The sequence below is a fragment of the Abramis brama genome (genome assembly GCF_963993115.1).
Source record: "Abramis brama genome assembly, chromosome: 2".
NCBI classification, from domain to species: domain Eukaryota; kingdom Metazoa; phylum Chordata; class Actinopteri; order Cypriniformes; family Leuciscidae; genus Abramis; species Abramis brama.
Window position 1 is genome coordinate 61,201,625 of NC_139964.1, and position 72,089 is coordinate 61,273,713.

Genomic DNA, 72,089 nt, shown 5'->3' on the forward strand with positions numbered 1-72,089 from the left:
AACAGAAATCAGGAGAGCCAATATTAACTGTCCTTCTGAGTGGTGTCTGTTCAAGTTCACCAAATATACGCCCCCTAGCAAAACCCAATTCAAACCCATCATTAGGGGAGTAACTTGTCTTCTCACTATTTTGTGACATCTTGAGTTTTACAGATCAACAAAAATAAATTAAAACAGATAATGACCACAGAAAAAAAACTGTTCACAGGTGTACACACCTAAAAGTAATACACAATCAAATTATCAAACAAAAATTGTTCTTTTTCAAATTCAGCCTTTTCTTTGTCTCTTTTTTTTTTCTGTAAATATGAAGTTTCAACCTTTTTTGAATTATATACAGTCTAATGTCCAACCTGTCTTTCCTTTGGCACAAATACAGGCAGAATTTGGACGTTCCAGAATGCAGCAAACCCCGGCGACCAAGCTGACGTTGATCGATGAGGATCCACGATGACTTGCATCAAACAAAAGTCCACGGCACCAATGTGACCGGTCTCTGTTGGAACTCTGCGTTGTGTGTGTTGATATAGAAGGAGACCGGACAACAGAAATTTCACAGGCCGGATTTTATTCTGTATGAATAAAAATAAAAAAATCACTGCAAGCTTGAGTCTGTGGCCTTCTCTCAATCAGCCTCTCCTCAGTCGCATTTACCGCGAACTGAACGACATTTTACTCATTTCACATATTTGAGTTTCTAAAATAAACAACTCAATATTGTTTAACATTTCATAAAAAAAATAAAGCATTTTACATAAATTAAAAACAATATAAACAGAAACATGAAAGTGAACATACCTGTATGAATAAAAATAAAAAAATCACTGCAAGCTTGAGTCTGTGGCCTTCTCTCAATCAGCCTGTTTGTGAAAGGCATTATTTTAGCCAAAAGAGCTTGCACACTCATGCTTAATTCTCTCCAACAATACATGCTATAACTCATAACATCATTCACACAAACTTCATATATGTTTGAATACGATTAAAGTGCATTTCAGAACAAATTACATGTTATACTACATTAAACAAAACTCATTTCAAACTTTTCAGACAGAGCGTCAGTAAAACCCACCTCTCCTCAGTCGCATTTACCGCGAACTGAAGGAGAGCAACCGGAACCTGAAAGAACATTAATCTTAAAGGAGCCACACACCCTATTTAACAAAACTGAAAAATGACCATGTAACCATAGAAATATGACATCTCAATTAATAGAAATCAATATTAGAAGAATAAATGAAATTCCAGAATGCAAAATGAAAGATATAACAAATAATAATAAGAAAGGGAGATTTTGAGTGAAATTAATTAATAAATATAACACCCGTTACAGAAGCATCAATAAAACGCATAAGAACTGATGAGTTTTTATCTCTATATTTGTTCACAATTTCCTTTAGAGCATATATACACAAGTCAGTGCCATGTTTAGCTTTGAACCCAAATTGGTTATCTGTGGTGTTAATAAATTCATTTAATCTGTCCAACAGAATTCTTTCTAGTACATTTGATAATATGCTCGCTAAAGCTATAGGCCTGTAGTTATCTAGACTACCTACCTTCCCAGCTTTGTCCTTAATGACTGGAACTAATAGAACAGCCAACATTGAGTCAGGCAATACACCATGTATCATAAAAACAGTAAAACAAATGGCGAGCAAGGGAGCTATTCTTATACTGGCATTTTTAAGATGTTCAGCAGAAATCCAATCCAATCCACTAGCTTTGTTATCAGAAAGCTTATGTATGGCTTGGTGTACCTCATGTGACATAATCACCATTGATTCCAACGAAGTATTACTCTCAATGTGTTATACTTTATACAAATCAGTGTGAATACAGTTGAATAAGGTACTATAGTGCTGTCGCCATAACTCTGCAATTTTGTCTAATCCAGAGATACCTTCAACAGTGCATGGTAAAGATGTCTTGCAGTTATTAAGAACTCTAACTTCTTTCCAAAAATCATTAACATTGTTACCTATGAGCTTCTTTGCCATGGAATCAGCTCTCATGGCCTGCTCATTTTTACATATAAAGTGAATGGCATACTTACTGTATGAATTAAATAAAATACATATTTGCTATTGTAACTCAATTGTATTATAGCTCAAATGTTATTTTGTGAGCCCTCTTGATGAACTACAGACAGCAAGACTGTGTCACTGAAGTCAAGTTAAATTTAGCCTTTACTTCCAAATGACTTTCAGTTTCTATTTCCAGGAAATGCAGCCTGTTATATGAACATGCTATGAACAGTTTCTGTTTGTATTTCTGAAGTATCTAATGTTTGAAAATATATGCATGTCAGTAAGTGACATTAAGCTTGGACTAAAAGTGTGTGTGTGGTTCACATTTAACCTCCATGCAACCATGTATATTTTCATAGTATTTTGCAATAATATGCATGTCAATAAGGGCATGTATGTGTGTGTTCTCATTTTTCATTATGCATGTGAGTATATGACAAATATAGCTTGCAAAACTGCAAATTAATGACATTTAGTGTTACCTGTTGCACAGTTGTTAATAAAATGAACAGAAACTGAGCCTCATCTATAATACCATCCTAATTATGCATGTGTGCTTGCAAAAATGAAAGTGAAATTGAAATATAGCCTACAGTATATAACGACTCTGATTTCCCTTGCTTAATACAAGTCAGCTGTACTCCAGGAGAGAGCTGATATAAATATATTGAAGGGGGTGAAAAAAAAAGCAAAATGGGATCATCAGACTCACAACCAGTGCAACCAAATCCAGGTGAGAGGGTCTTTCTTCCATATAGACACATTCTCAGAGAGATACTACCAAATTATTGTTAAACTTAATTGCTAAATGTGTTTCCATAGAACTGGATACACCATGGAGGGAATTTGACTGGGGGTAAGCCATTCATGGACATAAGCTATTCTGTATGCAGACATACTTTATTTCGGTTTTATACTACAGGGCCGTTGAATGCTTGAATCTGATTGGTTGACGAACGTTCTAAGGTGTGCATTATTTTCAGGGAAACGCACGGCTAAAGTAGTTCCAGGCAGGTCTTGACCGCATTACAGTTCCATATCACTTCGCGTAGTTAACTGTAATAACGGAAAATAGGATACAATTCATAACAAGAAAAAAACATGCAGCCCCATGCGCTTGATCTGCAATTTTCAATGTCTAGCTTCACAATCAATAGAAACATGCAGTTTAATTTTAATAAATAAAGTATATAGTCCTATCTATATTATAATAAATAGAAAATTAAACTGAATATAGGCTAAATAAATGGATAGTCCTGCAGTACGGATTTTTATTGCAGATAATAACAAATAAATAATTATTGATAGGCCCACTTGGGCTTTGTGTTTCATTTATTTGGCTATAGTCTACTGCCATCTGTCAATGAAAAAAAAAGAAGAATGAACGAATTAATTAAAACGAATTAAATTAATAAATAAATAATAATATTGACGCAAATGCTTTTCTGTCTCATTATTGCAACATCTCTCTCTATAACTGCTGCATTAATAACTGCATAAAGCCGGGGACACACTAAGGCCGGTTATGTAATTTGATACTTATGACTGATCATGTCCAAACGCGTGTTCAGCGCGTTCAGTCTGTGTTCAAAGTCGTGTTTAAAATCTGCTGCTGCGATGAAAACAGTCAGAGAATGTGTCAGCTAGTCGTGTGTCCCCAGCTTTAGTCTGCTATCAGTGGCTCAAACCTCCGTTACTAACTCTAAAATGACGTTTTGGAATTAGCAACGGAGGCATTGGACTAGATGCGTAAGAAATTAGTCCTACATACAAGAGCGTTTTAATGACAAAACTTTACAAACGTCTTGAAATACATAATCTGAACAATGTTTCGAGGTGTGGTAACTGTAGTATAAGCGGAATAATTGACTTCAGGCCGTTGAATTATTAGAAAAATAATGCACACCGAGGTGTAACGGCCACTCCGCTTCGCGTCGTGACCGCATTACCACCTCGGGTGTGCATTATTTTTCTAATAATTCAACGGCCTGTCGTCAATTATTCCTTACTTATGTGCAGGCTATGTCTTTGTGCACAGCAGTCAAAACACTGATCTGTTCAGATAAAACTCCAAATACTGTGTAAGTTGAGAATTTATTTCCCTGTAAAATATTATTAGTATCTCTCCCTAAGCATTTTACCAACTAGAATTGTGTTGTCTTAAGAACCACAATCTTGTGCATAACATATCTGAAGTAGTCTAATTCTGCTCAAGTTCTCTTTTTTATAAGGGACTCGGAAGTGGAAAATTATGATTGGCCATGATAATGTGTGATGTTAGTTTTTAACATGATATTATAACATTAATAATTGTATTAATTATTTTAGCATGAAAATGTATCCAACATTTTACTTGTGAAAATGACAAAAAGTAGAAAATTATCCATTTTATCCTCAGTTGATATCATTAATGGCAATATTGCCATTGAAACGGTCAGATAAGTGATTTGGTAACAATACCTGATATCAATCCCTTTATTCATTTTGGCCATGCCTAATGTTAATGTTAATGTGTTTTTTTTTATTGTTTTTTATATATATATATATATATATATATATATATATATATATATATATATATATATATATATATATACACAGGGTAATACTCAACCATACTAATGAATGATGAATATGCTTATAAAAATGGTTTCCTCATTTTGACTGATACAATAATTTTTTAGATATTCAATCTGACAAAATAAAAACTAGATTTCATTTGATGAGTCTAAGTGATACAAAAAAAGTCCCTTCTTGGATGTTCAAAATCAAACACTGCTCTCAAATCATAGACAAAGTGATCAAAATGATATACACTATCAATCAGTCAGTAAACAATACACCAAAAAATAGAAAACACATTGTTCAAAACATATAGTTCTCGAAAGATATCTATGGACTGCTATTCTGTTTGTAGACTTACGCGTGACACCTTACTGTACCATCAAAAAGTTCAGAGAGAAGTACATTTTTAATCTCAAAACAAATTTCATATTTTTCCGTCATTGTCTTTTGATGAACGAAAACATGTTCTATCATAGTAGCTCAAAATTGATCAGAAATTACTACTCTGCTTTGCTCTTTGCAATTGTTTTTGTTCTTCCTCCTCCTTGTACCCCTATTTTTACAGTACTGTACCCTGCATCTCACAAACTTGTCCTTTGTCTCTTTGATACTGTAATTCTTGTTCTTTGTTGATATGAACCTGCAACCAGTCAAAATCTATTGAGCAGTCAGTGCTGTTACAGTTTTTTACAATCGCTATGACAATTTCTTCAATACTTTTAACAAATTTCCTAAACTCTTAACGCACCAACACACCTAAAACACACAATTGGCAAAACTAATTTTCAAAATACAATAATACACTAACACAATACACAATGTCTAACAAAACACTGCAAACATGTTTCAAAATCAAATAATTATTCAAAACACTAACACATGTTCTCTTCCAACAGGAACATTTAGTCAATCATAACACAATGACAAAAAAAAACACTATCATCAGTTGAAATTACAGAAACTGCATTATTTTATGTGTCAGGTCTGCCCTTATACAATAGACAGTATATTGTATTGATTATAGATTGTGTTTTGCACTGCAGTTTTCTTTTTTTTTTCTTTTTTTCTCTATATTTTTGTTTTGTTTGTAATGTAAATGCATGCATTTTGTTGTTGTTTTTTTTTGCAGCAGAAATTCAATACAACAAAATAAATGACCCTTCTTAGAGTAGCTTTATAGAATGTATGGTTTTTGAAAAAAAGAAGACAGAGACAGAATTGCTGTAGTAACGGCTTTATTTGCTACAGGACATTTCTGCAAGATAACAAAAATATGCAATATAGCTGCCATTTACAGTATTACAGTACTGTATGTGAAAATACAAAATATACAAACAGAAAAGGCCATCTTCTAATCTGCCCGGTCTTCTGCATTTGTCCACATGTTCTCATTCACATCACACCTGATATCTTCCCTGGCAAGGCATCTTAGGAAGAATCTTTTACAGTAACATGCCTTATCCACCCCTGGCAGTGTTCAGATGTGATGTCTTAGTATGCAGCATCTTTTGCATACAGGAGGGACATTTGGTCCTGTGGACTATGGTCAAAAACCTTTCATCTCCAGGCGGAGAAAACTCCTCAATGGGGGTTGAGGAAAGGGAAGTAAGGGGCAAGGAAAATAGACATCATCCTCTGATGGGCGTCAAACCAGGCTGTGACTAGACGGGAATGGTGGAATGCCACATTGTCCCATATTTGCATAACTTCAATCAGCTGTTTCTCACTAGCAATGGAATAATGTGAAAATACAAAATATACGAACAGAAAAAGCCAACCCGATCTCACGGGAAAACGTACAAATTCTACGAGGTTGCTAATTCGTATGAATTCAATTAATTTTTGCAAAATCGTACATATTTTACGAATTGCCCAATTCGTATGAATTCATATGAATGACCTACCCCTGACCCCGCCCCTAAACCTACCCATCACGTGGGTTTAGACAAATCGTACAAATTCGTATGAGTGAGGTCGAATTAGCCATCTTTTTATCATTCGTACGAATTCGTACGAATTGGTCGTGAGATAGTGTTGGAAAAAGCACCATAAGAATAAAATGTTTTTTTTTTAAAAAAGAGTCATCTTCTAATTACAGTTTTTTACGATTGCTATGACAGATTTTTCAATACTTTTAACAATTTTCCAAAACTCTTAACACAGTTAGCACTACATCCGCCTGTGTAAGCTATACTATTAACACATTTCTTGTTGCTTTAACACAAAATGCATACAATTAACACAAATTTAAAATGCTTGAACTTCTTTTACACACAAGCTCAAACAAGAACAAAACAATAGATTTTTACTGCCAAATTTACCAATGCTTTAACACTGTATGTCAGAACAGATAACACCATGTTCTAAACCTAACCTTACAGGCTAAAGTCAAGGTAAACAGCTGTTTATATTGTGAATTGAAACACAAATATATCCCTTGTATTTTATTCTATTCTTACTGAGAAACAGCTGATAGAATTATGCAAATAATTAGAAGATTACTTTTTTTTTTTTTTTTTTTTTCTTCTGGTGCTTTTTCCAACACTATCTCATGACCAATTCATACGAATGATAAAAAGATGGCTAATTCGTACGAATTCGTACGACCTCACTCATACGAATTTGTACGATTTGTCTAAACCCACGTGATGGGTAGGTTTAGGGGCGGGGTCAGGGGTAGGTCATTGGGTCATTGGGCAATTCGTAAAATATGTACGATTTTGCAAAAATCGTATGAATTCGTACGAATTAGCCACCTCGTAGAATTTGTATGTTTTCCCGTGAGATCGGGTTGGCTTTTTCTGTTCGTATATTTTGTATTTTCACATTATTCCATTGCTAGTGAGAAACAGCTGATTGAAGTTATGCAAATATGGGACAATGTGGCATTCCACCATTCCCATCTAGTCACAGCCTGGTTTGACGCCCATCAGAGGATGATGTCTATTTTCCTTGCCCCTTACTTCCCTTTCCTCAACCCCCATTGAGGAGTTTTCTCCGCCTCGAGATGAAAGGTTTTTGACCATAGTCCACAGGACCAAATGTCCCTCCTGTATGCAAAAGATGCTGCATACCAAGACATCACATCTGAACACTGCCAGGGGTGGATAAGGCATGTTACTGTAAAAGATTCTTCCTAAGATGCCTTGCCAGGGAAGATATCAGGTGTGATGTGGATGAGAACATGTGGACAAATGCAGAAGACCGGGCAGATTAGAAGATAGCCTTTTCTGTTTGAATATTTTGTATTTTCACATACAGTACTGTAATACTGTAAATGGCAGCTATATTGCATATTTTTGTTATCTTGCAGAAATGTCCTGTAGCAAATAAAGCCGTTACTACAGCAATTCTGTCTCTTTTTTTCACAAACCATACATTCTATAAAGCTACTCTAAGAAGGGTCATTTATTTTGTTGTATTGAATTTCTGCTGCAAAAAAAAACAACAACAAAATGCATGCATTTACATTACAAACAAAACAAAAATATAGAGACTTCCAAAAAAAAAGAAGAAAACTGCAGTGCAAAACACAATCTATAATCAATACAATATACTGTCGGTTGTATAAGGGCAGACCTGACACATAAAATAATGCAGTTTCTGTAATTTCAGCTGATGATAGTGTTTTTTTTTTGTCATTGTGTTATGATTGACTAAATGTTCCTGTTGGAAGAGAACATATGGCAAGGCAAGGCAAGTTTATTTATATAGCACATTTCATACACAGTGGCAATTCAAAGTGCTTTACATAGAAGAAATTAAAATAATAAAAAGAAATAAGAATAATTAAAACAGTTTAGAAAAATAAAAATAAAATACAGTACAGTACAAACAGTCGGACGAACATTGGCACAGTGCTCATTCATTAAATGCATAGCTAAACAGATGTGTTTTGAGTCTGGATTTGAATGTGACTACTGTAGGAGCACGTCTGATCTCCTCTGGAAGCTGGTTCCAGCTGCGGCTGGCATTATAGCTAAAAGCAGATTCACCATGCTTAGAGTGAACCCTTGGTATTTCTAGCTGATATGATCCTAGTGATCTGAGTGATCTGTTGGGTTTATATTCAGTGAGCATATCTGCAATGTATTGAGGTCCTAGGCCATTGAATGATTTATATACCAGTAATAATACTTTAAAAACAATCCTAAATTTAACTGGGAGCCAGTGTAAAGACCTGAGGACTGGTGTGATATGTTCATATTTTCTGGTTCTGCTCAGAATCCTGGTGGCAGCGTTCTGTATGAGCTGCAACTGTCTTATGGTCTTTTTGGGAAGGCCAGTGAGGAGTCCATTACAATAATCCACCCTGCTGGTGATGAAAGCATGAACAAGTTTCTCTAAGTCTTGTCTGGAAACAAAGTATCTAATTCTTGCAATATTTTTTAGATGATAGTATGCTGATTTAGTTATTGCTTTGATATGACTACTGAAACTAAGGTCTGACTCTAGTGTCACACCAAGATTCCTGACTTGATTTTTAGTTGTTTGACCCCTAGAGTGAAGGTATGCGTTCACCTTGAGAACTTCATCTTTGTTTCCGAACGCAATGACTTCAGTTTTGTCTTTGTTTAACTGAAGAAAGTTTTGACACATCCAACTGTTGACTTCATCAATGCATTGGCACAGGGAGTCAATGGGGCTGTAATCGTTAGGCGATAGGGCTAAGTAGATCTGTGTGTCGTCTGCATAGCTGTGGTAAGCAATTTGGTTCTTTCTCATTATTTGGCTCATTGGGAGCATATACAGGTTGAACAGGAGTGGCGCAAGAATTGAGCCTTGAGGGACTCCGCATGTCATGGATGTCCACTCAGACTTATGGTCTCCTATACTCACATAATAACCTCTCCCATCTAAGTATGACCTGAACCATTTTAGGACTATCCCAGAAAGCCCCACCCAGTTTTCCAGCCTGTCAAGAAGTATGTTATGATCGACAGTGTCAAATGCAGCACTGAGGTCGAGTAGTACGAGCACTGATAATTTGCCTGAATCAGTATTTAAGCGAATATCGTTTATTATCTTCATGAGCGCTGTCTCTGTGCTGTGATGTGGTTGGAAACCAGATTGAAAATTGTCAAAATATCCATTCGCGCATAAGAATTTGTTCAGCTGATTGAAGACAACTTTTTCAATGATCTTGCCTATGAAAGGAAGATTTGAGATCGGCCTATAGTTGCTTAATACGGTCTTATCCAGATTGTTATTTTTCATATGTTAGTGTTTTGAATAATTATTTGATTTTAAAACATGTTTGCAGTGTTTTGTTAGACATTGTGTATTGTGTTAGTGTATTATTGTATTTTGAAAATTAGTTTTGGAGTTTAGTTTACAATGTGTGATTTTGAGCATGAAATTAACCGTTTTGCCAATTGTGTGTTTTAGGTGTGTTGGTGCGTTAAGAGTTTAGGAAATTTGTTAAAAGTATTGAAAAAATTGTCATAGCAATTGTAAAAAACTGTATTTGCATAATTCTATCAGCTGTTTCTCAGTAAGAATAGAATAAAATACAGGGGATATATTTGTGTTTCAATTCACAATATAAGCAGCTGTTTACCTTGACTTTAGCCTGTAAGGTTAGGTTCAGAACATGGTGTTATCTGTTCTGACATACAGTGATAAAGCATTGGTAAATTTGGCAGTAAAAATCTATTGTTTTGTTCTTGTTTGAGCTTGTGTGTAAAAGAAGTTCAAGCATTTTAAATTTGTGTTAATTGTATGCATTTTGTGTTAAAGCAACAAGAAATGTGTTAATAGTATAGCTTACATAGGCGGATGTAGTGCTAACTGTGTTAAGAGTTTTGGAAAATTGTTAAAAGTATTGAAAAATCTGTCATAGCAATCATAAAAAACTGTAACAAATGGAAAGCACAATGTTCAGGGCCATACAATTTGTTCATTGTACAGTATACAGCCTACAATGCACTGTACTACAGTACCCCCAGACGCAGTGTTGAAGAAATTTCCACAGGCCACCAAGGGACAACCGGGGACAGCTGTCAACTCAAAAATAGCTGAACTCAGATTTAAAATGAAATAAATAAAAATGTAAAAAATAAATTGAAAATGTGTTGTTTGTTTGTTAAAATGTTAACTTTTTAAATTTCTAAATATATTTCAAATGAAACAAGTTAAAACATATATGAACATATATGTTGTTAGTAAACATATTGACATATAAATATATTCACATATTTAACTAAAATATATTTTCAAAAAAATAAAAAATATATTTACATATATTTAACTAAAATATATTTATTGGGGAAATTTCGAATATTTGCATATATTCCAAAAATATATTTCAAAATATAATCTGAAAATATATTTCAAATACAGCTCACATAGGAGTGCAAGGAAACGAATAGGCTGATAAAATGGCAAAAAAAAAATTAAAAATATATATACAAACCTGTATATAGATTTTGAGTATTGGAAGTAATGTATGGAAGGGTTGAGTGTAAATTATTCAGCAAGGATCAATACAATTATGGCAAAAAGAATGGTAAGAGGGAAATAATGGCAGACATTTTTTTTTCTTCAGCCAATAGTGAAAAAATCAATAAATATAGGTTTAGGAAGGAGGGATAGTGTGGTTATTACTAGACTAAGATTGGGGCACTGCGCATTGAATTATGGGCTGGCATTGGTTGTAAAGCATCCAGATGACAGATGCATATGTGGAGAAGTGTCGAATCTTTCTATTCCTGTGAGAAGGTCTGAACTCAAAGCACATTATTCCTATTGTTGTTTTACAGGGATTAGTCAAGGAAATAAAGGAGGATAAAGACTCGACTGAGTTATTTAGAACTGCAATAGCTCCACTGGGAATGGCGTCCATAACTATGGCAAAATCACGTGTGGTGACAGAAGCTTTATGTGAAGTTCTGTAAAATGTTGTTTTCATTTGACAGACAAAAAGAAACCCTAAAAAAAAAGCTGGAAAACTTCTCTCCGAGTTCTGAAGATGTAAAAGACATCAAGATTCTGGTTGCTGGAGAAATTGGAGCAGGAAAGTCCACCTTTATTAACTCTGTCGATAGTGCCTTTCAAGGACGGATCACCAATAGAGCGCTAGCTGATTCATCTGGTGGTGACAGTCACAGTTTCACACAAAATGTAGGTATTTGTCAACTATACTATTGTATGTTTTCTAAAAGACTGAGATGTCCAGTTGACCTACTCTTGAGCATTGAGCATTTTAGTTAATCATATGATGATTTCTTGGAAACTGTTTACAAATATTTATGCCTCTATATTTTTGGTCTTCACTAGCTCGAAGCATATACCATCAGAAGTGGGAAAAAATCTTTGCCCTTCGTCTTCAAGGACATAATGGGCTTAGAAGCTCGAGCAATGGCTGGGTCACAACCAGAGGACATCATCAACATTGTGTTTGGCCATGTGAAGAATGGCTTTAAAGTAATAAACCCCTATATTGTGATAACATTTCGACATAAAGTTTGTGTGTGTGCAACAGGTTTGACATTTAACATATATTGTAATTATTATTTCCAATCTTAGTTCAATGAGGAAAAGGCACTCACTCATAAGGATCAACATTACATCAGTGACCCCACCCTCTCCGATCAGGCTTTCTGCCTGGTGTACGTCATAGCCGCAGATCTAATCCAATACACAGATGATAAACTTATTGACAAGTTGAAGATCATCCGCAAGAGAATCAGTGATAAGGGTAAATCTGACCCCTGAATGTTTAATTATAATTTTCATTCATGAGTTCACATACATTGCATTACATGAGAGAGAAGTGGGCATAAAGTGGGTTGAGTTTGTGTGTGTGTTTTTCAATGTTTAGGTGGAAAAAAATCCAGATACAATAATGCCAAGTGCAAACAGGGCATGTTACAAGGCTCAACTTTTCTGCTTAATTATTGATATGACCCAGAAAATGTATGTGGGTCAATTATGTAGATATGTACAACAAACTGCCTTAAATGTGAAAAAAAAAACGTGTGTAAAAACAATGTAAAGAACCTTTACATTGTCTCTGCATATGCTGTAGGGATTCCTCAAGTGGTTGTCGTGACCAAAGTGGATGAAGCATGTCCGCTGGTCAAAAATAATCTAAGGAAGATCTACACTAGCAAGAAGATCAAAGAGAAGGTATGTGATATAATCCAAAGACATACACGTGTTTCAATTTATCAATCACATCTAATTTTCTGACCTAACATTCTGTTCCTGTCCAGATGGAGATGTGCAGTGCCAAAACGGGTGTGCCATTGACAAATATCTTCCCAGTGAAGAACTACCATAATGAGGGTGAACCGAAGGGTGACATTGATGCTCTGATACTAAAGGCACTTGAAAAGATTGTTCAGAGTGCTGATGATAGATTGCTGGACATTCAAAGTTAAATCACATATAATGCATTTGGAGTGGGTCATTCTTTGATTGTGATACATTTTCACAGGAACATCATTTTAAGAAGATTGTGGTTTAAAACTAGTATAGAGAGGATTGTGTTTTGTGTTTAGTTTTACAAATATATGTACAGCAGGGTTCAAAGTCAATGAAAATCTGGGACTCTAAATCTAATGTAAACCTGAAAAATAATAGAAAGATTCAAAATTAGATTTTTTTTTTTTAAGAAAAGTTACAATGTAAAATGTTTCTACATTTAACAACATTAAAGCTATTACAGTTTTTCTCGATTGTTTACACACATTTTCTGAAAGCATGCCTCATATTCTCAGAACTCTACACACAAATCCAAAAACACACACACAATGGGCAAAACCCCTCAATTCTCCTGCAAAATGAAACTTTACATTCAAAACGATGTTATTTCTTCTCAAAATGGTATTTTGTTTTCAAATGACACACACAAACCATCATATCAATAGACATTTATAAGAACCAGTTGAACACTGATGTGCTCAATGTAAAACACTATGATGAATGCAAAACACTTCTTCTCCATTCATCATAATGACTTAGGCCTTTTTTTGGTTCAGTGTTACACTTACTACAGACAGTACATACATAAGTGTGTTGTAAAATATTTGAGAATATTGTTTTTATACTCAGAACACACAAATACACTGTAACAAATATATTTTATTTTTCCCACAAAAACAATGTACACAGCGCACATCCCAACCAACACAAAGTTGTACATACAGTGGTCTACATACTAAACAACAGAAGAATTTACTGTATACAGGGGGTTGGTGAATGAGTTACATGTTGTGGTCATTGTGTCTCAAGTACCAGAATTTGTGTGTAAACAGTTGAGAAAAACTGTAAATGACACAAATAAGTAATGTCGGAATAATGCAGTGACACTCTCGTATTTTAGATTCTTCAAAACATTTATGAACAAAATAACTTTTGCTTATTGAGATCTGTTGAATAAATCCTATTTAATCTTGAATTGTTCATTTTTCTTGACAATACATGCATTCAATCTGTCCCAAAACAGTGAATTTGGGGATCTGGAGCAATCAGACTGAGAGAAAGCATGGCTTTCTTTAAATTCATGTTGAAATGTATTCTCTGCATGCACCGCTGAGCTAGCTTGTCTAACTTTAATAAATCTGGCATTGTCTACTATGAATATTATACTGTATATTCTTTTTTTTTTTTTTCACTGATTTTACACCTTCACCACCGGTACACCCAAACAGATTCAATTAAAGGGGTAGATGACCCAAAACTTTAATTTAGGTGAGGATGAATACATTTAAATTTCTGTGTGAATTATCCCTTTAAAGGTAGGGTAGGTAGGAATTTTATAAAAAACTTTTTTCCAAATTTGTTTAAACTTTCTATATATATCATCAATACATAATTAAAATGTAAGTACTCTGAAAAAAAAGAGTATAAAAATCGGGTGACTTTTTTTAGACCGTTTAATCTGCATTAAACACAGTTCATTATTTCCATTCGGGACGAAACAAAGGATTGGCTTAGGCGACTGTCACTCTCTCGCAACCATGGCAACCACCCTTTTGCCACAGGATCTGCCCACTTGCGCACACCCGTTTGATTTGAGTGTAACGCCCCCTTCCTGTCAATGGGAATTGTTATGGGTGACGCCCAAGTTCTTTAGTATGATGGGTTTAGTTTAATTTGTGCTGCTATCTATTTTACTTAAAATCAAAGGGAAAATTAAATGTAATTCACCACAATACAAAGAATTAACTCCAAATTAAATTTAATTAATTAAAATAAATTATCTGTCAATACTGGATAAACAAAAACAGAAATATCTTTGATACTGTGTTATCCTTTTCAATAAAGCTTTTGTCAAGATACAAAGTGTGTGTCCTTTTCTCTTTCAAATGAAATTCACATGTGAATCAACAATCAATAAAATCAAAGAGACAAAGAAAAGGTTTCAAGCAAATAGAATAACCTCCTAAGCCGGCAAATAATACTTTAAATACCCCTTAGTTCTGTTGCAGGCCTGTTCCGCTGCTTGGGTTCGTACTTCGTAGAGGCCAAAAAACACACGGCCGCTTCACTCAGTTGAGCCACAAATAAAATAAAACAAAATAGGTACCTTTGCTGAAGATTTGGATCTATTAAATCACGATCGGTCAAAGTCCGTCAGGTTCCTAACCGGAATCCATCTCACCGTCGCGAGACGCACTCAACAGCCGTCAGCAATGCGCCATTCATCCAGCGGCTCGGACGCTTTCCAACGCGATAGCTCGCTCCGTTCAGCAGTGCACGGGACTCCAGTCACCAAAGTCTCATAAATAACATCCGTTGTCGTTCTCCTTCACAACGAAAGCGACCATAGACAGTTCACTCCGAATGTACTGGCTCGCCGCCAGTGGTTCGTCCCGTCCGTGCATGTCTGTGACGCACTTCCAAATATACTCGAACTTCGCTGTCACGCTTAGCCAGCAGTAAGGCCGTGTGTCCACCAAAGCGTTTTTAGCCAGCTGAAAACGCTAGACGCTCTGCTGAAAACGCCTGGCTGTGGGCGCTTGAGAGCGTTTTGGCAGCGCAGTGTTTTTTCAGTTGAGACGCTTCGTTGCTATGATACAGAATATCCGCAGCACATGTTTACTTGTAACTGAGTTCGCAGATAATTTGTTTCATACTAAAAATTTATTTTTCATTCATTTTGTTTGGTTAGCTGTGCTGGTTGATGTCGTTGTACAGAAAGAATGTTGTGACAGTTGGTCGGTGTGGTTTTAGTCCCGCCCCTCTTCCACTGTGATTGGTCGGTTGGGTAAAAAGTGACAGTGATGAGCGCAGCGTTTTACCCAAAGTTGAACATTCTTCAACTCTCGGCGACCTGTAAAAAACGCCGAACGCTCAGCGCTTCAGCGTGAAAAAGACGCTCAGCGCCTCGTTACGCTCATGGCGTTTAAAAAACGCGGCGTTCCCATTGAAAACAATTGAAAAAACACGCCAGCCGCGTGGAAAAACGCTTCCCAGCAAGCAATTTTGCGTCTAATAGACGTCTAATAGCCGTCAAAACACAGCCCAGACGTCTAGGCTAAAACGAGGCTAATTTTGGGCTGTCAGTGAAAATCTAATAGACGTCTAAACATAGCCCAAGAATAGACAGCTATTGAATGACTACATATATACGTCAAATAGACGTCTAACCATACTGCCCTACAAAGGCTAAGAGCAGTATCTTCAATTTTTCAAAAAAAATTTTTTTGCAAAAATAAAAAGTGCAGGATCTGCTCTTTAATCTGTTAAAATTTCATATGGCTACCTAATAAATTTCTTATATAAATTTACATTTTTAGTTGCAGTATTGTATTGAAAAGTAGGGTGAAACCAAGGCAGAATGCAGTATCTGCCCGTACTGCCTTGATTTCACTATGATACTGCAGTTTGCCTTTGTGTCAGCATGAACATTGTTGCAACTAGCTAAGTGGCATGAGTCAGGTTTTTATAGCATACAGTAAGTATGTTATAAAACCTCTCTCAGAGAAGAAAGGAACTGTCAAAATGGCTTCACTTTTACGTGGAAAAATGCTGGTGAAACTTGCCTTAAACAACACCAAAGGCACCAAAAATTGGTACGTTTTAAACAGAGGTGGAAGTAACGAATTACAACTACTCACGTTGCTGTAATTAAGTCGTTATTTGGGGTACTTGTACTTTTTTGAGTATATTTTTAAAGCTGTAATTTTACTTGTACTCAAGTACATATTAAACTAAGTAATCTACTTCGCTACTTGTAAAATCACATTTCGTTACTGAGTACAATTTGAATTGATATTCAAATCTTTGACTGGCATTTCGGTAGCCAATAAAAATATTTGATCGTAAACGGACCAATAAAACCCCTGATATTTGGACTGAATTAAAGCCGCCGCAGTCGCAGCAGGTTTTGAAGAGCTGATCAGTGAAGGAGGCGAGGAGCTCAGAGTGATTAATGGCTGGACTGAAAGTTTGGAGAAACAACAATCTACATAGTGTATTGTCAAAATATCTATATTTTGATACATATCAATACTGAAATATCTGTCAATACTCATTTTGGCCTATACTGTATAGGCTATATGTAACAGTGTTGTCTCTGCGTTGTGTTGTGTTGAAATCAGATGGACACCAAATCGCACTTTAAGATGTTTATTCTGTTGACAGTGAATATAGAACAGCGGTGATCAGTTTCAGGAATCACCCTCGTGCATTCGCGGCCATTCTCACTCTCGACTGGCGCGAGTCTAAATGACTCTTTTACATAAACTACATAAACAGTAATTGATAACACATTTGAAACTGGTCTGTACCTGTTGACAGTGAATATAGAACAGCGGTGATCAGTTTCAGGAATCACCCTCGTGCATTCTATTGGAAGTGAACATTAAACTTGATATTACAATACATACAACAGTGACACAAACCCAAATCATACAACATACTTCTAAACACACGTATAACTCAGTATTAGCCCTTAAAATGGTTATATAATTACTAAAATATATTTAACACACGGAGCACTCACTCACCGCGGCCATTCTCACTCTCGACTGGCGCGAGTCTAAATGACTCTACCGGAACCAGTTCATAATTCTACCAGATCTGGGCGGAGAGTGCAATTAAAGGGGCCATACATGAAAATAACTGTAGCAAGTGGAAACACATATTTGACCTGTTACACTCCCCCCTGCTGAATTCCACTTGCTTCTACAGAGAATAGCACCAAAATAATGACCAAAATTACATCAGGTACAGAACCTCAAGAACCATATACATTAATAAGAGAGAGAAGAGAAAAAAAAAAAAAAGAAAAAAAAACATAGAAAGTGTTCAAAATTTCATGAAATTGTCAGTTCAATTCAGTGTAAACACTATTCCCCACAGGAATTCAAGTGGAAAGAGGGGTGGCCAATCCCCTAGACACTCTTAGATAAACATGCCCGTTACATGTTAGCTAAACAATGACAATTCCTACATTTGGACACACAAGTTGCTCAGCAGCGAGACGTCACTCCAGTCTCAAATTAATAGATCACAATCTCTTAAAATAACCAAAATACATCAATATAAACATCACAGTAACATTTGCATTAACTAATACCGCAAAATGTATACCAGAAAGAAGAGAAAAAAAAGAAAAAGATGAGTTAACATACAAAACTCAAGCAACATACTCATGTTTACCCCAGAACTTTTTGCTGGTTCATTATCTCAATGAATCTCGTCACTGGTTTAAACAATCTACCAGCCCTGGATCTCACACGACTTAGTGAACTTCCAGCAGGGAAGTTATGAACACTGATATTTGACACTGAATTGTTTTCCTCAAAACAACCACCAATAGGCGTTGAAACACTCAAAGAAACAGAAGCAGATTTATCAACTTGCTCTGCAGAGGATTCATGTACATTCCTGTCCATACTCTCAACATCCTCATTACCCTCTGGTCCCAGCTGGGTAGTGTTAGAGCTGTCAATCACATTATGGTCTAATTCATTAGCCTGAGTGGCATCCACAGCCTGTGTTGGTTCAAAAACATCTGTAGCTTCCTCCACATTATCCAAGTCTGCATCATCAGAAGGTAGCTGTGATACCCACTCTCGTGTTCTGTAATTGGTAGCATCCTCAGACACATCAGCAACCACAGAATCGACACTCTCTGAGCCACTCAGGTGGCTTTCGGATGGCTCACCTTCCAAGTCATCATCAGGAAGTGGAAGAAAGTTAACTGGCATTAGAAGGTTACGATGTACAGTCTTCACAACACCAGTACCACTGTGCTGAATCCTGTAGGTATGACTGTCTGCATTAAGACCAACAACAGTGTACACAGTAGTCTCCCAAAGGTCAGCAAGCTTCCGCTTTCCACGTGCTCCCTTGTTGGCAAGCAAAACTCTATCACCAACATCAATTGGTCCCCCCTTGACTCTCCTATTGTACAAGTCAGCATGTCTCTTAAGCTGTTTCCTGGCAGATGCCTGTGTAACACACATTGCCTCCTTCATATCTCTCCGAAGAGCCTGGACGTAATTGTCATAGTTTACAACATCAGGATCGTCTAGAACAGTTCCAAACACCAGGTCAATGGGCAGGCGTGGAATCCTCCCAAACATCAACAGGAAAGGAGCATACCCCGTGGTTTCGTGGATGGTGCAATTATACGCAAAAGTCAGAGATTTTAGTACTTGCGGCCATTTATGCTTGGTCTTCGCAGGCAGAGCACGTATCATATTGCCCAGCGTCCTGTTCATCCTCTCGCAAGCTCCATTCCCCATTGGGTGATATGGAGTTGTCCTCGATTTTTGGACTCCAGCGATATTCAACAACTCAGCGATCAAAGCACTCTCAAAGTTGGCTCCTCTATCAGAGTGGACACGGCCTGGGAAGCCATAAACACAGAAGTAGTTATGCCACAGTTGATGCGCCACTGCTTTTGCAGACTGATTTGGACACAAGAAGGCATTAGCCATCTTTGTGAAGTGATCTGTAACAACAAGAACATCCAGGGACCGGTTGGCAGAGTCCTCCGCTGACCAAAAGTCTATGCAGACGAGTTCAAGGGGCTCTGTTGTAATGATGTTCTCCAACGGTGCACGACCCTCCGGTTCTGGTGTCTTGCTGATCACACATCGACGACAGCACTTCACATACTCCTTCACATCCTTCTCTAGGCCAAGCCAAAAGAACCTTTGCCGAGCAAGATACAGAGTCCGCTGCTGACCTTGGTGTCCTGCTTGATCGTGAATGCCTTTCAACACCATGGTTTTCACTGCTTCAGGCACGACATACAGGTAAGTTTTTTTCTTGGTGAAACTATTCTTTGAAACCCTATGCAACACACCATTCTTCATCAGCAGGTTTCCCCAGTGTTTCATAAACCTCAAGACAGCCTTCGGCTCGTTCATTCGTTCCCTCCTATTTGGCCTCCGTCCTCTCTCAACAAAGCAAATCACCCTTTTTACAACATTATCATCCTGTTGTATCTTCATTAGATAATCATGGGACAGCACATCAATGTCCGGCGATTCTGATGGCATTATCGCTTGTGGAAGGTGAGGCAGCAACAAGGCATGTGACTTGGAGTTATCATTATGCCTGCATGAGTGCAGAACAGCTTCCACTTCCTGCTTTGACATTGTTCCAGGTAAGGAAACTTTAGCTGTATGACAGGCAATGGCCACTCCTTCAGTATCGGAGGAACTGTCAAGGGGGTGAGTAGACCAACGGAAGACATCTTGGACACAGCCTGTGCGCACAGCTGCAGCTTCTGCCAGCAATTTATCATAAGGGACTCTTGTCAGACGATGGAGTACACTAGGGTGCACAAAGGGCTCTCGACTCAGGGCGTCAGCAACTACGTTTTTTGGACCAGGAATGTACTTAATATCAAACTGGTATGGTGCTAGTTTAGCAACCCATCTGTGTTCACAAGCATCCAATTTTGCTTTGGACAGAATGTACGTTAAAGGGTTGTTGTCTGTCCAGACAGTAAATTTCTGACCCCTGAGCCAGTGATGGAATTTGTCACAAATCGCCCATTTCATGGCATAAAATTCCAACCTATGTGCAGGATATCTCGACTGAGCATAGGTAAGCGACTTGCTCGCAAAAGCAATCGGCCTGGCTGTCGTCCCATTGCTAGGAACCTGTGACAATACGGCACCAAGCCCATTACTAGAAGCATCTACTGAGAGTAGGAAGGTTTCATTGAAATTTGGATGAGCCAATAAGACTTGATCAAGCAAAGCCTGCCTTAATTTGTGAAACGCTCGACTGCATTCCTCAGTCCAATCCGAAGCAGACAGCTCTCTTTGACACATTCGACGCTTCCATTTTCCACGAGGAACCTTTCTTCCAGCTGTAAGACTGAACAATGGTTTAGCAATGGCTGAACAGTCTTCAATAAACTGCTGGTAAAACACTACCATACCCAGAAAAGACCGTATTTTCTGCTGGCAGGGGACATTGGTACCCTCAACCATGAGATCATCCTCAGTGACAGAAGCAATGGCTGTGACTTTTTCTGGATCGGTAGCAATACCATCCGCACTGATGATGTGACCCAAAAATTTGACCGAACTCCGCAAGAGGTGACATTTCTTCGGAGCAAGCTTAAGATTGTGAGTCTTGAGACGCTTAAACACCATTTCCAAGCGCTCCAGCGCCAGCTCTTCGGTGGGTGCAAATACCAGGACGTCATCCAGATAACACAATAGACTGTTGAAATTCTGATCCCCGAATATAGTCAACATCATCCGCATGAAAGTGGCCGGACTATTACACAGTCCCTGCGGTAAACGATTATATTCGTATAACCCAAAAGGTGATGTAAATGCTGTGTATTTCCGGTCATCTTCATGAACTTCTACATTATAATAGCCAGATGTGAGGTCCATGGTTGAAAAATAGGCATTTCCTCCCAAAGCGGCAAGAGCATCTGCTTGATGGGGAAGGGGATGCGCGTCTTTGATTGTTCGAGCATTAATCCAACGAAAGTCTGTGCATATTCTCAAATCTCCTGACTTTTTCCAGACTAGAACAAGAGGTGATGCAAATTCGCTACTAGATTTTCGTATGATCTCCCGTTCTTCCATCTCATTCAAAGCTTGCCGAAGTTTATCATATTGATTCGGAGCAAGGCGTCGATACGGCAACCGAAAGGGCTTGTCGTCACTCAGGCGGATACGATGAACAAAGCCTGTTGCTTTTCCACAGTCCAACTTGTGTCTGGAAAAGATAGAATGATACTGAGAGACAAGCTGCACCAGCTTTGTTTTGCAGTCTGCAGACACTTCACACGACTCCACATCCAAGTCAGCTAAGCCCAAGTCGTGTAAGACTGCCGTGTCATCAGCAGAACAGGAGTTGTTACGTCCCAATCTGACTGGTAAACTTAGAGCATCGGTTACACTCATCTCATCCTGTCTGTCAGTTAAAACATCAGCTGTTCTCTGAACTTTTTGCTCTAAATCAAATGAGGAACCATCAGAAGACTCAGAACAGTCAAAATCCTGCAAAGCCATGCAAGGAAAAGCATCAGCAAGTGTAGAATTCCTTTTCAAAGTCACTGCTCGCTCTGAAGGGTTTATCACTTTAAGCGGAACCCATCCATCTTCACGCATCAACGCTACGGTTTTCCCGACCAGCACTGTCCTTGGCCTTGATTTAACTCTACTGGGCTCCAAAATGACAGCACTGCCAGCTGAGATGTCATGAGTGCTTTGTAGTTTGGCCCAAACTAAGTTTTCAGTCATGGGTTCAAGTGACACTGCCTTTTTGATCTTTACCGTTCCCACTAGGTCAGGGACAGGACCATTTCTCCACTTCTCCACATTGGCTAGTAGATCAAGTAACTTGCTTTGCTCATTGATATCACACTCACGTTCAGACGCACTTATTAATAACTCTGAAGAACCTCTCAGCTGAAGAATCAAATGTTTCAAGAGATTACTGCCTAGGATAAGATCATCACCCTGGCCTTTGACTACCAAAGTTGGAACAGTGACATGACAGCCGTAAACATTCATATCCAGCTCGCACACTCCTAAAGGGTTAGTTCTGGTGCCTCCACATCCAACCAAAACAACATCTGTCGGGGCAAGTGAAAGGTTCGACAACACACCAGTACTCAGCAATTGAGGTAAGATCTTGGAGCTCATGGTGCAAGCCATTGATCCAGTGTCAAGCATTGCTTTTGCCTCTACCTTTCCACCAATAATCACTGAAGTGTAGAAGAGATCATCATATGGCTGAAGTTTCTGAGTATTTTGAAAGACAACTGTACATTGAGAACTATACTCTTCGCAAACACTTTTATATACAGATTCCTGATCGTAATCCAACAATGATCGGGGGTCATCATTAGGCCTTGCACTCACCCCCTCCACATGCAGGCCTAGTCGTTTCCCGTATGTGGAACAGCATCTGTCTCAGGCATCACACTAGCAGTGAAGGCTTTGGCTTTAGGACACTCTGCACGTGCATGACCTGATTTGTAACAAAGAAAACACAGATGATTTGCTCTGCAGTGAAAATGGGTGGTGTGGCCAACATCTCCGCACACCTCACATGGTAGAGTAGGCCTCACTCTGTTTCTCTGTGACTTAAACGCATACCGCTCTGTGCCAGCCTGACGACTTGATTGCCCATGCTCCAAGACACGTTCCAACATTGCTAAAATTCGCTCCATTGGTTCAACAGGTTCTGTAGGCTGAGTTTGACATAAAACAGCCTCAGGTTTAGCAGCTTTGCTAACCTTTGTTTCAGGAGGCTGGACAGCAACTTCCTGTTTCAAAAGAGAAATGGCCGGGGGCGCTCTAGAAACAGAGCCACATCGTCTCTCTCTTCCATACTCCTCCAAACGTGCATGAACATCAGCCGCCGTCCATTGTTCCAAAGGTCTGCATTTGAATATAAGGGAAAGCTCAGGGTCAGGACAATGTCTGATAAACATTACTGTGAGCTCATTGGATAGATTGTCAATCTTCTTGTCCTGTCTCTTTAAACAGTCCTCAGCCATATCCATGGCCCTATTCAGCCTCAGCCAATAGTCAAAGGGATCCTCACCAGCGTGTGGAAGTGTGCCATAAAAATCAGCTAATGGCATGCTAGAAAAAGCTGTGTCACTGAAATGTTGTTTCAACAAATCAAAAATAGGACTCGGGCCTTTGCACAAATCAATGGAAGGGTTACTACGCAAGCCCACCCTCACAACTTCACGAGCCCGCCCCAAAAGCCTACTTACTTGGTAACTTTTTTAACTTAATAAAACTGTCTAGAAATCATTTGTATGGTTAAACAACCTGTTCTGGTGATATTGGTGACTTTCCCCGCTCGGTAGACATAGCTCCACACCATACAGTTGGCTTGCTCCGATCAAAACAAACGCACATGAACAGCGGTAGAGAGGGGGAGGAGGCCGCCGCAAGTGAGTTTTTTACGACCGTGTTGTGAAATATACGCCCCCCCACAGCTGTAGGGGGAGCTCGTGGGGAAAACATGCGACAACAAAAGGGAAAATCAGCGAAGAAGTGACTAGAGTTCGCTAGAGTTACCGAGTTCTCCTTTAAAATGAGTGTTGTGCTTTTCGATGCTTGAAAATAATGATTGCCTTGACAAAATGGATGGACAAAAATGTAGATATTAAAATATTTAGTTTGTGGTAGTTTTCCCGATGGTATTAAAAATTATAGGCTAGGCCTACTGAATACTGACATATTGCAAGGTGTCATATTGAAGTTAGAAATTCCAGTATCATGACCACTAATGTCCTTCGACAATAAGGTAAAAACGTGTTAAAAGTAGCTATTTTCTACATAAATCTATGATTTGGTTAAATATTTATTGGTAATACATTAACTATCGCCAGTTAAAAAGTAACTAGTAACTAGTACTCTGAGTAGCTTTTGAGAAGAGTAATTTGTACTTTTACTTAAGTACTTTTTTGACACCAGTACTTTTACTTGTAATTGAGTATTATTTCAGCAATGTAACGGTACTTGTACTTGAGTACAAATTTTCAGTACTCTTTCCACCTCTGGTTTTAAACCTCTTAACCCATTTTTTGTCAATTTTGTCTGTTTAGCTCTAGCTAGCATTAGCTTTTTTTTACAGCATTGGGATAGCAACGATACCTTGGGGAATACCTTAGAAAAATTACCTTAAAGGTCAAAATTAATGTGTAATACTGACTAGTGCTGAGCTAGTGTTTAAAATAGTTACTGCAGTACAAATTCAAAATACTGGAGAGAGTCGTCTCCCCCGCCCCCTCCTCTCCAGACTCATGGTAATAAAACAAATATTTGATTCATGATTTATGATATAAGCAAGTGATTATAATCACTTGCTACACTTACTGCTATATGTAATTGTATGGCCATGTAAGTATACGCATTAATGCAAAGGCAAAGCGCAGTATAGCCTATAAAACTACCAAATTTTGCCTGACTGTCAAAAAACTAAATGTTTAATATTCACCTCCCTCTGATCTAACTAAATGTACCCTTTGTTGTTAAATTTAATTGGATGCTTATATCTGGTGTAAGAAAAACACAAAAAGCTGTTTTTCTCAGTTTGGTGTTTTTGCTGATACTGCTCTTTGGCTTTGTAGGGCAGCATAGCCCAAGAATAGACAATTAGACAGCTATTGAATGACTATATTTATACGTCTAATAGACGTCTAACCATAGCCCAAAAATAGACCAGTCATCAATTAGACAGCTAATCTAATAGACGTCTAAACATAGCCCAAGAATAGACAGCTATTGAACGACTACATATATACGTCTAATAGACAGGCAATATGGGTCTAGGCTAAAACAAGGCTGATTTTGGGCTGTCAGTGAAAATCTAATAGACGTCTAACCATAGCCCAAGAATAGACTAGTCATCAATTACACTACATATACATGTAATAGACAACAAAATGAGGCATAAGGATTCTTTTCACTCAAATATAACAGGTTCTCATAAATTAAAATCCATCCAAACTAATTGATTATAAAGGGATTTATTTAGAACAATTATATTAACAACTTAAACAACATTCAAACATAAAAATGAACAAATAAAATATTGGAAAATATGTAAAACAACTTAAGATACTAAAATTTTTAAGAATTAATTGTTAGCTTTATATCCATAACCACCACCCCCTGCTCTCCCTGGTGCTTGTTTAAAATGACCAGAAATTGCATCTTTTATTTCCCATTCAGTCGCCAAAGGAAAGTTGGTCATCACTGCGTCTGCCAAATGAGAAAAAGAAAAAAATTATTGCTCAAGAAAAGCATTGTTGACAATCATTTTTCACTAATTACAGTCATTCACTTTTGCTAGGATGCACACTAGAGCTGGCCAATATAGAGTTAACGGAATATAGATTGAGACTATATAATTTAGATCAATATAGACAATAATTTATATCAATATTATTAATAAATTAATATCAATAATTGAACATTTTTGCCTGCATAATGGTGATGCACTAATTATATATATATATATATATATATATATATATATATATATATATATATATATATATACACACACACACACACACATATATACATACATACATATATATATATATATATATATATATATATATATATACCTCTTTAAGTCCAAAGCTTTTCTTCATTATACTTCAAGGGATCAAAGAATAAGTCATAATATTTTCAGGATCATAAATGGGACTGTGGTCTTCAAAATTTTAGTCCAAACCAAGTGTTTTTCAGTAACTTGTCCAGCTGAAGACCACAAGGTGAAATTCAAAGTTCCCCTTTACTTGTGGACAGCAGAGATTTGGAAAAGAGCAATACAGCTTCCTAACATCATCAAAGAGAATATGATGTACATTTATATATATATACACATACATATATTTTAAGGGTGTAACAATACACGTATTGAACCATTCTGTACGAGGCTTTCGGTTCGATTTCAGTACGGATTTTTAAACAGAACTGTTCGTTAGATAATTTTTACTGCTGACCAAAATTTTTTAATTACAAATGTAGGCACGTCAAAAAGCGCGCTCATAATGTAAGAGAAATCATAACAAATCTTGACAACAATTGTGCTCTTTCAGGTAGTGACCATATAGAACTGCATTATATGACTGACTGACAGACAAGAACAGTTTGACTTGAAAATATCAAAATTTAAACTACTTCAGAAACAAAGACACCTACATCTTGGATTCCCTTAAGGTAAGCTAAAACATGGCAAAATTTAATTTCAAAGTGAACTATCCCTATAAATCATTCTTTATCACTTACTCATATAACTCTAATGAACATAAAAAGATACTTATAGGGGTAGTTCACTTTAAAAAAAAATCATGTAAGCATTTACTCACTTTCACTTGGTTCCAAACCTGTATGGCTTTCTTCTGTTGAACACACAAAAAATATATATTTTGAAGAATGTTGGTAACAAGACATTTAATGGTAGTCAGTGACAAGTGTTCTGTATATTCAATTGCTGTACTTTGTTGACTGATTGCTGGATAATTTGCAATAAACAGTGTCTTTAAATCAAATAAAGTGGATTACATCACTCCAGTTCTGAGGTTTTTACACTGGCTATCTGTCTGTCAAAGAATTCATATCAAAATACTACAGCTGGTTATTAAATTAATTAACATTTTAAGGCCAAAGTAAATTTCTAATCTTCTGATGCATTATGAACCATCCAGAGCAGACCTCTCAGGTCATCTGGGACAGTAGCCAGCTACTTTTATATCAAATTTATAAGTCAAAATTATAAGTCAAAACAAAACATGGAGAGGCAGCATTCAGTTTTTATGCACCATATCTGAAACAAATTCACTGAAAACTGAATGTATGCTGCATATTTTAATTCTTTTAAATCAAGTTTAAAGACTTTACTGTTTGCCACTACCTTTTATTAATTGGAAAGGAAAAAAATATTCTTTTATAATTTCTTTTCATGTTGCACTATGTTGCTGTTAAGTTTTATGTAAAGTACTTTGAAAATTTGCATTAAATCAAAAACTATTATTTCTTACTCTAATCTAAAAACAAAAATATATTGGTATCTTTAATAATAATACAAATTAGTAATGATAATATTCATAGTTTCATGCTTACCACCTTGAATTTAGATACATTTTAGATTAAGGGCACACAGTTGCAATAACACGTAACGTTAACTTGTTGGAGAAAAATAGTACTCTGCAATGGTAATGTTAAAATGTCACGGTTTCTACACATTATAACAACTAACTAATTTAAACAATGAACATAACAAAAATAACACGCATACTTACAAGATCGAAGTAGAAATTTGAAGGTTTTCAGAGTGTTGCTCGCCCGTTGCTCTCTGACAGCTGCCTCGTGTAAAATAAAATTGAAAATGGAGGAAATGTGTATCGCGAGATCTGGCTAAAGTGATCTAGTCGCGCAGTGCCAGTAGTCCCAGTAGTCTCAGTAGTGTTTCGATTGTGCCATCTAGCGGTTGAGAAATGCCATTGCATTTGATTTAATTTGAAATGATAGACAGTCATATCGTAGATTGTGTATATGTTATGTTTATGTGTGACAGCAAACATTAAGCTGTGTGAGCGAAAACATTTTTAAGACTAATATTCTTATACTAGCTCGCTGGTCTGAATCAGGGCTGAGTCATTCTATGAAACGGGTGCCATTTCCACTTTGCAATTTTCCAAATTTTCATTAAGAACAAACTTATTTTTGAAAAAAATATGGAGAATTATTTGGGCTAAAAGTGGGTTACACATAGCCGGACTATATCGGGTCTATATTTAACCGAGACGTTGAAATGATGGCTATTGCTTGCTGGGTTTGGTGGACACTAGGGCTGTCACGATGTTAGATTTTTCACACCACGGTTATTGTGGCCAAAAGAATTCACGATATCGATATATCGCGATATCTATAGATCTATCTTATCTATCTATAGGAGGGGGGGGGGGGGGGGGGGGGGTGTAGTTATCAGTCAATAGTTTTTTAGTCAACACTTCTATAGTTTTTCTTTTTTACCCAACAAACATAAGGATACTGATAAACACAAGGCACATGCATTTTTACTTCTTGCGTACTCAATCTATGGCAATTTTTTGTGAAGGAAGACAAGCATGTGAAGTTTATCTGGTTTCAAACTGAAGCCAAACACTGTCTGAATGTTTCCTGAAGAACTGAAAAGCTCTTAAACCTGTTGTTGCATTGGCGCCAATAAAGTCATGCAGATAGCAGATTTGAATAAAAAAATCAAGTGCAAATACAAATAGGCTACAAAAATAAGATGAGTAAAGAAAACGGGGTTCTTAATTTTAATAATCACCCCTTATTAAATATATGAACACAGAAACCCCCTGTTAACAGTTAATGTCACGTTTCCCATTCCATGATGACTAGTAAAATAATAGCCGCGTCGCGTCTATGACAACTCGAGGTATCGCACACCGGACACGCACTTTCTCAGTTTATGGCCAGCAATATCATTATGTTTAAGGACATTATGGAATTGAGATAATGTCTGTACTATGTTATGATTATACTGTACAATTAAATACAATAGTTGCTGAGTCTGTGATCTGAACACTTTTTTCTGCGCTCTGTGTCGCGGCAGGATTTTGAACAAGGTCCTGAGCCGTTGCTGGGCGCCGCGGACAGACGCCGAATAGAACCGCGCTGTGCTTCTCGTCCGGTGTGTGTACACTCATACAGAATGTGTTCGAATTTTAAAGACGTGGCGCTGCGCTTCTCGTCTGGTGTGCGACCACCTTTAAGGTGCTGTTTTCTTTGAAGCCGAAGAACTCTGTTCTTAATACTGGCGAGCTTACTTTTTTCGGGTGTGGACAGAGTGTTTCACTGATTCACTCTAGCTGCGCGGGCGCGGACGAGCGCTGTGTCTAGAAAACGCCAATATCGCCAATACCGGTATATTGTATTGCTCTAAATTAACACGATGTCGATATTTCATGCTTTGAATATCACGATTATCGTCAATACCGGTATATTGCGACACCCCTAGTGGACACACGGCCTAACTCAGTTCAAAGTCCACTCTAATATCCTTGAGATGAACTATAATGCATACATTTTTACACACAATTCACACTTTCCAGAGAATTGTCTCGCCGACATCTCACATCTGTCTTCTTTCCTATCTCGTGCATTCTCTGCCTCTGTCTCCTCCCGCTTCTCGTCCCGCCCCTCCTCATATCCTCATACCTGATAGGTTATTATTCACAAAGTACCCAATCACATTATAAAGAAAGAAAATATACCCGATATAGTCCGGCTATGTGTAACCCACTTTTAGCCCAAGTAACATTTAATCTAGATAAATGTATTTTTTTCTAAAATAACTTGTGAGATGTATGATATTCCATCATGTAAGCAAAGTCAACTGTGATTACAAGTTGTTTGGTTTGCTTTATTTTACATGTTATATGTGTAGGCTGTGCGTAGCCACGATTTAGCTCGTATTCAGACCCGGCTATTGTAGCCCACTTTTAGTCAAAACTGATTAATTGTAGTTTTTTGCCAGGCAGTGCATGAAATGGTTGATATTCCATCATGTTCACATTGGTAATGGTATCTACAAGGTTCAATGTGTCATTTCACGACATGGTCGATCTGTAGTCACGATTTAGCTCCGAATTGGACGGGCTATATGCGGTCTGCTTTAGCCCACCTGGCGAAATCAAAGCAATCTGGTCTACGTACAGCTTGGCTATAGCCCTGATTCAGACCAGCGATATAGTATAAGAATATTAGTCTTAAAAATGTTTTCGCTCACACACTTAATGTTTGCTGTCACACATAAACATAACATAAACATAACATTCACACAATCTACGATATGACTGTCTATCATTTAAAATTAAATCAAATGCAATTGCATTTCTCAACCGCTAGATGGCACAATCGAAACACTACTGAGACATGACTACTGGGACTACTGGCATTGCGCGACTAGATCACTTTAGCCAGATCTCGCGATAAACATTTCCGCTATTTTCTATTTTATTTTACACGAGGCAGCTGTCGGAGAGCAACGGGCGAGCGACACTCTGAAAACCTTCAAATTTCTACTTCGATCTTGTAAGTATGCGTGTTATTAGGGCCCAAGCCCTGAAAGGGCGAAGGCCCTATTGTTTTCGGTAGGATTATTATTATTAGGGCCCAAGCCCTGAAAGGGCGAAGGCCCTATTGTTTTCGGTAGGATTATTATTATTATTATTATTATTATTATTATTATTATTATTATTATTTTGTCAACCTTTCGGCCACTTTTGGGGCCCTTAACATGCTCGAAAACTCTTGAAATTTTGCACACAGGTCAGAACCCGCGGCCATCAGGGCCGGACTGAAGCTGGTACCCGGGCGTGGCAGGGGGGCTCGACAGCGCCCCCTGGAACGGGATCCGAACACTTGTCCATAAATCAGACACGCTTGCATGTAATAATATGAAACTCGGTACACATATAGAACTCATCGGGCCGAACAACTTTCGTGCTCTAAGTTTTACGCCAGCCCAACAGGAAGTCGGCTATTTAGGGTTGTTTGGAAACGCATGCTGTGGAATTTAATGTACTCCTCCTAGGGAATTCATCGATTCGCCTCCAAACTCGGTGTGCATGAAGTCAAGACATTGAGGATGCTAAATTGCGGACGGATTTTTGATATCTCGAACGGTTTGGCCGTGGCGAGGAAACGAATTTATGGCGAAAAAATGAAACAGGAAGTGTGTTATAACTTCTGCATACATTAACTGATCTTGATGAAACTTCAGCAGTGTGTTCGTTGTAAGAGGCCGATCGCACAGATGTGACTATTGTGAGTCAAAGTTATAGCGCCACCAACAGGCAGCAGGAAGTACATCACTATTAAAATGCTTTGAAATCACTGTCTTATTTTTACCAGATTTGCTTCAAACTTTATGTGTACAATGTAGACACACGGCAGATGTAAACCTGTGAAAGGATTATTGATATCTTAGATACTGTTGCCGTGGCAACGCATCAAACTTTAATATTCTTTTTTTATGCTTTTGAGACTCTTAACATACTTGAAATTGCATGAAACTCGACAGACACATCACATTTATTATCCAGTAGACATGTGCAAAGTTTCAGAAACGGGCGTGGTGAGGGGCTCAGTAGCGCCACCTTTAGTCATAAGTGGGGGTGTTAGTTTTATCAACAGCAACAAAACTTGGTATGTGTATTGTTCTCATCAAGACGGACAACTTTCTAATTTACATGAACCATCTCTGACCAACAGGAAGAGAGATATTTTGGTTTGAATGTGGATTTTCTGAAGAATTTTCTCTCCCTCTCTGTGTCTGTGTGTGTGTGAGGGGAGGGGGGGATTTGACTATTGCTTTTATATTGTTAATCAAGGTTTCAGGGGCTTTTGGGGTCCTTAACGTGCTCAAAAACTCTTGAAACTTTGCACACAGGTCAGAACCCACGGCCATCAGGGCCGGGCTGAAGCTGGTACCCGGGCGTGGCTGGGGGGCTCAACAGCGCCCCCTTGAACGGGGTTCTAAAACTTGATCCATATATCAAACACGCTCGCATGAATTAATATGAAACTCGGTACACATATAGATCTCATCGGGCCGAACAACTTTACCCCGGTCAAGTTTTACGCCAGCCCAACAGGAAGTCGGCTATTATGGGTTGTTTGGAAAACGCTTGCTGTGGAATGTGAAATACTCCTCCTAGAAAATTCACCGTGCCCCCTTCAAACTCGGTGTGGATGTAGTCAAGACATTGAGGATGCTAAATTGCGGACGGATTTTTGATATCTCGAACGGTTTGGCTGTGGCGAGGAATCGAATTTATGGCGAGAAAAGAGAAACACGGAAGTGGAATAACTTCTGCATACATTAACTGATCTTGATGAAACTTCAGCAGTGTGTTCGTGGTAAGAGGCCGATCAGATGGATGTAGCTATTGTGAGTCAAAGTTATAGCGCCACCAACTGGCAGCAGGAAGTGTGTCACTTTCAACATGCTTTTGACAAAAGTGGGGGGGTTAGTTTTAACTACAGTAAAGAAAAAATAGTTTGTATATTGTTCTCATCAAGCCGGACAACTTTCTAATTTACATTCAATAGCTCTGGCCATCAGGAAGTCAGATATTTTGGTCTGAATGTGGATTTTTTTGCAAAATCAGCCTCTGAATTTTTAGCCACTCCTCTTAAACTATTTATTTTATTCGTACCAAACTTTTTCAACATGATGAAACTACATTAAATATGCTAAATTGTGAATGGATAATAAATATCTCAAACGGTTTTGCTATGGCGAGGGATTAAATAATGTCCAAAAAGGAAACACTAAAAATCTTCTAAAAATGTAATTATATACCATTTATTTCTATATAAAAGTATACAAATATCACAACTAAACCCATTTTATTCTGTTTTTGCAATTCAAGAAGAATGAAAAAGTTAAAACAGGCTATTTAGTGCTATTTGGTTCAACAAAAAAGCAAACATAGGGCTATACTGCCCTCTTGTGTCCAAAAGGACATCAAAATAGTATATAAAACTTTTTACCAGGTAGGCCAATATTGTATTTAAATATACATGTATTAGGTATGTGTCTGAGGATATTTTCCCACCGGTTAATCGACGTGTGACACGAGTGGGTGCTTTTAAATCGCTAATATAATAGTGTAAGAAAAATAATGATAATGTTGCACACACAAATCACACACATGTGGGAAAGAATGATGCTTTTAAACAACACTAAACCGCCATTAGGTGTCGCCAGGCATCCATCTTAATAAGCGAGTCATTGATTCATTCGTTCAAACGATTCGTTCGAATGAGTCGATCATGATTAAGACAGATGTTTATGGATTGATCATTCAATCTTTGAGTCAACCGATTCGTTAAAAATGCTGAATCGTTCAGTTATGAGAAAACACGTGATGCGTGATGGTTCTGCCGTGATCTTTGTTTAACTATTTTCGCTGCTGAAACAGAACAAAAACAGTCAACATTGCATCTAAAATGTAAGTGACTTAATTGTAACTGTTTATTAACCTGTTGTATGAAATCTAGGGGTGGGAGAAAAAATTTATTCTTAGATGCATCGCGATGCGGACGTGGACGATTCTGAATCGATTCACAAATGTCAAAAAATCGATTCTCTAAAAAAATATTTTTCTAATAACGTAATATTGACGGAAGTCAAAAGGCGGAACTCTAAGCGGACGTGCGTGCAGTCTGTGGCGCGCACATAACAGAGAAGTTTCTTCTGCTCACCAAGGCTGCATTTATTTGATTAAAAATACAAACAAAAACAGTAATATTGTAAAATATTATTCCAATTTAAAACAGCTGCTTTCTATTTTAATATATTTTAAACTGTTATTTATTCCTGTGATCAAAGCTGAGTTTTCAGCATCATTACTCCAGTCGTCACTGTCACATGATCCTTCAGAAATTATTCTAATATGATGATTGATACTCAAGAAACATTCATTATTATTTTAAATGTCGAAAACAGTTGTGTACAGTCTTTGATGAATAGAAAGTTCAAAAGAACAGCATTTATCTGAAATCTAAAGCTTTTGTAACGTTAAACACTACCGCTCAAAAGTTTTGGGTTAGTAATAATTAAAATTTTATTTTTTGGGGAAATAAATAAAATAAATCAGTACTTTTATTTATGAAGGATGAGTTAAACTGATCAACAGTTACAGTAAAGACATTTATAATGTTAAAAATATATATATTTGAAATATATGCTGTTCTTTTGAACTTTACATTCATCAAAGCATTTTGAAAAAAAAAAAAATCTGTACACAACTGTTTTCAACATTGAAAATAATAATGAATATTTATTGAGCATCAATCATCATATTAGTATGATTTCTGAAGGATCATGTGACACTGAAGAGTGGAGTAATGATGCTGAAAACTCAACTTTGATCACAGAAATGAATTACTATGTAAAATATTTAAAAATTGAAAACAGCTGTTTTAAATTGGAATAATATTTCACAATATTACTGTTTTTGTTTGTATTTTTAATCAATAAATGCAGCCTTGGTGAGCAGAAGAGACTTCTCCTAAAAACATTAAAAATCTTACTGACCCCAAACTTTTGAACAATAATATATATATATATATATATATATATATATATATATATGTATGTGTGTGTATGTATATATATGTATATATATATATATATATATATATATATATATATATATATATATATATATATATATATATATATATATATAATATAGCTGCGAGCAGCGATGGAGGGCCAAAGCCGGCGGTACCGCCACCCCGGTGCCTTTAGGTAACTAAAGGCACCGGGGTTGCGGTGCCACCGGCTTGGGCCCGTAATCGCTGCTCGCAGCTATATTTATTATTATTAGGGCCCAAGCCCTGAAAGGGCGAAGGCCCTATTGTTTTCGGTAGGATTATTATTAGGGCCCAAGCCCTGAAAGGGCGAAGGCCCTATTGTTTTCGGTAGGATTATTATTATTATTATTATTATTATTATTATTATTATTTTGTCAACCTTTCGGCCACTTTTGGGGCCCTTAACATGCTCGAAAACTCTTGAAATTTTGCACACAGGTCAGAACCCGCGGCCATCAGGGCCGGACTGAAGCTGGTACCCGGGCGTGGCAGGGGGGCTCGACAGCGCCCCCTGGAACGGGATCCGAACACTTGTCCATAAATCAGACACGCTTGCATGTAATAATATGAAACTCGGTACACATACAGAACTCATCGGGCCGAACAACTTTCGTGTTCTAAGTTTTACGCCAGCCCAACAGGAAGTCGGCTATTTAGGGTTGTTTGGAAACGCATGCTGTGGAATTTAATGTACTCCTCCTAGGGAATTCATCGATTCGCCTCCAAACTCGGTGTGCATGAAGTCAAGACATTGAGGATGCTAAATTGCGGACGGATTTTTGATATCTCGAACGGTTTGGCCGTGGCGAGGAAACGAATTTATGGCGAAAAAATGAAACAGGAAGTGTGTTATAACTTCTGCATACATTAACTGATCTTGATGAAACTTCAGCAGTGTGTTCGTTGTAAGAGGCCGATCGCACAGATGTGACTATTGTGAGTCAAAGTTATAGCGCCACCAACAGGCAGCAGGAAGTACATCACTATTAAAATGCTTTGAAATCACTGTCTTATTTTTACCAGATTTGCTTCAAACTTTATGTGTACAATGTAGACACACGGCAGATGTAAACCTGTGAAAGGATTATTGATATCTTAGATACTGTTGCCGTGGCAACGCATCAAACTTTAATATTCTTTTTTTATGCTTTTGAGACTCTTAACATACTTGAAATTGCATGAAACTCGACAGACACATCACATTTATTATCCAGTAGACATGTGCAAAGTTTCAGAAACGGGCGTGGTGAGGGGCTCAGTAGCGCCACCTTTAGTCATAAGTGGGGGTGTTAGTTTTATCAACAGCAACAAAACTTGGTATGTGTATTGTTCTCATCAAGACGGACAACTTTCTAATTTACATGAACCATCTCTGACCAACAGGAAGAGAGATATTTTGGTTTGAATGTGGATTTTCTGAAGAATTTTCTCTCCCTCTCTTAGTCCATGGGCCAGACCAGATATTGGTACCATCTGGGTGGGCAAAACCATACCTATACTAAATTGTTTATGGGGTTAATATAAGTTAATTATAATATGATAACCTTTCCACAGGCCCAGCTTTTTATACTTTTTTTAGGATTAGTCATTTTCCTACTTTTATGTATTAGAATTATTTTTGAAAAATACACAAACGTCCAATACCGTAATAACAGTGATCTAATATTAATCCCAAGCAAACTAAAATATATTGTACATATTAAAAGGCATAATAAAGTCGATATCTTTGAATTGAACATTGTTTTGAGATGTAAAAAAATAAATAAAAATAAAATAACATGTATTGTCGACTCTACACTGTCTACTATTGGAAAGTCATAAAATGTACAGACGATTTGTTCTTAATCTTTGTATAATATATTTGAATTAGTTTTGTTATCAGGTTTATGTGTAATGTATTAGGTTTCAGCTTTGTAACACAAGAAAAGAAGAAACGTTGAATTTCAGGTAAATATTAACACATATGCCCCGAAAACCCCATTATATTCCAAAATCTGTGTTTATATTGGTCACAACCTTCATTGCTGTTATATTGCCGTTTTCTAACCACAAAATAAACACACACCCAGCTAACAGGGAACGTTCCCAGAACATTCACTAACGTTCTTTAAAAGTTGTGTAAATGTTAGTACAAAACGTTATTAAAATAATGTTTTCGGAACATTCATATAACGTTATTGACGTTCTTGTCTTTATGACGTTATTTGTGATTGCTGAACGTTCTCATAATGTTAAGTACACTTGTTAACATGCACTTCTTAACATTAGTTTACAATCACTAGATTTGTATATACAGTACAAGTTGCATTTGAACCAGATTTGAACTGGAGTTACCATGGAAACGGGCAGGGAGCTCAACTGACGACAAGCAGCAACTTCATCTCTCACTGTTGTTTTTGCTAATTTCAGGTAAGTTTAGTCCCCAAAATTACACAAATAGTACATAAAAATGTTTCTGACACATTCTTTCATGTAAATAACACGCTTCCGTTGAATATTTACTTTATAGAAATGGTTTAGTGTCTTTGGGAAAAGTCCGTTAGCATCTCAACTGTTAGGCTAACTAACTTAGAGGTAACGTTAGGTTGACTAGACTTTAGCTGTAAGTTTAGGCTTTAGGTTTTTAATCTTGATTAGAGGTTTTGTAAAGGTTTTGGTGGCAACTTTTAATGTGAATGGAAGTAAACTAAATTATCTTCAAATTAATTAACTTAAACTGGACTAAACTCACTGGACGGTTATTTCATAGTTTTCACGTGATGGAATGCCCTCCTGGAGGGCAAATTAGGGTTTTATAATGCCAGTAGTATTAACATGAATGTCACACAACCGCTTAATTCACAGGTAACATTAACGTTAGTCAGTTGAATCAACGTTTTATATGAATGTACTCTTTTAATTTGATGTTAAGCGTACAGCCGCACACACACATACGTTACACACAGATGAAAACGGACCAAAAAGGGCTTAGTCCCCAGAGGGTTAATATTAATTATTAGTACTTAAGTTTCGGCAGCTATCATTAGACAAGTAAATTATCTTTCATTTTGTGAGATGTGTTCCATATAGTAGACGTCCTCACTTATTTTGTTATTCCTGTAGGTTGTAAGGTTTGATGGTTCTCTGAATAAGTGATGGATTTGGCAAGTCCCTGCAAAGGCATCCTGCCAAGGAAGCGGTCCCGCATGGATTGCATCATCCACTGCTCTGACGAGGATTCCGACTCACACTTGGTGTCACCCAAGAACCTGGCCTCATGGAAAACTTTGTTGAGAGCAGCAGAGATAAGAGGACATATCCAAATTCTGGACATTGCCAAAGAGTTGAGCGAGCAAGAAATTCCACCAGTGCTATATCATCGCCAATGCCGCAGCATTTTCACGATGAAGAAACTCTTAGATGCTATCACAAGAGAGCCATCTTCCTCAGCTTTTGAGAATGCAGAAGAAGGGACTTCAAGGAGGGCATCTCGGGGTGTTCCAAGCACGTCAAGAGTTTATGATGAACTGTGTATCTTCTGTGTGAAATCAAGCAAGTACCAGAAGGGCCAAAACACGAGGGAACCTCTCATACAATGTTCTGAGTTACGTGCTGATGACCGGATCCGGAAAGCAGCAGGCATCAAGTTAGACCAGCGGATGCTTGCTATCACTAGTAGAGAGCTTGTTGCTGCTGAGGGACATTATCACAGATCCTGCTATCGAGCATACACGCGTGTCGCCGAGCCTGCCACCAGCTCCAAGGCAAAGGAACAAAGTGGGAATGCAGAAGAACTATATCAGACAGCAGAAAAGTATTCCTATGAAGAACTGTTCTCGTACATTCGGAACAAACTCTTTACAAACCCACAGGTACTGCCAATGACATACCTTGCATCAAGATTCGAGTCATCCATGAAGGCCCTTGCTGTCACCGAGATCAAGCCCTCAACCAAGAAACACCTTCGCCGTAGAGTGGAAAGTGAGCTGGCTGAGTCCATTCATATCATACCTGATGACAATGGGAGGCTTCTTCTCTATCCCGACAGCCTGACCATGGCCGAGCTTGTGAAAACTGCGCACTCTTTAAAGATGGAACTACAGCAAGCCAGATCTATCGAATCTGAGGATGTTGTAACGAAAGCGGCGGTGCTGATGAGAAACGACATAAAAAACCAAGACACCAAGCAGGAGTGGCCACCAAATGTAGAACGAGATGAAGCCATCATTCCTGAATCCGTGACCCACTTCATGCACACACTTCTGACTGGAGGCAGTGAGCACGGAAATCCCCCTGAAAGAGTCCAGCGACTTGCTACCTCCTTTGGCAGCGACCTAGTCTTTGCTGTCACTTGTGGCCGGATCAAGCCGCCGAAGCACGTTCTTCTGCCATTTGCTGTGAAGTCTTTGACGGGTAACACAGAACTGGTGCACACTCTGAATCGGCTCGGTCACTGTGTTTCCTATTCTCAGTTGGAAGAAGTTGACACGGCTCTGTGTCTTCGGAAGATGGAGCTGTCGAAGGATGGTATTCCATTGCCAGCGAACATCTATCCAGGCATCTTCACCACGCTGGCGTATGACAACATTGACCGACTGGAAGAGACCATTAGTGGAGTAGGAACTTCTCACAGAGTGAATGGTATTGCCATCCAGTCGAAAGCGATCGTACCGGCTGCACCTGAGAGGCATGCAACAGCAGTCATGAAGTCAAAGAGGAGAAGCATCACCCCCACACATCAGATGCTACCCATCTACAATGCTGGCCAGAGAGTTGGACCACCAAAGATCGCAACTGCTGACGCCGACTATGGTGCACAGGTCCAGGAGGCAAAGGCAAAGAACATAGCCTGGCTGCTTGCTAGGATGTCTGCCCCCGAGGCTCAGACTGTGAGCAGCTGGACTGGATTTAACATCCAGACCCGTGACCAGGTTGAGGTGGTACAAGACACTGTGGGTTACCTGCCAACCATCAATGCGCCTCCTACAGAACTATCAACTGTCTACGAGGTACTCAACCAGACATTAGGCATAATGGAGTCCCTGCAGTTGAAGACAATTGTTTGTGTCTTTGACCAAGCCCTGTATGCCAAGGCAGCAGAAATTGTGTGGAAGCATGAGAAGTTCAAGAACATTGTCATCAGGATGGGTGTCTTCCACACCATCTTCAACCTGCTCTCCATTCTGGGGAAGCGATTCCAAGATGCAGGGCTGCGGGATCTGTGTGTGGAATCTGGCGTGATTGCTGAAGGATCGGTCTCAGGTGTAATGGAAGGCAGAAAGTATAACAGAGCCGTCCGGCTGCACAAGATAGTCTATGAAGCACTTATGCGCCTTGCCTGGAGAGGCTTCCTACCATGGCTAGAGGTCAAACACCCGACACAGCTCCCTCAGCTGGAGGAAGCCCTGGAGAGCATTGCCAGCTTCAGCGACGATATCAGGCAGGAGGCATTCACCAAACTTCTTGATAATGCAGCATGCGTCCGCACCATGCAACTGTTCCAAGTCTACCTGGAATCTCTGCGAAACCAGCATAACCTTTCATCCTTCTGGATGTCCTACATTGACATAACAGAGATCATGCTTGGACTGATTCGCGCTTCCAGAGAAGGCAACTGGATGCTGCATCTTGCATGCATCCGAGAAATGATTCCCTGGTGCTTCGCTTATGACAAGCTCAACTACGCCCGCTTCCTGCCCTACTACTATGCCACGATGAAGCATCTGCCTGTTGACCACCCAGATGTCCATGAGCACTTCTCACAAGGAGGCTTCTCTGTCCAGATTGGCTGCAAAAACCCCTTCGGGCGTATACCAGTCGACCAGACCATTGAGGAGACCGTCAACAAGGACACGCAGACAGCAGGAGGAACAAAGGGCTTCAGCCTCAAGCCCGGAGCTGTCTCGAAGTACTACCTGACAGCAGAGTACCGCAGCGCATACCTAAGAAAGCTGAGAGAGATGGTCGGTCGGGGTGATTCTCAGCTGAATCATCCAGACCTACAGCCGCCCAGGATCAGAAGAGATGAGGCAGATGTCCAGTCCATCGTTGATCTCCTGGAAAATTGCTGGCAGAATCCATTCAGTCCAGAACAAGAAGAGTTTGTCAGTCTGTCAACTGCAACTGTAGCCCCACCTGATGTGGCAAATGACCTCCTTAAGGCCAAGAAGATTGGAGAAGAGGCTTACCAAAATTTCAAGACAGAACGTCTGGAAAAAAGAGTGACACATTTCTACAACACGATGACCAAGAAAAAGCTGAAAACATTCTCAGAGATCAAGAAGAAGCAATGTAGCCAGGAGCAAGCCAAGCAGGTAGTCTTGAAGGCCGACAGAAACCTCTTTGGTCACATGATCTTGGTGGCACAGAGCCGACAACTACACATGAGTGATGTCTTGGCTCATCCTCTGGGACCTCTGCCTTGGGCCCTAGCTAACGGGGATGGGTCTCTACGCAAGACAAACAAGGCAGCTTTGGCCAGAGAGTTGGAGAAGAGCGTGTCCCCAGCTGAGGAAATCCCAGAGCCATCAACAACCGTCATTGATGGAATGAGCCTGTTACAGAAACTGAAGGGACAAGACAAGACCTTTGCGCAGTTGGCTGTCACAGCTCTGGACAAGGTGCTGCACGAAGGGGGGAAGAGCCAGCGTATAGATGTCATCTTCGATGTGTACAAGGACATGTCAATCAAAGATGCTGAGAGGGCTAAGAGAGGCGCAGACACAGGGATTCAGTTCAAGAACATTGTGTCAGGCCACAAGATCCAGCAGTGGAGGAGACTGCTCTCCAGTGCTACCAACAAGACAAGCCTGATTGCCTACTTGGTTGAAGAATGGAAAGAGCCCAAACACAGAGAGAAGCTCCAAGACAAGACTCTGTACCTCACATGTGGCGAAGACTGCTTCAAGCTGGATAAAGAGCACTGGGAAGAGGCAACAGAGCTGAAATCATCACAGGAGGAAGCGGATACGCGCATGCTTTTGCATGCTCTTCATGCAGCAGAGTCAGGCTACAAAGCTGTGATCATCACAGCTGACGACACAGATGTTCTGGTTCTGGGTGTGGCCTTCAGCAGAGATATCCCATGCCCACTGTTCCAGAAGAGCGGCACCCAGAACAGAATGAGGTACATTGACATATCCAAATTGCGCCAGTCTCTCGGCAGCAGTTCCGCAGATGCCCTGCTCGGCATGCATGCCTTCACTGGCTGCGACACTGTCAGTGCATTTGCGGGACGTGGCAAAGTGGGTGCCCTGAAACAGATGAAATCACAGGAAGATTGCCGAGAAGCCTTCCTGGAGCTCGGTCGGTCATGGGCTGTGTCTGATGAGCTGTTCGAGAAGCTGCAGGCAACCACCTGTAAGATGTATGTGCCATCAACCAGCACTGCAGAGGTCAACGCTCTTCGCTACCAACTATTCTGTGTCAGGCGAGGAGAGGTTGAATCCAGCCAGCTTCCTCCATGCGAAGATTGCCTCCTCATGCACGCCATCCGAGCCAACTACCAGGCTGCTATCTGGAGGCGGTCTCTGCAAACCATGCCGGCTGTGCCGAGTCCCGAGGAGCATGGGTGGAACACAGATGAAGACGGGCAGCTGACAATACAGTGGATGCGAGGCACCCCAGCACCTGATGCCGTCCTGCAGCTATTATCCTGCAAGTGCACCAGGTCATGCAAGCTACCTGATTGCACGTGCCTCGCCAACAGCCTGCGGTGCACCAACCTGTGCAAGCTGCAAACCTGTACTAATCAACCTTGTGAGGAGGAGCCCGCTCCACAGCTGTCAGAGTCTGATACCGAAGACGATGATGACTAGTACTTTATTGAAATTTTGTGATGATTTTGTAATGACCGTTGTTTTCACCATACATTAAACATTGTGTTTTTTCTAATTTTTGACTGGCTCATCAATCATTGTCTCAATGCTTTCATGATATTGTGGTATTGCGGTGTGACATGCTAATACTCCCAAATTTAGCCATGTTTTTTGGAATTATTGCCTTTATCTCATTATTTCACTAATTTAGAACCTACTTTATTCGTGATGAATGAACCACTTGATAAATTATCATCTGGATGAACCAGATTTTATTTATGGAAGGTACTTTTACTACTTATTTCACTGACAGGGGTCAGTCACTTCAAGCGGTCATAACCACTACTAATCTGCCAGTTGGCAAGGGTTATCATGTCAAAACATCATCTAGGGGTGCATAGGATATAAAAAATCGCAACTAGAATTTGCCCACCCAGATGGTACCAATACGTGAAATTTTGGGTTTTGGCCCAAGGATTAAAAGGGCTTCCCGAAGTATTACCTGACAGCAGAGTACCGCAGCGCATACCTAAGAAAGCTGAGAGAGATGGTCGGTTGGGGTGATTGGATGATGACAGGTGTCGGTGATCATTCTCAAGTGTCGTGGTCAGCACTGCTGCTGTTGCTGTTGCTGTTGTATCAGTCAGTGGTTTATCAGCTTGTCAAAAAACGGGACACGGGAGGTCACGCACGGGACAAATAAATTAGGCCCAAAATTCGGGACGTCCCGCCTAATTTGGGACAGTTGGCAACCTTAGTGACAGTATCATCCTAAACCAGCAACCCTCCGCGCAACACCACCATCTACAGGCCGATGAGTGTACAGTCACTAAATGTGCACATAAATGAATTTATTTTATACCTCCCCATGGATTAAATTCTATGAAACTTAGCATACCCCCAGAGGATGTCAAGTTAATCATACACATGAAATATGGTGCAGTTCTGAACATCTCAACTGAAGATAGGAGCGATTAAAGCAGAATAATATTGCATTTTCATTTTTTATGGGAGGGGCGCAAATCACAAATGAGTGATTATGGGCTAGGTTGATGTGGGCCCTTAAGACCAACATACCATAAAACTTTCTTCATCCTCGGTGCCACGGTTCAGGTAGTTAATTAGGAAAAACTGCATTTTTTGGGTTTGGGGGGGCCCAGCGCGGGGGGGGGGGAGTGGCCCCCGGGGACCAAACAAAATTTTTCCCTAAAAGTCTAGTGGGGCTACATGCCCACCAAATTTCATGTTCCCCGGTGTTTCGGTGTCCCTGGTATCGTTGACGAAAAATTCAGTAGATGACGAAAAAAAAAAACAAAAAAAACTGACAATCCCTATATGACCGCTTTTAGCGTAGCTAGCGGCGGTCATAATAATGCTAATTATGCTAATCATGCAAATTGCTCAACATAATTATGCAAATTAGCATCCGGCAGTTTCTGTATGCTGGGGACCCATACTTCACATTTCTGCAATAAAACTTTGGTGTACTCAACATTTCCGGGTTCACCTAGTTGGCTACTAGACTATTTCATGACATTGGGGTATTACGGTTTGACATGCTAAAACTCCCAAATTTACCAATTTTTAGTAATTTATTTTGGAATTATTGCCTTTATCTCATTATTTCACTAATTTGGAACCTACTTTATTTGTGATGAATGAACCACTTGATGAATTATCAACTGGATGAACCAGATTATTTCCATGGAAGGTACTTTTGCCATTTTTTCCGCTTACAGGGGTCAGTCACTTCAAGCGGTCATAACCACTACTAAGCTGCCAGTTGGCAAGGGTTATCATGTCAAAACATTATCTAGGGATGCATATGATGTAAAAAATCGCAACTAGAATTTGCCCACCCAGATGGTACCAATACGTGAAATTTTGGGTCTTGGCCCAAGGACTATCTGTGTCTGTGTGTGTGTGAGGGGAGGGGGGGATTTGACTATTGCTTTTATATTGTTAATCAAGGTTTCAGGGGCTTTTGGGGTCCTTAACGTGCTCAAAAACTCTTGAAACTTTGCACACAGGTCAGAACCCACGGCCATCAGGGCCGGGCTGAAGCTGGGACCCGGGCGTGGCTGGGGGGCTCAACAGCGCCCCCTTGAACGGGGTTCTAAAACTTGATCCATATATCAAACACGCTCGCATGAATTAATATGAAACTCGGTACACATATAGATCTCATCGGGCCGAACAACTTTACCCCGGTCAAGTTTTACGCCAGCCCAACAGGAAGTCGGCTATTATGGGTTGTTTGGAAAACGCTTGCTGTGGAATGTGAAATACTCCTCCTAGAAAATTCACCGTGCCCCCTTCAAACTCGGTGTGGATGTAGTCAAGACATTGAGGATGCTAAATTGCGGACGGATTTTTGATATCTCGAACGGTTTGGCTGTGGCGAGGAATCGAATTTATGGCGAGAAAAGAGAAACACGGAAGTGGAATAACTTCTGCATACATTAACTGATCTTGATGAAACTTCAGCAGTGTGTTCGTGGTAAGAGGCCGATCAGATGGATGTAGCTATTGTGAGTCAAAGTTATAGCGCCACCAACTGGCAGCAGGAAGTGTGTCACTTTCAACATGCTTTTGACAAAAGTGGGGGGGTTAGTTTTAACTACAGTAAAGAAAAAATAGTTTGTATATTGTTCTCATCAAGCCGGACAACTTTCTAATTTACATTCAATAGCTCTGGCCATCAGGAAGTCAGATATTTTGGTCTGAATGTGGATTTTTTTGCAAAATCAGCCTCTGAATTTTTAGCCACTCCTCTTAAACTATTTATTTTATTCGTACCAAACTTTTTCAACATGATGAAACTACATTAAATATGCTAAATTGTGAATGGATAATAAATATCTCAAACGGTTTTGCTATGGCGAGGGATTAAATAATGTCCAAAAAGGAAACACTAAAAATCTTCTAAAAATGTAATTATATACCATTTATTTCTATATAAAAGTATACAAATATCACAACTAAACCCATTTTATTCTGTTTTTGCAATTCAAGAAGAATGAAAAAGTTAAAACAGGCTATTTAGTGCTATTTGGTTCAACAAAAAAGCAAACATAGGGCTATACTGCCCTCTTGTGTCCAAAAGGACATCAAAATAGTATATAAAACTTTTTACCAGGTAGGCCAATATTGTATTTAAATATACATGTATTAGGTATGTGTCTGAGGATATTTTCCCACCGGTTAATCGACGTGTGACACGAGTGGGTGCTTTTAAATCGCTAATATAATAGTGTAAGAAAAATAATGATAATGTTGCACACACAAATCACACACATGTGGGAAAGAATGATGCTTTTAAACAACACTAAACCGCCATTAGGTGTCGCCAGGCATCCATCTTAATAAGCGAGTCATTGATTCATTCGTTCAAACGATTCGTTCGAATGAGTCGATCATGATTAAGACAGATGTTTATGGATTGATCATTCAATCTTTGAGTCAACCGATTCGTTAAAAATGCTGAATCGTTCAGTTATGAGAAAACACGTGATGCGTGATGGTTCTGCCGTGATCTTTGTTTAACTATTTTCGCTGCTGAAACAGAACAAAAACAGTCAACATTGCATCTAAAATGTAAGTGACTTAATTGTAACTGTTTATTAACCTGTTGTATGAAATCTAGGGGTGGGAGAAAAAATTTATTCTTAGATGCATCGCGATGCGGACGTGGACGATTCTGAATCGATTCACAAATGTCAAAAAATCGATTCTCTAAAAAAATATTTTTCTAATAACGTAATATTGACGGAAGGCAAAAGGCGGAACTCTAAGCGGACGTGCGTGCAGTCTGTGGCGCGCACATAACAGAGAAGTTTCTTCTGCTCACCAAGGCTGCATTTATTTGATTAAAAATACAAACAAAAACAGTAATATTGTAAAATATTATTCCAATTTAAAACAGCTGCTTTCTATTTTAATATATTTTAAACTGTTATTTATTCCTGTGATCAAAGCTGAGTTTTCAGCATCATTACTCCAGTCGTCACTGTCACATGATCCTTCAGAAATTATTCTAATATGATGATTGATACTCAAGAAACATTCATTATTATTTTAAATGTCGAAAACAGTTGTGTACAGTCTTTGATGAATAGAAAGTTCAAAAGAACAGCATTTATCTGAAATCTAAAGCTTTTGTAACGTTAAACACTACCGCTCAAAAGTTTTGGGTTAGTAATAATTAAAATTTTATTTTTTGGGGAAATAAATAAAATAAATCAGTACTTTTATTTATGAAGGATGAGTTAAATTGATCAACAGTTACAGTAAAGACATTTATAATGTTAAAAATATATATATTTGAAATATATGCTGTTCTTTTGAACTTTACATTCATCAAAGCATTTTGAAAAAAAAAAAAATCTGTACACAACTGTTTTCAACATTGAAAATAATAATGAATATTTATTGAGCATCAATCATCATATTAGTATGATTTCTGAAGGATCATGTGACACTGAAGAGTGGAGTAATGATGCTGAAAACTCAACTTTGATCACAGAAATGAATTACTATGTAAAATATTTAAAAATTGAAAACAGCTGTTTTAAATTGGAATAATATTTCACAATATTACTGTTTTTGTTTGTATTTTTAATCAATAAATGCAGCCTTGGTGAGCAGAAGAGACTTCTCCTAAAAACATTAAAAATCTTACTGACCCCAAACTTTTGAACAATAATATATATATATATATATATATATATATATATATATATATATATATATACATATATATGTATGTGTGTGTATGTATATATATATATATATATATATATATATATAAATAAATAAATATAGCTGCGAGCAGCGATGGAGGGCCAAAGCCGGCGGTACCGCCACCCCGGTGCCTTTAGGTAACTAAAGGCACCGGGGTTGCGGTGCCACCGGCTTGGGCCCGTAATCGCTGCTCGCAGCTATATTTATTATTATTATTATTATTTTGTCAACCTTTCGGGCACTTTTGGGGCCCTTAACATGCTCGAAAACTCTTGAAATTTTGCACACACGTCAGAACCCGCGGCCATCAGGGCCGGACTGAAGCTGGTACCCGGGCGTGGCAGGGGGGCTCGACAGCGCCCCCTGGAACGGGATCCAAACACGTGTCCATAAATCAAACACGCTTGCATGTAATAATATGAAACTCGGTACACATATAGATCTCATTGGGCCGAACAACTTTCGTGCTCTAAGTTTTACGCCAGCCAAACAGGAAGTTGGCTATTTAGCGTTGTTTGGAAACGCATGCTGTGGAATTTAATGTACTCCTCCTAGGGAATTCATCGATTCGCCTCCAAACTTGGTGTGCATGAAGTCAAGACATTGAGGATGCTAAATTGCGGACGGATTTTTGATATCTCGAACGGTTTGGCCGTGGCGAGGAAACAAATTTATGGCGAAAAAATGAAACAGGAAGTGTGTTATAACTTCTGCATACATTAACTGATCTTGATGAAACTTCAGCAGTGTGTTCGTTGTAAGAGGCCGATCACATGGATGTGACTATTGTGAGTCAAAGTTATAGCGCCACCAACAGGCAGCAGGAAGTACATCACTTTCAAAATGCTTTGAAATCAGTGTCTTATTTTTACCCGATTTGCTTCAAACTTTATGCGTACAATGTAGACACACGGCAGATGTAAACCTGTGAAAGGATTATTGATATCTTAGATACTGTTGCCGTGGCAACGCATCAAACTTTAATATTATTTTTTGATGCTTTTGAGACTCTTAACATACTTGAAATTGCATGAAACTCAACAGACACATCACATTTATTAGCCCGTAGACATGTGCAAAGTTTCAGAAACGGGCGTGGTGGAATGGCTCAGTAGCGCCACCTTTAGTCAAAAATGGGGGCTTAGTTTTTCCTAGAATCACAAAACTTGGTATGTGTATTGTTCTCATCAAGACGGACAACTTTCTAATTTACATGAACCATCTCCGACCAACAGGAAGAGAGATATTTTGGTTTGAATGTGGATTTTCTGAAGAATTTTCTCTCCCTCTCTCTGTGTCTGTGTGTGTGTGAGGGGAGGGGGGGATTTGACTATTGCTTTTATATTGTTAATCAAGGTTTCAGGGGCTTTTGGGGTCCTTAACGTGCTCAAAAACTCTTGAAACTTTGCACACAGGTCAGAACCCACGGCCATCAGGGCCGGGCTGAAGCTGGTACCCGGGCGTGGCTGGGGGGCTCAACAGCGCCCCCTTGAACGGGGTTCTAAAACTTGATCCATATATCAAACACGCTCGCATGAATTAATATGAAACTCGGTACACATATAGATCTCATCGGGCCGAACAACTTTACCCCGGTCAAGTTTTACGCCAGCCCAACAGGAAGTCGGCTATTATGGGTTGTTTGGAAAACGCTTGCTGTGGAATGTGAAATACTCCTCCTAGAAAATTCACCGTGTCCCCTTCAAACTCGGTGTGCATGTAGTCAAGACTTTGAGGATGCTAAATTGCGGACGGATTTTTGATATCTCGAACGGTTTGGCTGTGGCGAGGAATCGAATTTATGGCGAGAAAAGAGAAACACGGAAGTGGAATAACTTCTGCATACATTAACTGATCTTGATGAAACTTCAGCAGTGTGTTCGTGGTAAGAGGCCGATCAGATGGATGTAGCTATTGTGAGTCAAAGTTATAGCGCCACCAACTGGCAGCAGGAAGTGTGTCACTTTCAACATGCTTTTGACAAAAGTGGGGGGGTTAGTTTTAACTACAGTAAAGAAAAAACAGTTTGTATATTGTTCTCATCAAGCCGGACAACTTTCTAATTTACATTCAATAGCTCTGGCCATCAGGAAGTCAGATATTTTGGTCTGAATGTGAATTTTTTTGCAAAATCAGCCTCTGAATTTTTAGCCACTCCTCTTAAACTATTTATTTTATTCGTACCAAACTTTTTCAACATGATGAAACTACATTAAATATGCTAAATTGTGAATGGATAATAAATATCTCAAATGGTTTTGCTATGGCGAGGGATTAAAGTAATGTCCAAAAAGGAAACACTAAAAATCTTCTAAAAATGTAATTATATACCATTTATTTCTATATAAAAGAATACAAATATCACAACTAAACCCATTTTATTCTGTTTTTGCAATTCAAGAAGAATGAAAAAGTTAAAACAGGCTATTTAGTGCTATTTGGTTCAACAAAAAAGCAAACATAGGGCTATACTGCCCTCTTGTGTCCAAAAGGACATCAAAATAGTATATAAAACTTTTTACCAGGTAGGCCAATATTGTATTTAAATATACATTTATTAGGTATGTGTCTGAGGATATTTTCCCACCGGTTAATCGACGTGTGACACGAGTGGGTGCTTTTAAATCGCTAATATAATAGTGAAAGAAAAATAATGATAATGTTGCACACACAAATCACACACATGTGGGAAAGAATGATGCTTTTAAACAACACTAAACCGCCATTAGGTGTCGCCAGGCATCCATCTTAATAAGCGAGTCATTGATTCATTCGTTCAAACGATTCGTTCGAATGAGTCGATCATGATTAAGACAGATGTTTATGGATTGATCATTCAATCTTTGAGTCAACCGATTCGTTAAAAATGCTGAATCGTTCAGTTATGAGAAAACACGTGATGGTTCTGCCGTGATCTTTGTTTAACTATTTTCGCTGCTGAAACAGAACAAAAACAGTCAACATTGAATCTAAAATGTAAGTGACTTAATTGTAACTGTTTATTAACCTGTTGTATGAAATCTAGGGGTGGGAGAAAAAATTTATTCTTAGATGCATCGCGATGCGGACGTGGACGATTCTGAATCGATTCACAAATGTCAAAAAATCGATTCTCTAAAAAAATATTTTTCTAATAACGTAATATTGACGGAAGGCAAAAGGCGGAACTCTAAGCGGACGTGCGTGCAGTCTGTGGCGCGCACATAACAGAGAAGTTTCTTCTGCTCACCAAGGCTGCATTTATTTGATTAAAAATACAAACAAAAACAGTAATATTGTAAAATATTATTCCAATTTAAAACGGCTGCTTTCTATTTTAATATATTTTAAACTGTTATTTATTCCTGTGATCAAAGCTGAGTTTTCAGCATCATTACTCCAGTCGTCACTGTCACATGATCCTTCAGAAATTATTCTAATATGATGATTGATACTCAAGAAACATTCATTATTATTTTAAATGTCGAAAACAGTTGTGTACAGTCTTTGATGAATAGAAAGTTCAAAAGAACAGCATTTATCTGAAATCTAAAGCTTTTGTAACGTTAAACACTACCGCTCAAAAGTTTTGGGTTAGTAATAATTACAATTTTATTTTTGGGGGAAATAAATAAAATAAATCAGTACTTTTATTTATGAAGGATGAGTTAAACTGATCAACAGTTACAGTAAAGACATTTATAATGTTAAAAATATATATATTTGAAATATATGCTGTTCTTTTGAACTTAACATTCATCAAAGCATTTTGAAAAAAAAAATCTGTACACAACTGTTTTCAACATTGAAAATAATAATGAATATTTATTGAGCATCAATCATCATATTAGTATGATTTCTGAAGGATCATGTGACACTGAAGACTGGAGTAATGATGCTGAAAACTCAACTTTGATCACAGAAATGAATTACTATGTAAAATATTTAAAAATTGAAAACAGCTGTTTTAAATTGGAATAATATTTCACAATATTACTGTTTTTGTTTGTATTTTTAATCAATAAATGCAGCCTTGGTGAGCAGAAGAGACTTCTCCTAAAAACATTAAAAATCTTACTGACCCCAAACTTTTGAACAATAATATATATATATATATATATATATATATATATACATATATATGTATGTGTGTGTATGTATGTATGTATATATATATATATATATATATATATATATATATATATATATATATATATATAAATATAGCTGCGAGCAGCGATGGAGGGCCCAAGCCGGCGGTACCGCCACCCCGGTGCCTTTAGGTAACTAAAGGCACCGGGGTTGCGGTGCCACCGGCTTGGGCCCGTAATCGCTGCTCGCAGCTATATTTATTATTATTATTATTATTTTGTCAACCTTTCGGCCACTTTTGGGGCCCTTAACATGCTCGAAAACTCTTGAAATTTTGCACACAGGTCAGAACCCGCGGCCATCAGGGCCGGACTGAAGCTGGTACCCGGGCGTGGCAGGGGGGCTCGACAGCGCCCCCTGGAACGGGATCCGAACACTTGTCCATAAATCAGACACGCTTGCATGTAATAATATGAAACTCGGTACACATATAGAACTCATCGGGCCGAACAACTTTCGTGCTCTAAGTTTTACGCCAGCCCAACAGGAAGTCGGCTATTTAGGGTTGTTTGGAAACGCATGCTGTGGAATTTAATGTACTCCTCCTAGGGAATTCATCGATTCGCCTCCAAACTCGGTGTGCATGAAGTCAAGACATTGAGGATGCTAAATTGCGGACGGATTTTTGATATCTCGAACGGTTTGGCCGTGGCGAGGAAACGAATTTATGGCGAAAAAATGAAACAGGAAGTGTGTTATAACTTCTGCATACATTAACTGATCTTGATGAAACTTCAGCAGTGTGTTCGTTGTAAGAGGCCGATCGCACAGATGTGACTATTGTGAGTCAAAGTTATAGCGCCACCAACAGGCAGCAGGAAGTACATCACTATTAAAATGCTTTGAAATCACTGTCTTATTTTTACCAGATTTGCTTCAAACTTTATGTGTACAATGTAGACACACGGCAGATGTAAACCTGTGAAAGGATTATTGATATCTTAGATACTGTTGCCGTGGCAACGCATCAAACTTTAATATTCTTTTTTTATGCTTTTGAGACTCTTAACATACTTGAAATTGCATGAAACTCGACAGACACATCACATTTATTATCCAGTAGACATGTGCAAAGTTTCAGAAACGGGCGTGGTGAGGGGCTCAGTAGCGCCACCTTTAGTCATAAGTGGGGGTGTTAGTTTTATCAACAGCAACAAAACTTGGTATGTGTATTGTTCTCATCAAGACGGACAACTTTCTAATTTACATGAACCATCTCTGACCAACAGGAAGAGAGATATTTTGGTTTGAATGTGGATTTTCTGAAGAATTTTCTCTCCCTCTCTGTGTCTGTGTGTGTGTGAGGGGAGGGGGGGATTTGACTATTGCTTTTATATTGTTAATCAAGGTTTCAGGGGCTTTTGGGGTCCTTAACGTGCTCAAAAACTCTTGAAACTTTGCACACAGGTCAGAACCCACGGCCATCAGGGCCGGGCTGAAGCTGGTACCCGGGCGTGGCTGGGGGGCTCAACAGCGCCCCCTTGAACGGGGTTCTAAAACTTGATCCATATATCAAACACGCTCGCATGAATTAATATGAAACTCGGTACACATATAGATCTCATCGGGCCGAACAACTTTACCCCGGTCAAGTTTTACGCCAGCCCAACAGGAAGTCGGCTATTATGGGTTGTTTGGAAAACGCTTGCTGTGGAATGTGAAATACTCCTCCTAGAAAATTCACCGTGCCCCCTTCAAACTCGGTGTGGATGTAGTCAAGACATTGAGGATGCTAAATTGCGGACGGATTTTTGATATCTCGAACGGTTTGGCTGTGGCGAGGAATCGAATTTATGGCGAGAAAAGAGAAACACGGAAGTGGAATAACTTCTGCATACATTAACTGATCTTGATGAAACTTCAGCAGTGTGTTCGTGGTAAGAGGCCGATCAGATGGATGTAGCTATTGTGAGTCAAAGTTATAGCGCCACCAACTGGCAGCAGGAAGTGTGTCACTTTCAACATGCTTTTGACAAAAGTGGGGGGGTTAGTTTTAACTACAGTAAAGAAAAAATAGTTTGTATATTGTTCTCATCAAGCCGGACAACTTTCTAATTTACATTCAATAGCTCTGGCCATCAGGAAGTCAGATATTTTGGTCTGAATGTGGATTTTTTTGCAAAATCAGCCTCTGAATTTTTAGCCACTCCTCTTAAACTATTTATTTTATTCGTACCAAACTTTTTCAACATGATGAAACTACATTAAATATGCTAAATTGTGAATGGATAATAAATATCTCAAACGGTTTTGCTATGGCGAGGGATTAAATAATGTCCAAAAAGGAAACACTAAAAATCTTCTAAAAATGTAATTATATACCATTTATTTCTATATAAAAGTATACAAATATCACAACTAAACCCATTTTATTCTGTTTTTGCAATTCAAGAAGAATGAAAAAGTTAAAACAGGCTATTTAGTGCTATTTGGTTCAACAAAAAAGCAAACATAGGGCTATACTGCCCTCTTGTGTCCAAAAGGACATCAAAATAGTATATAAAACTTTTTACCAGGTAGGCCAATATTGTATTTAAATATACATGTATTAGGTATGTGTCTGAGGATATTTTCCCACCGGTTAATCGACGTGTGACACGAGTGGGTGCTTTTAAATCGCTAATATAATAGTGTAAGAAAAATAATGATAATGTTGCACACACAAATCACACACATGTGGGAAAGAATGATGCTTTTAAACAACACTAAACCGCCATTAGGTGTCGCCAGGCATCCATCTTAATAAGCGAGTCATTGATTCATTCGTTCAAACGATTCGTTCGAATGAGTCGATCATGATTAAGACAGATGTTTATGGATTGATCATTCAATCTTTGAGTCAACCGATTCGTTAAAAATGCTGAATCGTTCAGTTATGAGAAAACACGTGATGCGTGATGGTTCTGCCGTGATCTTTGTTTAACTATTTTCGCTGCTGAAACAGAACAAAAACAGTCAACATTGCATCAAGTGACTTAATTGTAACTGTTTATTAACCTGTTGTATGAAATCTAGGGGTGGGAGAAAAAATTTATTCTTAGATGCATCGCGATGCGGACGTGGACGATTCTGAATCGATTCACAAATGTCAAAAAATCGATTCTCTAAAAAAATATTTTTCTAATAACGTAATATTGACGGAAGGCAAAAGGCGGAACTCTAAGCGGACGTGCGTGCAGTCTGTGGCGCGCACATAACAGAGAAGTTTCTTCTGCTCACCAAGGCTGCATTTATTTGATTAAAAATACAAACAAAAACAGTAATATTGTAAAATATTATTCCAATTTAAAACAGCTGCTTTCTATTTTAATATATTTTAAACTGTTATTTATTCCTGTGATCAAAGCTGAGTTTTCAGCATCATTACTCCAGTCGTCACTGTCACATGATCCTTCAGAAATTATTCTAATATGATGATTGATACTCAAGAAACATTCATTATTATTTTAAATGTCGAAAACAGTTGTGTACAGTCTTTGATGAATAGAAAGTTCAAAAGAACAGCATTTATCTGAAATCTAAAGCTTTTGTAACGTTAAACACTACCGCTCAAAAGTTTTGGGTTAGTAATAATTAAAATTTTATTTTTTGGGGAAATAAATAAAATAAATCAGTACTTTTATTTATGAAGGATGAGTTAAACTGATCAACAGTTACAGTAAAGACATTTATAATGTTAAAAATATATATATTTGAAATATATGCTGTTCTTTTGAACTTTACATTCATCAAAGCATTTTGAAAAAAAAAAAAATCTGTACACAACTGTTTTCAACATTGAAAATAATAATGAATATTTATTGAGCATCAATCATCATATTAGTATGATTTCTGAAGGATCATGTGACACTGAAGAGTGGAGTAATGATGCTGAAAACTCAACTTTGATCACAGAAATGAATTACTATGTAAAATATTTAAAAATTGAAAACAGCTGTTTTAAATTGGAATAATATTTCACAATATTACTGTTTTTGTTTGTATTTTTAATCAATAAATGCAGCCTTGGTGAGCAGAAGAGACTTCTCCTAAAAACATTAAAAATCTTACTGACCCCAAACTTTTGAACAATAATATATATATATATATATATATATATATATATATATATATATATATATATATATATGTATGTGTGTGTATGTATATATATATATATATATTATTGTAACTAAAGGCACCGGGGTTGCGGTGCCACCGGCTTGGGCCCGTAATCGCTGCTCGCAGCTATATTTTTTGTTATGTTCATTGTTTAAATTAGTTAGTTGTTATAATGTGTAGAAACCGTGACATTAACATTATCATTGCAGAGTACTATTTTTCTCCAACAAGTTAACGTTACCTGCACGTGTTATTGCAACTGTGTGCCCTTAATCTAAAATGTATCTAAATTCAAGGTGGTAAGCATGAAACTATGAAACTTATCATTATCATTTTTTATTATTATTAAAGATACCAATATATTTTTGTTTTTAGATTAGAGTAAGAAATAATAGTTTTTGATTCAATGCAAATTTTCAAAGTATACTTTACATAAAACTTAACAGCAACATAGTGCAACATGACAAAAAAAAAAAAAAAATCCTTTCCGATTAATAAAAGGTAGTGTCAAACAGTAAAGTCTTTAAACTTGATTTAAAATAATTAAAATATGCCGCATACATTAAGTTTTCAGTGAATTTGTTTCAGATATATGGTGCATATAAACTGAATTCTGCCTCTCCATGTTTTGTTTTGACTTTGGGGATATAAAAGTAGCTGGCTACTGTCCCAGATGACCTGAGAGGTCTGCTCTGGATGGTTCATAATGCATCAGAAGATTAGAAATTTACTTTGGCCTTAAAATGTTAATTAATTTAATAACCAGCTGTAGTATTTTGATATGAATTCTTTGACAGACAGATAGCCAGTGTAAAAACCTCAGAACTGGAGTGATGTAATCCACTTTATTTGATTTAAAGACACTGTTTATTGCAAATTATCCAGCAATCAGACAACAAAGTACAGCAACTGAATATACAGAACACTTGTCAATGACTACCATTAAATTTCTTGTTACCAACATTCTTCAAAATATATATTTTTTGTGTGTGTTCAACAGAAGAAAGCCATACAGGTTTGGAACCAAGTGAAAGTGAGTAAATGCTTATGTGATTTTTTTTTTTTTTTTTTTTTTTTTAAGTGAACTACCCCTATAAGTATATTTTTATGTTCATTAGAGTTATATGAGTAAGTGATAAAGAATGATTTGTATGGATAGTTCACTTTGAAATTTTGGTATGTTTTAGCTTACCTTAAGGGCATCCAAGATGTAGGTGTGTCTGTTTCTGCAGTAGTTTCAATTTTGATATTTTTAGGTCAAACTGTTCTTGTCTGTCAGTCAGTCATATAATGCAGGTCTATATGGTCACTACCTGAAAGAGCACAATTGTTGTCACGATTTGTTATGATTTCTCTTACATTTGAGCGTGCTTTTTGACGTGCCTACATTTGTAATTAAAAAATTTTGGTCAGCAGGAAAAATTGTCTAATGAACATTTCTTCTTAAAAATCCGTACTGAAATCGAACCGAAAGCCTCCTACAGAATGGTTCAATACGTGTATCGTTACACCCCTAAAATATATATATGTATGTATGTGTGTATATATATATATATATATATATATATATATATATATATATATATATATAATTAGTGCATCACCATTATGCAGGCAAAAATTTTCAATTATTGATATTAATTTATTAATAATATTGATATAAATTGTTGTCTATATTGATATAAATTATATAGTCTCAATCTATATTCCGTTAACTCTATATTGGCCAGCTTTAGTGTGCATCCTAGCAAAAGTGAATGACTGTAATTAGTTAAAAATGATTGTCAACAATGCTTTTCTTGAGCAATAATTTTTTTCTTTTTCTCATTTGGCAGACGCAGTGATGACCAACTTTCCTTCGGCGACTGAATGGGAAATAAAAAATGCAATTTCTGGTAATTTTAAACAAGCACCAGGGAGAGCAGGGGGTGGTGGTTATGGATATAAAGCTAACAGTTAATTCTTACAAATTTTAGTATCTTAAGTTGTTTTACATATTTTCCAATATTTTATTTGTTAATTTTTATGTTTGAATGTTGTCTAAGTTGTTAATAGAATTGTTCTAAATAAATCCTTTATATTCAATTAGTTTGGATGGATTTTCATTTATGAGAACCTGTTATATTTGAGTGAAAAGAATCCTTATGCCTCATTTTGTTGTCTATTACATGTATATGTAGTGTAATTGATGACTAGTCTATTCTTGGGCTATGGTTAGACGTCTATTAGATTTTCACTGACAGCCCAAAATCAGCCTTGTTTTAGCCTAGACCCATATTGCCTGTCTATTAGACGTATATATGTAGTCGTTTAATAGCTGTCTAATTGATGACTGGTCTAGTTTTGGGCTATGGTTAGACGTCTATTAGACGTATAAATATAGTCATTCAATAGCTGTCTGATTGTCTATTCTTGGGCTATGGTTAGACGTCTATTAGATTTTCACTGACAGCCCAAAATTAGCCTCGTTTTAGCCTAGACGTCTGGGCTGTGTTTTGACGGCTATTAGACGTCTATTAGACGCAAAATTGCTTGCTGGGTTAGGTTATCTCTAAACACATTTTTCCACAGTAAATTTTAACCAAACTTTATACATTTTTGTATACAACTTTGAAGAAACTATTTAGATCTATAACTTCTAACAGATTCCCACTTGGGCTACATGAGGAATTCAAGAGGCACGGAACCTAGGAATAGCAAAACAATGGCAGAGAAAGAGCAATCAAAATTCACATTACCGGCATATGCAGTTAGCGAAGGCAAACAAGGCAAAAAGAGGAAGACAGTACTAGAAAAGGTAATGAACAAAAAGTGTTTGGATAAACAAAGAAATAAAACGCGTGTCAATATCCTCGGACCCTAGTTGCACGGCCTCTTGCACGACCTCCTCTGCTTCGCCCTCGACCCCGGACCTGTCCTCGAGCTGACGATGCGGTACTTGTCTCTGGAGTGTAGTCCTCATCAGAGTCAACAATGCTTTCATCATGGAAACTCTTACATGCAGAACACCATATATGTTATGAATCTTACACGAAATTCACCTTCATCACAGTGTAACTGATGGTAATGGAAAAACGTGTATCAATGCAACCTGTTTTTAGCTTTGCCTTATAAATATAACTAGCTCGTTAGCGAAATTTGTTTTTTTTTAAACTTTACCAATATCAATATGCTAGATAGTGAGTACTAAAATACATCTTATTTGTTTATATTCATAATGATAAAGTTAGATTTTTTTATTACATGTGATTCTGACATGATGCACTGCGCTCCTCTATGGAATTCTATATCTCTGTCTGTCTGTCTGTGTCTGTCTATATATGTCCGTCTATCTATCTATCTATCTATCTATCTATCTATCTATCTATCTATCTATCTATCTATCTATCTATCTATCTATCTATCTATCTATCTCTCTATCTATCTCTCTCTCTCTATCTCTCTATCTCTATCTCATCTCTCTATCTCTATCTCTCTATCTCTCAATTCAATTCAGAAAGCTTCATTGGCATGACAAAAAAAATACATTTTGTATTGCCAAAGCATTAAAAAAAAAAAAAACATAGAAATTGATTTTGAACATTAAGTACACAAAATTATAATAATAGTTAAATTAAATAAAAAAAGATAATATTATAAGATTAATAAATAAAATAAAATAAAGGATTATAATGCAGTGTTAGGCTGTGAGTGTGTGTAGGTCTGATTGGGTGTGTTAGGCTGTGAGTGTGAGTGTGTTTGCTGCTCTGCTCGTCCCTCAGGATGTGGAGAGATGCTACTAGTCTCGCTGCTATATTGGAGCATTTGGCTTCTTCGCCAAGGATGAATCTGAGTTTTTGGGTTGGATTACAGGTGTTAAATTGGGGAAATATTTTATTAATTTTGGGGTAATATTGGTCTCTGATGTGTTCATATTTTGGGCATTCTGTGAGAAAGTGCAGCTCGGTCTCTGGCACTCCCAGAATGCAGTTTGAGCAGAGTCTGTCCTCGCGGGAGAGCCAGGTCTGTCTGCGCCGGCCCGTCTCGATGGCCAGGCTGTGCTTGCTGAGTCTGTACATCGTCAGGGTTTTCCTGAGCTTCACATCACTCACTGTGCTCAGGTAGTTCGCAATAGTGTACTCTCGATTTAGTACCGAATAACATTCCAGTTTGTGTTGGTTTTGAATGGTGTTCGTCCAATGGGTGATGTACTTGTCTTGTTGTGTTGATAATTTGTGCAGGCCGAATGTGTGTGAGTGTGTGTGTGTGCTGAGGCGTGCTGATCTCTGCCGGAGAGAGCTCAGTCAGTCTCAGCACCAGCTTGCACAGGGGACTCCTCGCTACGCTCAGCTCTTGGTGTTTGAGGGCTCTGTAATGGTATGTGTTGGGGTCGCTTGTTTTCAGGTGTTTCCAGAATTTGATGGCTCTTTTTTCGATGTTTAGAAGGAGAGGGTATTGGCCTAATTCTGCCCTGCATCCGTTGTTTGGTGTTTTTCTTTGGACTTTGAGTATTCTTTTACAGAAATCTAAATGTAGAGTTTCAATCGGATGTTTTTCCCAATTTAAAAAATCAAATTTTATAGAAGGACCCCACACTTCACTGCCATATAAAACAATTGGTTCAATTATTGATTTGAAAAGTTTGAGCCAAATTTGGATTGGGATGTCAATTTTGATTGATCTTTTTATGGCATAGAAAGCCCTTTGAGCTTTCTCTTTGAGTTCATTCACAGCCAAAGTAAAGTTACCAGTTGGAGTTATTTTCAGGCCGAGGTAAGTGTATGCTTTTGTGCTCTCAATGGTTCTGTGTGAGAGTGTGAATGTGTGTGTTGGTCCCTGAGATCTGGAGCGTTTCTGGAACATCATGACTCTAGTCTTCTGGAGGTTGACGGTCAGGGCCCAGGACTGACAGTAATCCTCCAGCAGATCCAGGCTGTCCTGAAGCCCCTCTTTAGTGGGCGACAGGAGGACCAGGTCGTCTGCGTAGAGTAGACACTTGATCTCTGTGTCGTGGAGAGTGAGACCTTGAAAGGGAGCATGTTCTAACGTATTGGCCAATTGGTTGATGTAGATGTTAAAGAGGGTGGGGCTTAAACTGCAGCCCTGTCTCACTCCGCGCCCCTGGGGGAAAAATTCGGTTCTTTGGTTTCCAATTTTAACAGCGCATTGGCTGGCTGTGTACATCGATTTGATCAAATCATAGAATTTCCCCCCTACTCCACTGTCGATGAGTTTTAGGTATAATCCTTCGTGCCAGATTGAATCAAATGCTTTCTTGAAATCAACGAAACAAGCAAAAATTTGTCCTTTGTTTTGATGTACATATTTGTCAATTAGTGTTTGTAATGTAAAAATGTGATCGGATGTGCGACATTTTGGAAGAAAGCCAATTTGGCATTTACTCAAGGAATTGTGGTTCATAAGGAAGTGTAAAAGTCTGGCATTTAAGATGCTGCAGAGAACCTTCCCCAGGTTTCTGTTCACACAGATGCCTCGGTAGTTGTTGGGGTCTAGTTTGTCTCCGGTCTTGTGGATGGGGCTGATGAGGCCCTTGTTCCAGATCTCAGGGAAGAACCCTACGCACAGAACATCATTGAACAGTTTTAGCATGGCCAGTCTGAACCTTTGGTCTGTGTGTTTCAGCATCTCGTTCAGGATGCTGTCAACACCACAGGCTTTCTTGGACTCAAGGACTCCTAATTTTTCTTCCAATTCTTTCATTGTTATGGTGAAATCTATAGGGTTTTGTTTTGTTTTAATTGATCTTTCCAAATTGTCTAGTTTATTAATTATTTCATTTTGATTAGAATTTTGAATTTCAGTTGGGCTGTATAGTTCTTGGAAGTGGTTCTTCCACTTCTCCCCGTCTTGAATTGCCAGAACTTCTTGATTTGGTTTGTATAACAATTTCCATTTATCCCAAAATTTGTGTGAGTTTATAGATTTTTCGATTTCTTCTAACTGGTTTTGCAAAAACTGTGCTTTTTTCTGCTGGAGTGTGGCTTTATATTGTTTTAGTGCCTCACAGTAAAGAAGGCGGAGGTCCGGATTATCTGGTTGTCTGTGTTTTTGATTTGATAAATTTCTGAGGTTTTTTCTCAGAGCCTTACAGTCCAAATCAAACCATTTGTCAGTATCTAAATATTTTTTCTTTGGTTTAACAATTGTCAAATTACTTTTTTGTGCTGTTTTGTAGAATATGTTGTTTAGGTCTTGTACTTCCTGATTGATGCCGAATTGGTTTTTAGGGTATACCTGTATTTGGAATGAATGTATGAGGGATTGTATTTCTGAGGATTCGACTGCAGTGCTGTAATTACTGGCACTGGTTTCTGTCCATTTGAAAGACATTATTTTGCTCATTTGATATGGGGTCCTAATTGGTTTGTGTGATGTTTCAGATTGCTTTATTTAGAGGATGATTTGGCTGTGGTCTGAGAAAGGTTTCAGGGGTTTAACTGTGAATGCTCTCAAAGAGGAAAGGTCGAGATCTGTGATGCTATAGTCTACAGTGCTGTTCCCCAGAGCTGAGCTGTAGGTGTATCGGCCGAGCGAGTCCCCTCGCAGTCTCCCGTTGACGATGTACAGAGCCAGGCCTCGGCAGAGCTGCAGCAGCTGCCGTCCGTGAGCGTTCACGGTTTCATCGCAGTTTAGTCTGCTGGGGTGAGAAGGGTACAAGTCGTTATTGCCTGTGATGAATCTGGTACCGTGCGATTCGATGTAATCTAGTTCTGCTCCTGTTCTAGCGTTTAAGTCACCCATAAGCAGCACATTTCCCTGGGCCTGGAAATGGCTGATTTCTCTCTCTATGTTCTGGAAAGTTTCCTCTTGGAAATACGGAGACTCGAGGGGTGGAATGTAAACTGCACAAAGGAAAACAGGCTTAGGGCCCTTTCACACCTACCTTGTTTGGTCCGGACTTTCGGACTTTTCAGTTTGGTCCGAATCAAAATTACAGGTGTGAAACCTCCCCCGGACCACGGTCCGGACCAAACAGACGAAATTTGGTCCGACGAAAAGAGGTGGTCTCGGTCCGGATCAAACTGTTCAAAGGTTTGGTTCGTTTCTAGTGTGAAAGCATTTTCTGTATGGTTCGGACTTTCGGACTATTTACAGGAAGTCCCAGTGGTTCCCGCGTAGCCTAAACAACTGAAGAAGAATATTTATGTGCAGATCTGTCAGTCCTGCCCACAGCGTTTCTTTCAGCTGATTCGCGTGCGCGCGCGCGCACACACACACACACACACACACACACACACACACACACACACACACACATTTGGCCAGCGTCCTGCCGGCGATGATAAAATGTTCGCACAACGAGGACGTTCATTTGGCGAATTTGAACTAGCGTCGAGTATAGTTGGTGCTGGAGGGAGTAATGCCGTAATAATAACAGTAGGCTATAGGCAACGATATGCGTCTGTTCATTCATTCTTGTCAAAGTTACCCGCCGAATTGACAACACGCTGACGTCAGACGCACGTCCGTTTACAAACCAATCAATGTCAATATGCAGCCATGTAGATGATGACGACAGGACGCAAGTACGTCATGAAAAGTTCTTTAGTGCGCTCGCATAATTGCAATGTGAAACCAAACCAAAACTAACCAAATGTATACAAAGTATCAAAACATGAACTCTGGTTCGGACCTTGGTGCGGACTTTCAGGTGTGAAAGGGCCCTTAGATGCTGATATCATTCCTTTTTGTATTTTTAGCCACAAGTGATGTTGTTCTTTTTTTATTAGTTCTATGGGCAGTTCAGATTTAATCCATATTATCATCCCTCCCAAGTCTCTCCCTTGTGTGACTGATGTGAGTTTGAAGGATGGTAATATTATCTCTCTGTATCCTGAGGGACAGCCAGTGAACGCATCTCCTCTACACCAGGTTTCCTGTAAGACGATGACATCTAGGTCTTGAAGTTCTTTCATAAAATCAGAATTTCTACTTTTTAGGCCAAAGACTGAGGAGTTTAGACCTTGAATATTTCACGTAGAAAAACTAAGTGATTTCATCGTAAACTTTTAAAATAATGTGTATGGTTTGTTTGCTATTTTGAGAAAAGAGAAATGCTACAGATTAAATTAAAACAATGAATGATGAAAGTTTGATGAAGATGAAAGATTAAAGTTATGGTAGGAACTCAAAACATCAACAATTCCATATTAAATGTACATCAATACCACAGAATAAGGTGGGGTTTTTTTTATTGTTTTTTTTTTAACCACTGTCCACTGTGTGTTAGTAGGTGAGAGCAGATGATACTCAGCATGTGTTGGATGTCGTGGAGTTCAGCGTTAGGGTGGTCTGCTCCTCTGCTGACAGCTTGGGCGTAGCTCGGTCTGCCTGGCTGGGCCGGACTCTGCTGTGGATGGGCTTCAGCTGCTGGCGCTGTGGGGCTGTTGTAGGACAGTCCCTGTCTGTAGGGGTCCTGTCTGGGTGCTGGAGCTCTGGGCGGTGGACCTCTGGGTGCTGGAGCTCTGGGCGGTGGACCTCTGGGTGCTGGAGCTCTGGGCGGTGGACCTCTGGATGGAGGTCTGGGTGGTGCTCCGGTCGGTGCTCTAGATGAGCTGTGGGCTGGGATGTAGTTTGCTGGAGTGTGTCTCGATGGATTGACTGGGTTAGGGCTGGTTCTGCTCCACCTGGGGCTGGTCTGGTTGGTCCTGTTTAGAGTGACATCTTTGAGTCTCTTGGCGAGGATATGTACCAGGTTCTTATAAAGGTGGACGTGGTCGTATAGACATTCAGTGTCCAGGTCTGGATGGTGGGCCAAGTGGACGTTGGGCAGGAGGGCACAATGTCTAGAGATGCTGGAGTTTATTTTATTGATTGTGTTGGGGTGGAAATCTGTCCTCTGAAGTAAAGTAGACAGGATGATTTTGGAGTTGGGGAAGGTTTTTCTAACTATCTCTCTCTCTCTCTCTCTCTCTCTGTTGCATGCTGGGAGTTGTGGATAGTAGTGGTGGTGGTGAGAGCTGTTGTGTGAGGGTGAGAACTTTCTTGTTTTATTATTTACATTTTCTTTTTCCTTCCAGAAAATACATGGTATAGGAAACAAATTGTAAATATAGTGGTGGTTGTGTGGCAGGATGGCGTCTCTTGATGAGACGCCGTCATTATCACTCCGTAATGGTTTTAGATGTGTTCCTGAGGATAATGTCACAGTGGAGGATGTGTTAATTGCAGTTGGCGATCAAATTGGTCACGAGAACATTGTATCTGCATCACGGATGAATCAGGCTGTCGTCGTTTTTTTGAAGGAACAAAATTTAGTGAATCGTTTGATAGTAAGTGGCCTTACTGTTAAAGATGCTTTTGTGCAACTTTCTCCAATGTATATATCGACAACAAAGCTAACAATTTCAAATATCCCGCCTTTCGTATCCAATGACGTTTTGCAACGTGAGTTAGCGCGTTTTGGAAAAGTTGTCAGTCCCTTTAAAACTGTTGCGCTTGGATGTAAACATCCGGCTCTGAAGCACGTTGCGTCTTTTAGACGGTACGTCTACATGGTGCTAGAATCGCCTGAGAACACACTGGATATTAATTTTCGTGTGAAACACGAGGGAAGATTATATATGGTGTATGCAACGACTGGCAGCATAAGATGTTTCGAGTGTGGAGACATCGGACACAAGCGCCTGATGTGTCCACATAAGAAAACAGGTGCAGAAAACGCGACAGGAGCAGAGGACGAGGGCGAAAGCAATAGCGTTGATGCGGCCCAAGATGAGGTTGTTCCACTAGTTGAGGTGAGTGATGTGAATTCAGATGCTGTGTTACCGGCTGTTGACACTGAAAATGAGGATGTTGTAGCTTTTGTAGCCCCAGAGATTAGCATAACTGATCTAGTTTCTGATGTTAACAAAGAAGTAGCTAGTACCAGTGGTACTAAAACGGGGGAGAGTGCAAGTGATGGAATTGAATCGTTTTCAAGCGTTGTGAATAATGAGGAAATGGAGGAGGAGCAGTCTGATGATACTGAGTCACAAGTTTCTATGTGTGAAAATGATGGTAGTTCACAGGGAAGTGTATTTAATGCATCTCAGACAGTTTTTTCGGGAGTTTTCAATAAAGATTCGTTGTATAGTCTGGAAGAAATTAACAATTTTTTGGACGAAACGTATGGTAAACAAATCAACATAAATGATTTCTTCTCTGATGTAGACAAGTTTGTTCACTCTGTTATTTTTTTATCAGAAGACTGTTGGAGTTGATGAACTTTGTGAGAAGAAGCGTTTTCGTTTGAAAAAGCTTCTTACCACTATCAGAAAAAGTAAAGCAACGAGTAAGAGAGAGTAAATCAAAACAATTGTAAACCACACGGTGTCTTTTCTTTGCTTTTCTATCATGCTTTGTTCTTTATTTCCCATCTTAATTTTGTATATGGAGGCTTTGAGGATAGGCTCTTTAAATATTAATGGTGGGAGGGATAGTGTAAAGCGTGCTACAGTCTATGAAATAATTGAGCAGAAAAAGCTTGATATCGTTTTTCTCCAAGAAACTCATAGTGACTTGATGAATGAAGTTGAGTGGAATTTATGGTGGAAAGGACATAAAATTCTCAGTCATGGTACAAATTTAAGTAGAGGTGTGGGCATCTTTTTTTCTTCAAAAATAAGGGTGGATATTAGAGGAACCAGTGAAGGGTCGATTGTTGGTGGTTAAAGCTCAAGTTCAAGAGATGCTTGTTTCTCTGATAAATATTTATGCACCAACTGTGGGACAGGAGCGCCTACGTTTTTTAGATATGTACGTTTTCTTTGTACAATATGAGAAAAATGCAACAACAAAAAATTAGAGCATGTAATTTCAGTTTAGTAATTATGCATTTATTAGTAGTGTATTTATTATTGCCTATTTATTTATTTAAAACTATTTGAATCTATTTTACCAGATGCCACTGCCAAGCGAAAAAATTCTGACCCTGCAGCAAGAGCGGAGTACCTTGATAGGAGAATAGTGAAATATTATTACAGTATAAAATATCTGTTTTCTATGTGAACATATAGTAAACTGTAATTTATTCCTGTGATCAAAGCTAAATTTAATCTTCAGCATCTTTAATCCAGTCTTCAGTGTCACATGATCCTTCAGAAATCATTCTAATATGTGACCCTGGACCACAAAACCCTGGTCACATGGGTCAATTTTTTTAAATTGAGATTTATACATCATATGAAAGCTGAAAAAATAAGCTTTCCATTGATGTATGGTTTGTTAAGATAGAACAATATTTGGCCGATACAACTGAAAATCTGGAATCTGAGGGTGCAAAAAAATCGAAACATTGAGAAAATCGCCTTTAATGTTGTCCATTTATGTTACCGATATTGCTATATTCACTCATCAAAAATACATATTTTATATATTTATGGTAGGACATTTACAAAATATGAAACAAATCTTTATCTAATATCCTAATGATTTTTGGAATAAAAGAAAAATCGATAATTTTGACCCATACAATGTATTGTTGGCTATTGCCACAAATATATCCTGTGTGACTTGTGACTGTTTTTTGTGATCCAGGGTCACTAATGATTTGCTGGTCAAGAAACACTTCTGATTATTATCAATGTTCATATTTTTGTGGAAACTGTGATACATTTTATATGTCAGGATTATTTGATGAATAGAAAGTTCAAAAGAACACCATTTATTTGAAATAGAATCTTTCGTAACATTATAGCCTAAATATCTTTACTGTCACTTTTTATCAACTGAATGTGTCCTTGATTAATAAAAGTATTAATTACTTAAAAAACTATTGACCCCAAATGTTACCTGTATACAATAATTTTATGAAATAATTTATATCTATAACATCATTATTTGTTAGAAAGAAATTCTAAGTCAAGTTAAAAGAAATGGTGCACTTGTGTTTGTGATGTGATTTTTATTTAAAAAAAAAGTTTATGTTCAGGAAAATTCTGTGAAATTTGTATGAAATCTGGTTTAAATAAAAAAAAATTGTATAAAATGTATTGTTCATTGATCTCTTTAAATAGATTTTTAACTATATAAGGTCTTCGTATCATTTGGAGCGACCACTTATCATGTGGTGTGACCAATAAAAGCAATCACTGTATTAAATGTAAAATAAAATATCTTATTTCTGTGGCTGAAATATGAATCACTGATACAGTATGCTTTAGTAAATTATATTTTTAAAACATTTATATCAGTTTTATGTGATTTACAGGAAAAGTAAGTCTGTTAACTAGATTTAAGAAGGCAACTCAGAAATTATAGAACAAAAAACGAGATCATTATTTACAAAAACTCAAAAGAAATGCAAAACTTGGTTTCTAAACACTTTAATTACTAAGAACTTGTAAAAAAAATGTTTAAGCATGTTAAGGAAATTAATTAATTTTAAGATAAATCACGGTCGCACCACATGACATTTTTTAAGGCTACGGACAATTCATCTAGATGAAAAAACACTAAAATCACTTAAATTAATTTTTTTTAATGAATTTAGGTGTACACAACATCCTTAATGTTTGAACAATTGCAACAGGTATTATTATTTTTAGTATTTTAAAATTGACCTGTCGAAAATCCTTATACGTCATTGACCCATACTTAGTGAGAGTCTTAAAAAGTGTCTTAGTGAAGGATGTGTTGTTATTGGTGGAGATTGGAATTGCACTATTAATTTTACTATAGATCGTAATACTGAGGAACCTCATATACAGTCCTCAAGTGCATTGTCAAAACTCATTAAAGATTTCCAGCTCTTGGATATGTGGAGAATCAAACACCCAAATGATAGACAGTATACATGGATTAAGGCTTTTAATAATCGAGTTAGTGCTGCCCGACTAGATAGATTCTATGTGTCAAAGTCTTTTAACAGTAGAGTAATTGAGTGTTGCATTTGTCCTGTAGGTTTTTCTGATCATCATTTAATTATTATGACAATGAACATGTCAAATACACCTAGAAAATCTGTTTACTGGCATTTTAATGTAAAATTGCTGCAGGATGCTGTGTTTTGTGAAAATTTTGTTTTCTTTTGGGATGATTGGAAAAGGGAAAAGAGTTCTTTTGAAAACTTGAAACAGTGGTGGGATGTGGGTAAGACTCAAATAAAAAAATTCTGTCAGCAGTATACAGCTAACTGTAGTACTAGAATAAAGAATGTGATTGAAACACTTGAAAAGCAAATTCATTTAATGGAATTGCAGTTGGTTGATGCACACAATTCTATATTGTACAATGATTTGCAAACAAAAAAGAGAGAGCTTGGTCTAGTCTTAAATGAGAAAGTTAAAGGAGCCTTGATAAGGTCCCGTTTCATGTCATTAGCAGAAATGGATGCCCCAACTTCTTTTTTCTTTAATCTGGAATATAAGGCGGCTCAACAAAAACAAATGCCATGTCTTAAACTCCCTGATGGGAGGATAACGTCTAAGACTGTAGAAATGAGAACGCATGCTGTGGATTTCTATTCAAGCCTTTATGCTGCAGAGAACTGTGAAAATAGTGACTGTATGACACAGCTTCTTCAGGGTCTTCCTCAGCTGGACTCTGGTTCTAAAGCTGTATTGGATGCTGGTATAACATTTGAGGAAGTTACTGCTGCTGTGGGACAACTTAATTCAGGACGATCCCCTGGAATAGATGGACTGCCAGCAGACTTTTATAAAAGTTTTTGGAATTGCATTGGACAAGATTATTTTGATGTTTTATGTGAATCGATAAGAGAAGGTGTTTTACCAACTTCCTGTCAATATGCGGTCTTATCACTGTTACCCAAAAAGGGTGATTTAGCCCTTTTAAAGAACTGGCGTCCTGTTGCCCTTCTTACAACAGAATATAAAATATTCTCAAAATGTCTGGCAAATAGATTAAAACATTTTTTGGGTTTGGTTGTAAACAAAGATCAGTCATATTGCATTCCAAAACGGTCCATTATGGATAATTTGTTTTTAGTGCGAGACATTGTGGATATTTGTAATGAGTTCAATGTGAATGTTGGGTTAATTGCCTTGGATAAAAAAAAAAAGGCTTTTGATCGTGTGGATCACAAATATCTTTTTAATGTATTGAAGGTTTTTGGTTTTGGCGAAACATTTTTAAATTTGATACAGTTGTTATATAATGGTGCATCATGTATGGTGAAGATAGGGGGCACTTTGAGTCGGCCAGTTCCTATTTTAAGGGGTATTAGGCAAGGCTGTCCATTGTCTGGTCAACTATACAGTCTAGCAATTGAGCCGCTGCTTTTTAGACTTCGAAAAAGACTGTCAGGTTTTAATGTACCTGGTCTTTCTTTAGACTCAAGAATGCATCTCTCTGCCTATGCTGATGATATTACAGTTTTTGTAAACAATGCTGAAAATATTAACTGTCTATCTGAGGTACTCAGTCTGTATGAGAAAGCTTCATCAGCTAAAGTGAACTGGGCAAAAAGTGAAGCTTTTTGGGCTGGTAAAGGGGAGTTTGAGAGTCTTCCAAAGTTACCCGGAGACCTAAAGTGGGGAAGAGAGGGACTTAAATTATTGGGAGTTTTTTTGGGGTCAAATGATTATCAAAAGAAAAATTGGGAGGGGCTAGTGGAGAAAGTGTGCAGCAAGTTGTCTAAATGGAAATGGTTGCTACCGCAGTTGTCCTATAGGGGGAGGATTTTAGTGACCAATAATTTGGTTGTTTCTACCCTGTGGCATAAAATAACTGTGCTACAGCCACCTGTTGGACTTATTGAGGAGATTCAAAGGCAACTTGTTAATTTTTTTTGATCTGCTGCTTTATACCTTCCGGTTCAAGAGGGAGGTCAAGGATTGATTGATATCAGATCCAGAATTATGGCTTTCCGGTTGCAAGCAGCTCAGAGACTGTTGTATCACACGGATGCTTCATGGTTAAAGACGGCTTCTGCTCTACTCAGGAGGGTCAGAGGTATGGGATTGGACAAACATCTGTTCTTAATGGAGCTCCAGAATGAGGACCGTGTGAATTTGACTGTTTTCTATAAGTCAGTTCTGGAGGCATGGAAGGTGTTTGCCATTTCACGTACACTGAACACACATGCTGGATTATGGCTTTTTGAAGAGCCACTTTTTCTTAATGACTTTTTACCATCAAGACTTGTGTCTGGACCCAGTTTGCGTGCATGTTTCACTGCTGCGGGATGCACAAAGCTGGGACATATTTTGACCAAGAGCTTAGAGGAATTGAGTGAAAGGACTGGAGTGAGATCTCTGAGGCTGCTGAAACAAGCTACAACTGGAATTTTAAAGTCTGTGCATGCGGACCATAAGATTTTTACAAATGACTCTGTAGCAACTGATCAATGGAGAAAGGGGGTTCCTTATGTTTTCCCTTCTCTGAATGTGACTATTGCCGTGGGAGAATGGCAAGATGATGAGAATTGTCTTTTGTCTTTTGAAACCCCTCAGCTTGGAGTTTTTGAGGAAGTGGGGAAAAAAGCCCTCTATATCTCCTGTGTGAAGGCATCTAATGCTGGTCGCTTGCATGGACTTGCTTCAAATAAATGGACTGATTTTTTTGGAGTTCTTTCCTCCCCTAGAGGCTGCTGGCGGTCCTTATACAAACGCCCCATTGACAAAAGAACGGGAGACCTTCAGTGGAGGATCATTCATTGGGCGATAGCCACAAACAGATACGTGGTGCACATTGATCCTTCGGTAGGGGTGGGCTGTCCCTTCTGTAAAGAGGTTGAAACGTTTTTTCATCTATTTGTACAGTGTGCTTGGCTAAACGATTTGTTTTCACTTTTATCTCAATGGTTCGTTGAAATTGGTGAATCTTTCTCTTATGAAATGTTTATATATGGTCCAAGGTATACGGAAAAAAAGAAAAGTCAGTTGATTTTACTTAATTTTTTGTCTGGTACAGCAAAACTTGCTATATGGAAATCCAGAAAGAATAAGTTGTTAGGACAGGGTTCTGTGGATGTTTTGATGATCTTCAAAGGCTTGGTGGCGGCTCGGCTTAGAATAGAGCATGCCTATTATAAAATGGTAAATTGTGTAGAATCGTTCATGTACATTTGGGGGATAAATGAGGTCCTTTGCACAGTAGATGATGATGATGATTTAATGCTTGCTTTTTAAAATGTTTGTCATTTTAACATGAATATTATATTTATTCTTGTTCTGTAAGTGTGTAATATTACTGTGAACACCTTATTGTTTTAAATAAAGGTGTATTTAAATTCAAAATTCTCTCTCTCTCTCTCTCTCTCTCTCTCTCGGTGCATGCTGGGAGTGTTTGGGTGCGTGTGAGGGTTCTCAAGAGGGGAGGGTGAACGTGTGTTTGTTTCGAACTTTTCTAAAACGTTTGTTTCTTTTTTCCTGATTAAACTTAATTTCGTAGTGATAAGAGTTTTTTGAGGATAGTTTTTGGGAGCGGGATGGCGTCTCTTACGCCACCTGTTTCCCTTCGCCATGGAGTTAGGTGTGTGACGGCGAACGGGGTGAATGTGGAGGAAGTGTTACTTTCAGTAGGAGAGGAGATCGGCTATGAAAACATTTCATCTGCTTCGCGAATGAATAAAGCTGTGGTTGTGTTTGTGAAGGAAGAGAACCAAGTGAATCGTCTTATAAGCAGTGGAATAGTGGTAAGTGGAGATTTTATTACTGTTTTGCCGCTGGTTGCTC

The 72,089-nt window shown here is 38.3% G+C and overlaps 1 protein-coding gene and 2 long non-coding RNA genes across 3 annotated transcripts; 2 read left to right on the forward strand and 1 right to left on the reverse strand.

The window, feature by feature from the left end:
* Window positions 1-2,636: 2,636 nt before the first annotated feature.
* Window positions 2,637-14,177, forward strand: LOC311074790 (interferon-induced protein 44-like). Its single transcript, XM_084101686.1, has 7 exons — window positions 2,637-2,763; window positions 2,853-2,886; window positions 11,513-11,717; window positions 11,874-12,020; window positions 12,123-12,294; window positions 12,625-12,725; window positions 12,812-14,177. Exons 1-7 carry the CDS (start codon window positions 2,724-2,726, stop codon window positions 12,977-12,979), a joined length of 867 nt encoding a protein of 288 aa, XP_083957812.1. The 5' UTR covers window positions 2,637-2,723; the 3' UTR covers window positions 12,980-14,177.
* Window positions 14,178-25,637: 11,460 nt separating this feature from the next.
* LOC311077379 lies at window positions 25,638-27,888 on the reverse strand. The gene is made up of 3 exons (XR_014604874.1): window positions 27,820-27,888; window positions 26,887-26,919; window positions 25,638-25,768 (listed from the first exon to the last, which is right to left on the reverse strand). It is a non-coding gene; the product is annotated as an uncharacterized lncRNA (long non-coding RNA).
* A 2,671-nt stretch (window positions 27,889-30,559) lies between these two features.
* Window positions 30,560-57,411, forward strand: LOC311078249. Its single transcript, XR_014605095.1, has 3 exons — window positions 30,560-30,622; window positions 56,471-56,503; window positions 57,306-57,411. It is a non-coding gene; the product is annotated as an uncharacterized lncRNA (long non-coding RNA).
* Window positions 57,412-72,089: the final 14,678 nt, after the last annotated feature.

What these genes read in the sequence shown, in the direction of transcription:
- LOC311074790 (XM_084101686.1), top strand. Translation starts at nt 2,724, where the DNA reads ATGGGATCATCAGACTCACAACCAGTGCAACCAAATCCAG. An exon ending in GTCACAGTTTCACACAAAAT is followed by an intron (nt 11,718 to 11,873) that starts GTAGGTATTTGT and finishes GGTCTTCACTAG; the next exon opens with CTCGAAGCATATACCATCAG. An exon ending in ATGTGAAGAATGGCTTTAAA is followed by an intron (nt 12,021 to 12,122) that starts GTAATAAACCCC and finishes TTCCAATCTTAG; the next exon opens with TTCAATGAGGAAAAGGCACT.